Source organism: Bidens hawaiensis, unplaced genomic scaffold (genome assembly GCF_021521415.1).
Source record: "Bidens hawaiensis isolate Kalapana, Puna unplaced genomic scaffold, B.hawaiensis_p1.1 tig00002123_1, whole genome shotgun sequence".
NCBI classification, from domain to species: domain Eukaryota; kingdom Viridiplantae; phylum Streptophyta; class Magnoliopsida; order Asterales; family Asteraceae; genus Bidens; species Bidens hawaiensis.
The window spans coordinates 2,263,627-2,330,873 of NW_027491112.1; the positions used below are offsets into that span (position 1 = coordinate 2,263,627).

At 38.3% G+C, this 67,247-nt stretch overlaps 3 protein-coding genes and 2 pseudogenes across 6 annotated transcripts in view; 3 read left to right on the plus strand and 2 right to left on the minus strand.

The window, feature by feature from the left end:
* LOC143606212 (uncharacterized) overlaps positions 1–3,973 on the plus strand; it is a 14,383-nt pseudogene extending 10,410 nt beyond the window's left edge. Inside the window, exons 14-15 of the transcript XR_013148706.1 lie at positions 3,230–3,320; positions 3,520–3,973. The product of XR_013148706.1 is annotated as an uncharacterized LOC143606212 (transcript). The remainder of the gene's footprint in view (positions 1–3,229; positions 3,321–3,519) is intronic.
* Positions 3,974–10,265: 6,292 nt separating this feature from the next.
* Positions 10,266–14,429, plus strand: LOC143605611 (delta(14)-sterol reductase-like). Its single transcript, XM_077081664.1, has 13 exons — positions 10,266–10,334; positions 10,518–10,635; positions 11,444–11,514; positions 11,592–11,648; positions 11,728–11,819; positions 11,901–11,948; positions 12,080–12,200; positions 12,286–12,332; positions 12,579–12,660; positions 12,756–12,832; positions 12,918–13,037; positions 13,816–13,890; positions 14,163–14,429. Exons 1-13 carry the CDS (start codon positions 10,296–10,298, stop codon positions 14,314–14,316), a joined length of 1,101 nt encoding a protein of 366 aa, XP_076937779.1. The 5' UTR covers positions 10,266–10,295; the 3' UTR covers positions 14,317–14,429.
* An 18,054-nt stretch (positions 14,430–32,483) lies between these two features.
* Positions 32,484–38,506, plus strand: LOC143607221 (DNA glycosylase/AP lyase ROS1-like; annotated as a pseudogene). The gene is made up of 17 exons (XR_013148915.1): positions 32,484–33,744; positions 33,823–33,913; positions 33,990–34,689; positions 34,768–34,847; positions 34,934–35,018; positions 35,112–35,203; positions 35,277–35,345; positions 35,434–35,470; positions 35,540–35,622; positions 35,900–36,343; positions 36,437–36,473; positions 36,562–36,619; positions 36,724–36,863; positions 37,066–37,131; positions 37,221–37,335; positions 37,443–37,481; positions 38,100–38,506. The product of XR_013148915.1 is annotated as a DNA glycosylase/AP lyase ROS1-like (transcript).
* Positions 38,507–40,389: 1,883 nt separating this feature from the next.
* On the minus strand, positions 40,390–43,196 carry LOC143607230 (heat stress transcription factor A-3-like). Its single transcript, XM_077082758.1, has 3 exons — positions 43,034–43,196; positions 41,838–42,109; positions 40,390–41,213 (listed from the first exon to the last, which is right to left on the minus strand). Exons 1-3 carry the CDS (start codon positions 43,101–43,103, stop codon positions 40,524–40,526), a joined length of 1,032 nt encoding a protein of 343 aa, XP_076938873.1. The 5' UTR covers positions 43,104–43,196; the 3' UTR covers positions 40,390–40,523.
* A 2,357-nt stretch (positions 43,197–45,553) lies between these two features.
* Positions 45,554–50,052, minus strand: LOC143607238 (RNA polymerase sigma factor sigF, chloroplastic-like). 2 transcript variants are annotated; one of them, XM_077082769.1, is made up of 9 exons: positions 49,879–50,052; positions 48,827–48,978; positions 48,570–48,676; positions 48,286–48,489; positions 47,924–48,200; positions 47,622–47,852; positions 47,399–47,539; positions 47,130–47,330; positions 45,554–46,113 (listed from the first exon to the last, which is right to left on the minus strand). In XM_077082769.1, exons 1-9 carry the CDS (start codon positions 49,970–49,972, stop codon positions 45,826–45,828), a joined length of 1,695 nt encoding a protein of 564 aa, XP_076938884.1. In that variant the 5' UTR covers positions 49,973–50,052; the 3' UTR covers positions 45,554–45,825. The 2 variants fall into 2 exon arrangements, with proteins under 2 accessions (XP_076938884.1, XP_076938881.1); XM_077082766.1 differs by having other exon boundaries at positions 48,564–48,676.
* Positions 50,053–67,247: the final 17,195 nt, after the last annotated feature.

Genomic DNA, 67,247 nt, shown 5'->3' on the forward strand with positions numbered 1-67,247 from the left:
GACGCGCGGTTGTTGATAGGTTAGTGTTCATCTTCCTTTCATGATTCGTGCGGATAGACCGGCACTTTCATTTAATGGAATAATTGAACTCCTTCAACTGACCTGCGTGAAGGTTTGCCTGTTGAGGATAAGTTAACCTTTGAACGTGGCTGATAATAGGTGTGAAGTTTTGCTTCCTCTTTCGTGATTGTGCGGGTAGACCCGTCACTTGCACTTAGTAGGATGGCATAACTTTACCCATATCTGACCTGCGTATAGGTTTACCTTTTCCTCTTAAGAATTTTGAACTGTCCCACGCGCGGTTGTTGATAGGTTGGTGCAGTTCCCTCGAATGATTCATGCGGATAGACCAGCACTTTCATATGGTAACTTTTTTCCCCTTCAACTGACCTGCGTGAAGGTTTATCATGCTTTTTGGGTTCGTGCGGGTAGGATCGCCTTCCCATGTAATGACGTTTTTTGTAATTATGCGGTGAAAACCGGCATATTAGTGTGTACAAAAGTATAAATGTAAATCATCAGCTTCGACGTTTGAAAGAGAATCATTTCCATTAGAAGTGGCTCTTGGCCTTTTCTGTACAAATTGGAATTGATTACATGCAAACTGTGTAATTGAACTCCCTTCCATGTTGGGACAGGAGTGCCATCGAGCCGACACGCACCTGTTTCGGGATCTCGTTCTTTACGCAGCATGTAGTCTCCATATTGAAGCTGATTTTTTATTCATGTTTACCCCAGCCATGGTTCCACACGCACCTGCCTGCTTAGCTTTTATTTCGCCACGAGGTGTGCGAGCGTCCCATCTCTGACGAATGTTTCGACCATGTCTTTTACGTCTATGCATTCTTCAGTGTTGTGGCCTTTTGTTCTGTGATAGTCACAGTACTTGCTCCGATCAGCATCGTGACGATGTCGGATTACTGGAGGCTTTGGCCATGGGAGCTCTTCAGTAGCAAATATGTCAGTGACGCTTTTGGTAAGTGGCGTCCATCTGGAGTTCCGGTGCAGCTTTACATTATCCCTTTCACCCAATCGGTGCTGTAAGCCGGATGAGGTGTCAAAGTTTACCCTTGACTGCCAAATGCCTTGCTTCCGTTTTTTGTTCAATCGGGCGGTGAGGACGTTGTCCTCTCTCGTCCTCTGGGTGTAAAGGTTTGTGCTCTGCGGAAGGTCTCTACCCAGTTGCTTCTCCGTTTCCGCATAGCGTTTAGCTGCTGTCATGATGCCATCCCATGTGGATGGCATTCCATCTTTACCCGTTAGGGTGCGGATAAGCTCTGGGTCCTGCGCGCCCTGGATGAAGGCTGCGCGAACAAGATCCTCGCTGATATTGCCCAAACTTAACTTCTTTGAGTTGAAGCGAGTGATGAAGTTTGGCAGAGATTCATCTTCTTCCCGTATGCATTTGAGGATTGTCCATTGCTCCTCGGTATACTTTCGCTGCTGGCTGAAGTGTTGGCTAAACTTCTGCTGGAAGTCTGCCCAGTCGTAAATGTGGTTAACCGGTAAACGATCAAACCAAACCCTAGCAGCCCCCACCAGCGTCATTTGAAACATGTAACACCACGTGGGTTCCGTCCAGTTGCTGACGGTTGCCCCTGCTATGAACCTGTTCAAATGGTCGTCTGGGTCGGACATACCATCATAAGTGCCTATGCTGGGCATTTGTTTGGCACTTTTTGGGGCAATTGCTTCCGCAATGTCCCTTGCAAATTTGGACGTTCCCGCATTTGCAACGTTCGGTCTGTACGTTTTGGAGAAGTCTCGTGAACTTCCACCTGTGCTTTTTGGTTTGAAGGCTTGTCCAAAATGCCTTCTCGGTTGGGAGTCCGTTTCCTTACGCTTCCCTTTTGCCCTATGGCGAGGGTTCGCGTCGGAGTCGGATTCCTCCGAGTCATTGTCCAAGTATTCTTCGAATTCGTCGGCCTGTTGGACGGAACGCAAGCGTTCGTCCAACTCAGCTTGGAATTCCTTTTGTCGTGCCTCCGCCCATGCCTTAACTTCATCGAGAGTTTGGCGGGGGAGTCTTGTTCGTTTTTTAAACTGGGTATCGGTGAATCCCAGTGGGCGATTATTTACTGCACTTGCCCCAGCTTGGGTAACTGGGGTAGTGTTCGTAAAATTTACTTCACTTGCCCCGGCTTGGGTAACCGGGGTAGTGTTTGTAAAAACTGTGTTGCCGGTATTCCCTCCAGTAGCTGGGGTTGTGGTTACCGGAGTTTCTTTAACCATCTTTCTAGAAGTTTGAAAAAACTGGAGAAAAATGAAGTTCTAGCTTTATGCACGGATGGCGCCAATGAAGAAACACTAACCAGACCCCGGGCAGATTACTGGTAACCTGGGGGTTGGAGAGCTGTTTCCCACGAGGGGTTAGACCCTTGGAAGATGGTTCTTCTGATAACCTGCAAAACAGACACCGTGAGCTCGTCACTGAGAAGGGGGGGTTCCTCCTTGTGACCACCCTCCGGCGTGAGAATCAGACTAGATTGCTCTTTAAATATAAAAGTATATTAAGAGATTGCTAGAGCAGATATCAAGTATATATGATGATAATGTGATAAGATATGATGGTCATACCATTTGGGGTATTTATAGCCGAAGGTAGGTTTCCAAGGGGTTTAGCCGGCCCAACACTCTACCAACTGTAACCTATGCACGTGCCCTGCCTGTGAGTGGTGGATAGGTAGCGGCTGACACAGAGCAGGCGTGTCGTGCACTCTTCCTCTTCTGCCAACAACAGGCTAGGCACGTGGTATGGCAGGAGTTGGTGGGTAGGCGGCGGCTATTGGTCACAGTGCTGTGGCGTGCTGTCTGCCATGCTGCTGTCAGCGAGCTGTCGCATTCTTGGTCAGATCTTTTGTCTGTACCTCGTCAGGTATCACACAAAAGATCCTCCATCATACGGACTGGCTCATTTAGGCGGGAGTTTTCCCCCTCCCGCCTTTGCTCATTCCTTCAGGTGACACTGGGGAGAGTTAAGTGCCTAGTGCGTGTAGCCATGCTGCGCGGGTGGCCTTCCCTCATGGCTTGTATCCGAGGCTGCGGGAACAGGCGGAGTCCTTCACCATGGGAGGCATTTCCTGCGGGACCAGCTTGCATACTGCGCGTAAGGACGTCACTTCTCTGAGCATGGTTGGTCCTGCGGATCCAGTTGGTCTCTGCGCAGACGTCCCTGTTTAAGGTGAGTCTTGCGGGTCCAACTGGGCTCTGCTGGGACCTACCTCTTCAGCTGTCTATATGAAAAAGTATTCAACAAATATTATCGTGTTCTTGCTTCAAAAATATGCAGTCGTGACAAGAACCACAAGTTCACATTATAGGTATTTCAGTCAGCTGGTAAGGCGGGTTGGGTAACGGTTGACCTGAAAAACTCTTTGGCGTAAATGTATATAACTACGATGTATATTAATGATAAAACAATCATTAAATAATGAAAAATAATAAATAATTTGATTGGTTGATATGAGTTTTTGAAGTTGTTAAATTATTTTGGATTTCTTATAAATATATTTTTTTCAGTACTGCATATGGGACCACTACATGCAACTAGAATCAATGCAGCTAATTATATCAATGCACCTGGCGAAATTTGTAGCAGAAATGGTGTCCGGTTTTACACTTTCACTTGCCGTTCTTAAAAAAGCAGATCTACTTGACACCACAAAACTCACTTCCAGGAAAATAATGCATTTTAAGATGTTTTTCGATACCGTTTTTGAGTATGCAGATAGTTTGGTATGGAATATATTCAAACGTATAGCTGGATCCCCACAATATGAAACCCTTAGAACTGGAATTAAGTTCTTCGTAGAAAGCTATGTTGCAGGGAATCAAAAACAATTTGCACGAAAATACAAGATTGCCAAGAAGGCACTTAAGAGTGTTGAACAAGAAGAAGATCCATTTCTTTAAGAATGCTCCAGTTTCAATATTTATATATATATATTTTTTATTATTATTATTTTGTTTTGAATTGGGTGTAGCAATAAAATTATATCTCCAACAACTTGGAGTGTACGTTGTACACTTGTACTACACTTTGCAAACCAAGATTGAGTTTCTTGAATTCTTATTACCATGCATACATCATTGACACGGTTTTATAACACAGTTGACACTTGACAATATTGCATCATTACACGATTGAGATAGGCTAAACGTACCTCACTCCTATACTTGTCATACTCCTCCTCTGAACTTTTATTTCCTTTAAGAATTTTATTTGACATATTATTCACATGTAACATTTAATTGCATTTTATGGTCTTCTTTTAAAATACTATAAATTAAAAACTATATTTTTTTATTTATTTTTCATGAACCTTTATTTCCTTTATAAACTTTATTTGACATATTACTTCTTTGTAACATTTTTTTTGGCATTTTATGGTTTAACTTTAAAATACTAAATTAAAAACTATAATTTTTTTTTATTTTTTTTTCTCTTTTTGTGTTTATTGTCTTTGATCACAATAATAATATTTATTATTATAAGTGTTGATGCATTATTATATTTAAAAACAATACATATGTATATATGCATATGTATTGAACCACTAAATTAAAAAGAAAAGGATATTATAAATATTTACAATCTTAATAATAAAAAGTAAATTAATAATAATAGTGTAATTATTTTTAAGTCGATATATGTAGTGGAGACTAATAAGTAAAAAATAATGTCAAAGAAAAATGTTGTAGGGCTAATATGTACATAAATAATGTTAAGAGCTAATAGTAATTGGTTTATTAAGTTCAAGAGGGTGTATGTTTAGTAAAAATGGTATATAGGGGTGGTACGCTTAGCAACACCCTTTTAAAATATAATATTCTCTAGATACAAGAATATTAAATTAAATTTTAACAAAGATTAACTTATAAAAAAATTAAAAATAAAACAGAGATAGATCTAGATTCTAATATGAAGTCTAAAAAAATTGTGATTTTCAGGTTAGCTATATTGAAATTGTCGGGTCCTTTTTGACCCAATTTGTTTTGCTCAATGTTTTTTTTTTTCTGAACGACCAACAAAGAAATTATATTAATGCCTAGCAAGGAGCTAGAAGAGATACAAGCACTAAAACAAACCACCAACATAAACACCCAAAAACAAGAATTACACTTTAAAACGACACCAATCCTTCCAAGTTAGACTCCTCATCTTTCCTCTATTTTTAACCCAAAGAAAACCCAAGACTTTTATTTCTTGAACTAAACCCAAAAGTTGAATCGGCACCCTACTATGAACAATATCATTCCTCTTCTTCCACAAACACCACGTCGCAATCAAACAAACCGCTTGAAGAACGTTTGCTTTGCTACTAGATACCCTCTAATTTTTATGAACCTCCAACAAATCCCGAAAACTAAATAAGAAAAACTTGGGCATTTTGCACCATTGTGATATCACACACCATAGAGATTGGGCTAATCCGCAAGAAATAAGATATGCTCTACCGACTCTTCAAGTTCACCACATACCGGGCATAGATTTGAGCGCACCGGTATATTCCTTTTTGCCAATGCAACAAAAGTTGGAAGTCGGTTAAGAACCGCCCGCCACGCCACAAAACAAACCTTCCTAGGAACCAAACGATTCCAATCGAACTTGAACTCCGGCTCGGTGTAGACGTTCGCGGCTATCTTTACTTTAATATCACGGACCAAAAAGCCACCCACTTCATTACCCAACCAAAACATCCCCTGGTCTCATTCTTATATATTGACATAATTGAAGAAGACCACTTAATTCCACAATCTCATCCACCCCTGCAATCTCACGAGACCACTCCCATTTTCCACAAATCCACCCATCAAGCATAAATAACCGATCCGCCACAAAACAACCCTTTGATTTTTCAATAGAGAATAATTTTGGAAATTGAACACACAGGGGGGCCTGCCCAAGCCACCATGTTTTTTTTCCATTGTTAATTTCACTCCAGAAGCCATTCCTCAAATCAATTCCCAACTCCCACAAGACCAAGTCAATCTTAGCTATGCGGTTCCAAGGACACGGGCTCGTAAGCTTAGATGGAATGGCAGACCATGATCTCGACGAATGGTGAACGGCCCAAATCACCTTCCACCACAACCTGCCTTTTTCATTTTTAAACCGCCACCACCATTTCGCTAGCAAAGACACATTAACATCTCGTAATCTACCAAGACCAAGACCGCCGTATTCGATAGGAGCCATAATTTTATCCCACGCCACCCAGTTCATTTTCGCCTTTTCTTCCGACCCTCCCCAAAAAAATAAACGTCTTAACCTTTCAAGTTTATCCATGACTCCTTCGGGGACCTTAAACAACGAGAAATAATAGTTTGGCAAAGAGTTAAGAACCGACTTAATTACCGTAACACGACCTCCAAACGATAGTTGTTTTGCTTTCCAACGAGTTAACCGCTTACGAAACAACTCAACCACGGGACCCCATGCGTTCACTCCGTTCATGTTTCGACCAACCATAAGACCAAGATGAGTAAAGGGAAAGTCTCCTACTCTACATCCCAACACCACTGCCAGTTGTGATTTCTCAAAACCATTTACCTCTGTACCAAAAACACAACATTTAGACAGATTTATTCCAAGGCCCGAAACAAGATAGAAACACCTCAAAATTCTGCTTAAATTTAAGGCGTTTAACGTGCACCATTCTCCAAAAAAAATTACATCATCCGCGTATAATAAATGGGATAGAACCGGGCTTTCCGACCCACATTTCAATCCCCGATATAGCCCCTTGTCTAACGCTCGCTTCATCATACATGAGAGCGCTTCCATCGCAATAACAAATAGAAACGGGGATAGCGGGTCACCCTGCCTTAAGCCCCGAGTACACTGAAATTCCCGTGTCGGAGAATCATTTACTAACACCGAAGCACGACTCGCCGATAAAATTGCCAACACCCATCTCCGCCACCTCCCCGGGAAATTCATTTGCTCCATAACCGAGTCCAAAAATGCCCAGTTCAACGAGTCATGGGCCTTTTCAATGTCCACTTTAAAAAACATCCCCCGTTTCTTTGATTTATTTAGCCACGCAAGAGCTTCGTTTAGGATTAACGGGCCATCAAGAATGCTTCGGTTTGCTATAAATGACGATTGTTCCTCCGAAATTAACCCCCCTATCACCCCTTTTAACCTCCTCACCAGAACTTTAGAAACTACCTTATTCATACACCCAACAAGGCTTATAGGACGAAACTCGTTTAGGCCAGTTGGATCCTTCACCTTGGGAATTAGAGCAATAAACGAAGACATACATCCAAAACTGAACGAATTCGCGTCAAATAACTCTACGAACACCTTCTTGAAATCATCCTTTAAATAGTTCCGGAAGCATTTTAGGAACTTGAAGTTATACCCATCCGGACCCGGCACCCGATCACTATCACAATCCCACACCGCTTCCTTTATTTCCTCCACCGAGAACGGGGATACCAATGTTCTTGCCTCCACCTCGTTTAGCTTCTTAACATCCGTCAGCATTAACGCCGGTCTATTTAAGACCGGTTCCTGGAACCTCTTTTCAAAATACTGAAATGCAATCTCCTTAAGCAATATTGGATTCGAAACCCACTCAGCATCAATAAAACACCCGTGCATCCGGTTACTACAAAGGTTTGCATTGAGAATGCTATGAAAGTACTTCGAGTTTTCCTCTCCGTCAACGTCCCACCGAACCCTCGATTTTTGTTTGAGATCCCGATATTTGATATTCCTCAAGTTCCGCCCTTTCTATAAATTCATTAAAAGCATTAGCGTTAGCCGCCACGAACTCCGAATTCATTCTATCATCTGGACCCCGAACCTCATTAAAGTCCCTAACAAACACACATAAACCCGGAACCGTTCTTCTAATCTCCAAAAGCTCATACCACAGAATCTTCCTCTCAGCAGGGTCATTCGGGGCATATATATTAATTATGCTCACAACACAATTTAGCGGCCTAATGACACCGCTAGTTACCAAAAACCTACGATGCTTTAATGAACCGATTTTATGGAAGTAAGACGGATCCCAGATGCTAAGGATACCACCCGACCTACCAACCGCGTCAACTGAGTCAAACTCATAAATCAATCTTCCCCAAAATCTATTCACAACATACGACATCAAACCGATTGCCTTTGTTTCCTAAATAGCTACAAAGTGTGCGCCATTACAGGTCTTCAATCCACGAATCCAATCAGCCTTTTTGGACTCGCCAACCCCCCCCCCCCCCCCCCTAATATTGATTGACAATAGATTCATGTTGAACCGTTAAGACCACCCTCACCAACAATAGCCGTTCTAACCAGGTCACTGTGTTCCGATAACCCAACCCCAACATCAAACCCCACCCGAGTAGTCTCTCTCACCTCCGACTCTAAATTATCATCAATGACAAAAGGAGTTTTTTTTTTCTTTCAAAAAGAGTATTATGGAGAATCATAAACATTCTTGATAATCAATCGTTTATAACATAAAAAGCTGAACTGACAATCAAATTACTAATTCGGTTAGGTTTTAATGTTTTTGCTTCAATTCGACTTTTTAATCATTTTCAAAGAGAATCATAAACATTCTTGATACTACTAAAAAATTAGAAAAGAACGTCACGTTTACTTGGTAGAAGAAACATTTCATCTCTCTCCAAAAGATATTTGTTTACTGTTTGGGCCATGGAGGTACAAAAGATATGAAGTCATAATGATTTTACATAGTTTATACTCTCTGAGTAAGCTCTTATCTCATAGTCAAAAGGTAAAACTCAGCAAAATATGTTTGGGCAGTTTATAAGGCTGCATGACTTCACATGAAGAACGGACGTGTTTTGGCTAAATGGATTCATGTCAAGAACTAGTTAACACGTTAATGACATGATTTAAAACGTATATAAACAAATTCATGACACGTTTTACTTATTGTGTTAATAGGTTGACATGGCACACTTATTACCTCTTTAATCTATATTTTATAAAGGAAAACTGGATTTTCAAAAGAATGTCATACATGCAAAATGACCAGTGCAACCGGTTACAAGTCTTTTCTTAAAAAGAAATTCACACACATGTTCAAGTTCAACAATTAGAGGGAGTTGAGAAATTTTTGTGAGCAAGCATTAACGGAGAGTAGGCCACAACATATCTTAAGGGAGGGGTGATATTTATAATTTTGACTAATTAATCTTACTTATTGAAAAATCAAATCTTTTATCATAGTTTATAGAGCAAAGTGTTAGTAAGCTTTGTTAATCTATAGACCCATCATCAAAAGCTAAGGGCTTAATACGTGTGTTAAGTGACATGTCATCTTCGAGCTATATGACAAGACATATATTAGGACATGATGAAATTCCAATGTTTTGTAACATCTAACCAAAAAAACGTAGTCTATTTGATATAATTTTTCTTTGTGCGTGATGTGCAAAATGTAAATCTACTAAACCACACGCCTAGGTTTCAAAATGTGATAAAACGTAAGTCAATCGATAATTGAAACACTACCCAAAAAATAAAATTGTCACCTTTACTTCTTAAAAGAAGCATTTTAGTTATTTTTTGAAAGTGTTTATGGGACATTTCAATAACACTGTTAACCATGTGGTGTCATATGTATAACTGAACTACTTATACATAATAATGTTAAATATATCAGTAATATTAATATTGAACTACTAGTTAAATATAAATCATGTTAAACTTGCCATGTCATGTAACCCGCTTACTACACATGTTCATGTTAACATTCACTAGTCATGTTGTACGTGACGTGTCGCGTTGACCCATTTAATTTAGACGTGCACAAATCAGGTATTTTTTAAACCCGGATCCGGGTATAGTCAACAAAAGTCAAACCGGTCCAGGTATTCCGAGTATAGTCGAGTATTTGACCGGTTCCTCCAAGTTTTTTTTTAGGTTTCGGGTAGGGTAGGGTCGGGTTTTGAACGGGTATTTCCGGGTCGGTTTTGGTTATGGGTACAACTCCGGGGAGAAATCCTATACCTGATCCTACCCACGGGTCGAGTATGGGTAGAAACCAGTTCCGGGTCTGGTACACAAGGTCAGGTTCGTACCCGACCTTTATGTGCACCTCTAATTTAGTTCAACATAACACGTTTTAGAATCGCGGTAACCGTAAACTCAATGAACTACTTAAAATATCGGTTCACCGAAAGCTCGAACTAAACAGCAAACACAACCGAACTTAAAATACCTAAAGTACAAGGACTGGTATTCTAAATTTGCTTACAAGTAGAAATTGAAGAGAAAGCGACGGAGTTTAGTTGAAAAACTGCATCTAAAGATGGACTACTTCACTTCCTGTATGCCTTCATGGAACTCTGTACGTGAGTGATTTGATTCAATTCATTTCTACTTGCTATAATATGCTCCTATTGATGAAACTGTATGTGGGTTTTCAGTTTAATTTGATTAGGTTTTGATTTAGGGCAATGGATTGATAGATTAGATTACATTGGATTGAATGTATTTGTTGAAGATTAATGGGTTTTGTTTATTATGTTAGGTTTGTTTGTTACTTGGATTCTTTAGTTATTTGGGGATTGCTGGATCTGTTTTACCTGGAAAGCTTGTTCCGGGAGCGGTTTTAGCTGACGGAACTCGGCTTCGTTATCAGTGTAATGGTAAAGTTTCGAGCTTTGAATTATTAATCTTTAGAAGGAGAATGTAGTTTTGTGTGGATTTGATTTCTTAAGAAAATGACATAATAATATTATAATCCCTCAAGTAGGTTGGATGAGATCGATACAGAAAATACCGATACCGAATTTGAACAAAACTAGGTACCGAATGTATTGGTTCGGTATCGGTACCCGCTATAATTTTTTTTTCTAATCTCTATTGATTTTATGTTAATTCGTAATCAAGAAACCGTAATACCAAAATCAAAACATACAAAATGTCCTAAAAACAACCGTATCAATTTCTATAGAAAAACAAGAAAAAAAAAGGTATGCATACCGAATTACCGATACCTAATACCCAATAAAAACTCTACATTTTTCAGCCGGTAACAAATACTGAAATACCGTAAAAGTATCGTACCGATACCAAAAATACCGAATTTGAGAAAAGGGGGTACTGAATACCAGTATTTCGGAAAAAGTCTCATCCCTATACAGAACTGTTAGATTATCTGGTTTAATTAATATATAAACAAATTGTAAACGTTCAAGGAACGATAAACATGTATCATGTATGAAGAAGAAGATATAGAGAACAGAGAAATTTTATTATCTCAAAATTACAATTACAACTGAACTAAAAACAAACACTAACTATATATACACACAGACACACTTACACGGCCGTATATGAACATACATATACGCCCGTATAAGAACATACACGGGCGTATATGTATATACATATACGCCCACACAAATGTCAAGTTCAGTTGTTTTAATGTAGAAAGAAACTGTATGTTTTCAGGATTGCTGTCACTATTTTTGCTGGTTGGCTTACTCGTGATTGGAGCTTGGATGGATTTTGTATCACTCACTGTATGTACTACCACTTATTTTTGAAAGACTTTATATTGCCCTTTATTTATTATTATGTGAACGTGTGAATGTTGCAGGCAATATCGGACCGAGGGCTTGAGCTTTTATCTACAACTTTTATTTTCAGTGTTATTGTAAGTTTCATTTTCAATCATATATAGTTTTTAATATACAATGGTTAACATATCTGTCATGAAAACTGTTAAATGGCAGGTCACACTGATACTTTATGTGGCTGGTTGCAAATCTAAAGACCGAAGCGCGTCTCTGAAGCCCCACGTCACTGGAAAAATAATTGATGACATGTATTTTTCTGTTAAAATTATTATTATTTTCTTTCTAGCAGATTAAGATAATTAGTCAACTAATTATTAAATAGCAAGCAGGTGGTTTGGAATACAACTAAATCCTAACTTCTTGGGCGTTGACCTCAAGTATGTAATATTCCTCTTAGTTTGACTTAGTTCATGATTGACTTATTAATTATAATAATATTGCTGAAGTTTAACATATAATAATCACACTGTTAAATAATTATTATTATTCTTGTGACGCTTTTATATAGATTTTTCTTTGTGAGAGCTGGAATGATGGGATGGCTTCTCATTAATCTTTCGGTGCTTGCAAAATCTATCCAAGATGCTAACTTGAGCCAATCTATGATCCTCTACCAACTATTTTGTGTGGTAATTAGGTGTTATTATTATTATTATTATTGTTATTTTGATAGCTTTTTAAATTAATACAACTCCTTTTTGTTTGACTTGTTAGATCTACATTATGGATTACTTCTTTTTCGAGGAATACATGACATCCACGTAAGTTTATTTCGTGTGAAGATGGAATAAAAACATATTTTTATTCAATCAACAAAATTTATCTAGTTGCAGAAACTGGACTCTAGATAGGAAACATGATGAAAGTTGAATATGTGATTAAAATTTGTTAAAATGTTTTTAACTTTTCAAATTATAGAGATGTTCTTAAAAATGCATGCTTGATAATCGTGTTCTGTCATGAGTTCTAGATTATTATTTTAATCGTTAAATTACGTATACTTTTAGATGGGATATAATAGCTGAGAGACTGGGCTTTATGCTAGTATTTGGCGATTTAGTGTGGATTCCATTCACATTTAGCATACAGGTAATATGTTACATAACTTTCTATAAAAGTTTTTAAAGTATTTGGTTTGACTTTGACCTTGAAAGTCAAACTGTGTAATTTTGTATTGTGATTAGGGTTGGTGGCTTTTGAGTAACAAAGTGGAGTTACCAACAGCTGCAGTCATTGCAAATTGCGTTGTATTTGTGATCGGGTAAATCTATTATGAAACTAAAGTTGACTTTGACTTTTTTTATTCGTATGCTTATAATTGCTTTGTTGGATTTCGATCGTTATAGGTATCTGGTATTTAGAGGCGCAAACAAGCAAAAACATGATTTTAAGAAGAACCCCAAAGCACTTATATGGGGTCAACCGCCAAAGGTTATTGGAGGAAAGTTACTGGTTTCTGGTTATTGGTAATGTTCTCTCTAAACAATTTCAACTTAATTTTATTTTTTTTAGTTTTTATTTTCTTTAAGGGCTTAATATGGCCCAACATGTTTTTGGGGTAAATCAACTATAGATAAACAGTTAAAGGTAACAAATTTTCAGTCTTTTTTTATTTTTTGGGTGACTGGTGAATTACTAACTTTGAAATGTAACTAGTCTTGTAACGAATTGAACGAACACGAACAACGCATGTTCATGATTTTTCGTTTAACTTTAGCTGAATATACGATCAACATGAACAATTAAATGAACGTGACTGAACATAGATGAATGAACATAACTGAGCTAAAACCAGTTAAAAGCAATGTGTTGGGTCTAAAAAGGTATTAAAACTGTATTAAGCTATAACGGGCCAAAAAAATTTAAATGATTATATAAACCAACGTTTATGAACATAAATTAATGAACGAGACGTATGATAATGCTCGTTCTTTTAACTAAATAAACAAAATGGTTTGTTCATGCCTGTTCGTTTATTAAGTAAACGAACTTTCCTGCGAATGGTTCACGAATTCTTCACTGAACGCTCGGTTCGTTTATAGGCTTACATGTAACGAATAAATTTCATCACCGGGCAGAAAATAATAATAAACGAAAAGTTTGTCACTTTAAACTAGAAAGTAGTTGAAAGTTGATTACCGAAATTGAATTTTGTCAAAATTGGTTTCTATCATGTCACTTGACCTTCTTGTTCAAATTCTTGACGTGGCGGGCCCTGATGCTCTTTGTTTGTCATATGTGAAGGGGAATAGCAAGACACTGCAACTACCTTGGAGATCTGTTACTGGCACTGTCCTTCAGTTTACCATGCGGGATCAGGTAAAAACCTGCATTTGTTTCAAGTTTAACGCAACTAGTCAAACGATTTGGTCAAACTGATTACATCTTTATTTTAAAATCCCTATTTTTTCCAGAAGTTTTGAACAAAATTTGTGATTTTACCTAAATTATTCAACCGAATGATGCAAATGAATTGATTTTTATGCTCATCTATCAAAGGAATCTAAGTTATGATACATTTTAAAGTGTTCATATTTGACTTTTAAAGTCAACTAGTAACTGATCTGTTTATATGGACTTTATAATTGCAGCTCTCCTGTACCATATTTTTATCCAATATATCTTCTGATTCTGCTGATTTGGCGAGAGAGAAGAGACGAAGCTCGATGTGCAGAGAAATATAAAGACGTTTGGGCCAAGTATCGCCAGGCTGTCCCATGGAGGATTCTGCCATATGTTTATTAAACCAATATTTTTTTTTAGTTTTTATTTTTTGTTTTGAAGTTTATGAATTAATGTTGGCAGCCATTTTATCTGATTAAAGCTAGCAGTGTTGTTGCGGGAAGAGACGTTAAGTTCGTAAGTGTTTGATGCAACAAAATTGCAGATTTAATTCTTGTATGGTGTTTGTTTGTTTCGTTTAAGCGGCTGATAGACTTTCTATTTAATATTCTAAGTGAATCTAAAATTGTAATTCTTTTATTTAAAGCAGATTTAGAATTATGTTTGATTAATAACCTTGAGAATTCCTGCAACAATTCTGCAGAAATAGAAAAATCTGCCAACCGGTGAAAATTCTAGCAGAAATTCGACGAAGAAACTAGATCGGAGCCATATGCTCGAATACGTGAAAGAGAGAACATGCATATGGATGTAAGATATAGCATACTCAACAAAACAACTAACAATTTAACTTCATCATATGTATAATATAAGCTCTAATAAAGATGATTACAACGATCGACGCAAAAAAGAATCAGGAATGTAACACCCCTAAAATCCAACCTTGATTTTCGCGTTTTTTTTAACACCACATCATTTGGTGTGGTGGCAAAGGTGGTTTACTTTTAAAATGATGGTCAGGGGTTCGAAACAGATTTTCGCATTTTAAACCAGTTAAATAATAACACATGTATAGCATAGATGTAATTACTTGTTTACATTATCAACATATGTACGCCAATATGCTTACGTGTGTGCCTATGCGTTCATGTGACTATTAGTAATATACTAGTTAACGGGCGTTGATACAATTCTGATTGCCCTATATCTTATCTATACTATATAACTAGACGGGTGCCCGCGTAATACAGCAGGTGTTTGGCCCTATTAATCACGTAACAAATATGAGTGTTTATGGTTCGGTTAAAACCTTGAAATCCTTTAAACCGGTCATTGGTTTGGCTTCTTTTTTCTTTTTCTTTTTACATTCGGTTAGTTGGTCGGTTTCAAATATTTCAAAACGTAGTGAACAATTGATTCGCGGTTTATAATGGCAACCGACCATATGGCACCAGACCAGATTGTAAATGTTAAATGCATTTTAATCGTTTTTATTATTAATTATTAGATATGTTTAGTTATATATATTAGATATAGTTAAACTGTGAAACCAAACTGGAACCAAGCCGTTAGTAACGATTCGGTTTCAACCTTCAATGGTTGAGTTTGGTTTTGGACGACAAAAAATCAGTATTAACGGTTGGGCTCACAAGTTTAACTTAAAATCATCAAAACCGGCACTAAACACCCATACGTAGCATATTAATTTATTTAAATTGAAAAAAATTATAACGATATCCTATTCAAATTAAAGAGAATAAAATGCTCGTTTTTATGATGTAATTTTTTTATAAAAATATTAACGTATGAAAAAGTTATAGTCGTTTAAAAATCATGGGTGGGAAGTTAGTTTAAAGTTTAAATTAAAAACATAATATGGTTAAAGATGATGGACCAAACTTGTAAGTTGAATGAATTGTGTTTAAATGACAAGTTTACACTTACTAATACATGTACCTTATGCATTAGCAATTGTAAATCCCTTAAAATCAAGTGTCTTAATTTGCCTTTATTTGGTGTATTATATATAGTATAGATAAAATAAAAGGTAAACATTTTTGTCACGTATCAATCTCTTTTGCATCCTCGCTATTTTACCCCGTCTATCTCACCTATTAACTATATTTCTTTAATTTTTTTTAATATTTTATTGTTTTCCGTCTCTTTATCGTAATGAATAATAATGATTTCTATAATATAAACCGTTTTTTTTAATTTATATATAACTAAGTTGTGCTCGTAAAACATTTTTATAAATTGAACATTTCTTTCATTATTTAACCCGTGAGTATGAATTATAACATAGTACAAAATTTAATTTTTCTGAACGATCAACAAACAGAGATTTGACTAGGTACGGGGTGACACAATGGCAAAATGTCACCGCCAGCTGGCCCAACTCAGCTGTACAGAGCCCTTAAGCGTCTCCAAGTTATCTCCAGGTTTGGGGAAAAACCCGCCCCCTCGAAGGCCCACTGGTGGTAAAACCCGAATCGAACCAGATATCACAAAGATCCCGGTCTTTCTTCATTGAGCCACAAATACCCTCCCCAAGTGTTGTCTGTGAGAATCGAACTTAAGTCTTTATTAAAAAACCTATGTTCCTATCACTACACCACATTGTTCAAGGACTAATACATCTAGCTTAATAACATTTTTTTTAGAAAAGTACATAGCTTAATAACCTAGTGATTCAAAGAAAAATAAGACTCTTTAGTTCTATGGAAATTCAAATATTAGAAAGCTATTGGATAAGTAAACTTTGTTAAAAGGTGTATGTGATAAAAAGAAAACCACCAACCAACTTAAGACGTGCAGTGTGCGGCACACTGTGTGCCTATACTAGTGACATATTGGCTTGTGCACACTCACGTGGTTGGCTTCGTTTAACCCGTTTGTCATTATGTAGCCAGAGTCCAGACTACTATTCTACCCCTCTATTCCATCTAGTCAAATCTTATTTGATGCTTTGCAACAAGTGTTTAAATAAATATATGGTGCAAATAAACAGGACATGTTTGGGTAATTTTAGTCTTGTATTTGTTCGTGAAACCGTGTGCTATAGGCTGGCTATACACGGTTTAATATTTGTGGGATACTTGGTTACTCGTTATTTGTTGCTGTCAGATATGCTCGTTAGTTTGTTAAAATCACTCATTGTGATTCCGTGGTACTTTGTTACTACTTTTAGTTTTGTGTAAGTTTATTACCCAACGAATTAGAAATACATAAATAGTAAAGTCGGTGAAATTAGGAGTTTACAAAGACAAAGAAAATGTTTGCATGGTTTAGGTTAACATGTATGCATGTTTCGGATAATCGTGTCATGTGTTATCTAATATCATACAAGTCTTATACTTATACTTGTGAAATGAAAATTGAGCGTATAAACATCTCTTGCAATTTTCATTATTATTTATGGATAAATAAAAATAAGAAATATAGTTTATGTTATGATTAATAATATTTATAACATCCACTCATCATTTTAATCTTTAACATCTATAAATTAACGTTTTAATTGATTAAATTTTTTCTTTTTTGTGAAGATTATTCTTTATTACTTTTATTTATAACGTTTTTAAGACTAACTTTTCACTTTTGTATATGTTGCTCACAACATTGCAAATTATTTTCTTATGAATTTGATGATCAAAGGATCAAAATACTGCTAATCATAGATCATGATGATTCATCATGCTTAAAGAAAAAAATACATAGATGACTTCCTACATCATTATGCATTTCCAAATTCTCAATAAATCTACGCTAAAAATAACTAAATTCTAAATAAAGTCAAATTTACTGAAACATTATTCTATAAAGTTTCAAACCGTCTGTAAATGTGATACGCCAGCTGTCAAATTATATTTCCAATCGTCTTTTAAAAACACTAGTTTATATCCAATTTTTTTTTCATATATGATTTTACTTATACATAATTAGTTTGTTACTTCAATTAAATTATTATTTTTTTATAACAAACCATTTTTTTTACATTCATATTATTAAAAATAGTAGAATATATATAAAAACTATATGCTAAATTGAAAAAAATGCATTCTGCATTTAAAAAATATACTTAAACTTAAAATTAAAGATATATATGACTACTCTTGAAAATACCATATATGTTCCATTAAATCGGCTCAAAATGAATACTATGTTTCACTTTATGTAAAATTTGGAACCTAGCCACGCAACTTTCAAAATTTGTTGTCGCTCCATGTTCAAAATATGCTTTCGATCCAGGTTCACTATCCTCATTATTTGACCACTTAGTCATGGCATGTCTTTTGACATGTCTTGTACAATTGTATTGTGGAGCACAATACATGTATACATTACATCACTTATTGCTTTAGGCTTCACGTTTAGATCTCATATAATTTCCCCATTGAGCTTGGAGGACACTGAAGGCTCTCTCTCAACATCCTTTCTTGCATATTCATGACGAACTTTAATGCATGCATCTTGTGTTTGTGGATATGTGAAACTTTTAAATTTTAATATTGTAGCCCATTCAAGATATATGTTTATAAAACTTGTCTTCCATTCACTAAATCAACTACAAACAAAAGATCAAGAAATCACAAAAGGCTCACGACATATGTCACAAACATCTTGTGGATCGACTGCCTAAGTTCTATTCAAAATATATTAAAGTTCAATATTAACTAACATAATGAGATACATATACGAGCAAACAAGAATACATGTAATACAAGATCTATATTTAAGAGCACATATCATAGTCATCTCCTGCAACCACAAAATTACTTGTTGTCTGACTCTTAGTGTGTGAAGAAACACCAACCAGACCCCGGGCAGATTACTGGTAACCTGGGGGTTAGATAGATGTTTCCCACGAGGGGTTAGACCCTTGGAAGATGGTTCTTCTGATAACCTGCAAAACAGACACCGTGAGCTCGTCACTGAGAAGGGGGGGTTCCTCCTTGTGACCACCCTCCGGCGTGAGAATCAGACTAGATTGCTCTTTAAATATAAAAGTATATTAAGAGATTGCTAGAGCAGATATCAGGTATATATGATGATAATATGATAAGATGAGATGGTCATACCATTTGGGGTATTTATAGCCGAAGGTAGGTTTCCAAGGGGTTTAGCCGGCCCAACACGCTACCAACTGTAACCTATGCACGTGCCCTGCCTGTGAGTGGTGGATAGGTAGCGGCTGACACAGAGCAGGCGTGTCGTGCACTCTTCCTCTTCTGCCAACAACAGGCTAGGCACGTGGTATGGCAGGAGTTGGTGGGTAGGCGGCGGCTATTGGTCACAGTGCTGTGGCGTGCTGTCTGCCATGCTGCTGTCAGCGAGCTGTCGCATTCTTGGTCAGATCTTTTGTCTGTACCTCGTCAGGTATCACACAAAAGATCCTCCATCATACGGACTGGCTCATTTAGGCGGGAGTTTTCCCCCTCCCGCCTTTGCTCATTCCTTCAGGTGACACTGGGGAGAGTTAAGTGCCTAGTGCGTGTAGCCATGCTGCGCGGGTGGCCTTCCCTCATGGCTTGTATCCGAGGCTGCGGGAACAGGCGGAGTCCTTCACCATGGGAGGCATTTCCTGCGGGACCAGCTTGCATACTGCGCGTAAGGACGTCACTTCTCTGAGCATGGTTGGTCCTGCGGATCCAGTTGGTCTCTGCGCAGACGTCCCTGTTTAAGGTGAGTCTTGCGGGTCCAACTGGGCTCTGCTGGGACCTACCTCTTCAAGTCCCCCCAGTCCAATGTTCTTCTCATGCGTGTTTAATAAAGTGAGGTGAACTTTTGGACTTAAAAGGGTTTTGAAAAGGGTTTTGTAAGGTTTTCCATGGGAAGTCCTTGTCACTTGCAGAAATGCCCGAGTTTCCTGCTTGGTCTTTGGGTATGATGCGGGTAGGTCTGTAACCTCCTCGCAAGTCAGGAGCATTGAGTCCCAGTTGTGTGGATTCTCCATGAGGTTTTGGTAGTTTTGAACATAGTGATCAATTATGTTAAAACCACCAATTCCATCCTGGAGCTTCAAACAACGTAGTTCTCGACGTTCCCGCTATGCGGGGATGTTATTTCCTTTTCCGCAAGCATTGCCCAGAAGATCCTTCTTGGTTTCAATTCCCAGCGGAGCGCTAGGTATGTGAAGGGTTTTGCCTTAACACTGTACCTGCGCTCGTCTTACGGTTACTTTACTTCCAAGGTATTCCTGGCGTCAATTCCCTGCGGGTGCTAGGTATGTGAAGGGTTTTGCCTTTACACTGTACCCGCACCTGTCTTATAGTTACTTGGTTGCCGAGGTACTTGGCTTCAATTCCCTGCGGGTGCTAGGTATGTGAAGGGTTTTGCCATAACACTGTACCCGCATCCGTCTTATGGTTACTTGTTCGCCAAGGTTTTCTTGGCTTCAATTCCCTGCGGGTGCTAGGTATGTGAAGGGTTTTGCCTTTACACTGTACCCGCATCCGTCTTATGGTTACTTGTTCGCCATGGTTTTCTTGGCTTCAATTCTCTGCGGGTGCTAGGTATGTGAAGGGTTTTGCCTTAACACTGTACCCGCATCCGTCTTATGGTTACTTGTTCGCCATGGTTTTCTTGGCTTCAATTCTCTGCGGGTGCTAGGTATGTGAAGGGTTTTGCCTTAACACTGTACCCGCATCCGTCTTATGGTTACTTGTTCGCCAAGGTTTGGGGGTATTTTCCCGCTTCTTTTTAAATTTTGAATTTTGAAATTCGAAAGGTTGGTGGAAAGATAGGAACAGTCCAAACCTCTGAAACGTCGCGCGACGGTTTCTTCTGACTGTGTCAGGACGTGCAGGAAGTTATGGTGACGTGACATTATATGGTCATTCCAGACGCTTTTTCAAGCGCGTGGGCGCGATTTTTCGGGCGCGTGGCCGCGAAATTACTGGCACACGTCCTGTCAACAGCTGTTGCCAGTCTGCTTTTTGCCACGTGTCATAGTTTCATTGCACCTTCGATTTCTTCTCTCCTTCGCATTAAATTCACCGCATTAATTGCGATTAGTATATAAAGGGGGAGAGGGTTATTTGCAATTCACACTTTTCACTTTCATATCTTCTTCTCAAGTAATTTCCGGCGAATTTTTCTGTTCAGTAAAGCATTACCCTGAAATCTCTTTTCATCTTTCTTCCACCATGCCTTCTCATGATGCTGATGACCAGAAGACTGCTGGCGAATGCCAGTGCTCTCTTCCTGTCGATCTGTACCAGTATATCGTCAGGAAGTTCATGCTCGAGTCTCTCGAGCCTGAGTTTCCTGAACCCCACCATACTGTGTACGATGCCCCTAGTGGCAAGATCGGGGTTTATGCTGCATTCTTTGTCTACGGAAACCTTAGGTTTCCGTTGACAAAGTTTGTGTACCGTGTCCTGGAGAGGCACGGTGTGCACCTGACAGAGGTGCACCCCATGGCCATTGCCAAGGTCCGGCACTTTGAGTGGGTGTGCCGGATACTGGGCCTTGAGCCCCTCGTTGACCGTCTGATGACCTTCTACACTTGGAGGTGCATCCAGGGGTGGTATACTCTTACAACCCGTATCAAGGGTTTAAAGATTTGTACCACCAAGCGGAGTCTTCGCTCATGGAGAAGAGAGTTCTTCTTCATATCCGCTCGCGCCATCCCCATCGCCATGAAGTTCAAGAATGGCCAGGCGCTTCCGAACCTTCCCGCCCTCAACTACGAGGAGGCGGAATGGTTCTCGAAGATATCCCGGGTCCAGTCCCCGGTTTTCCGTTTTCCGGAGTCGGCGATGGTGATGCTGGGGATGAGCCGGGTGTGGAAGGCGGCGAATGCGGATAAGGTTCCGATCGTTCTTGAATATGGTTCGAACTCTGTCCCTTATGGTACGTCTTGTTTCATTTTGCTGACTTCGATTTTTTCTAACTTTCTTGTTGATTTCAGAGGGGAACGATCTTCAGTCGCTCCTGAACCCGCGGGAGGAAGATGGTCCCGCGCGGATGGGTACTCGTGCTCTGGACGAGAACGAGTTGCCCATCTTAGAGCAGACCGCGGGTCGGTTCGTGGAGGTTTACCCGCCCGGCCAAGAGATCCTGAGCCACCGACGGCCAGGTAAGCCTATCTTCTACCCTGAACCTCTCAATGCTGTGCCTGCTGCTGGAGTTGACATTTCTTCTTCTGAGGAATCCGCAGAAGGTCCTCCACTGGTGCGGAAGAAAAAGGCTGCCGTCGGGAAAGGCAAGGAGAAGGTGGCCTCTACGGCCGACCCGGTAGTCCTATCTGACTCGGAGTCAGATAGTGCAGAGGTGGCGGGGGGGCCCGGTGGTGAGGAGACCACCGCTCCGGAGGCTGTAGCTGTTACCTCCGGGGAGGCAGCGACGACGACGGTTACCGGTGTCAAGAGGCCGGCTCCATCGGGTTCGCCCCCGCTCGTCCGTACGTTCAAGCTCAAGAAACCCCGTAAGTACCCCCATAATTCTTGTCTAGATTTGTTGTTTCAAATAAATTTTTCTAACACTTTTGCTTGTGCAGGTGTGGATGTTGACGCATTCCAGGGTGGAGTTGGAGCAAGTATTCCCCCGCCAATGAGGGAAGGCTCGGTCAGCCTTCCCGAGGCGTCGACCCAGGCGTCCGTGCCTGCTTCCGCTGGTTCCAGCCTTCCTGAGGCTGTTCCAGCTGAGAAGTTGTCTCCGCCGGCCGTGAGTGCAATCTTTACAGCATCTTTCACGGAGCCGGCGGTTACTGTTGCTGAGGAGGTGGCGCCAACAATGGCTACCACAGCGGCTGCCACTATACCTGCGCCACCGGCACCGATGGCCGGACCATCAGGTACGCGCCGGGCTTCCCGCCGATCTATGCCACCTTCCCGTCTACCTGACCTGTTGGATGGATTTCCTTTAGGTTCAGGTGATGGGTTTGGCGGCTATCGGCCTGTTATTGACCCTACAGGTACGTAGGGTTCTTTTTCCTTTGTATATTTTTATCATCTTTTCCTAACTGCCTTTGTTTCTTTTGCAGTGTCGGATTCCAATGAAGTGTATGTTCCAAGATGGAACATACGCCGAGGAACAACCCTTCGTACCCCTGTGGAGTGCGTGGACTGGGCTCGCCACGCTGCTCCTCATGGTGCGTTGGGGGAAGCCATGGCTAGCTACCAAGAGGGTAGGCTAACCAATGAGCTTCGGGTTCTCCAGGCCCGGACGCAGCCCCGCGTCGAGCTGCTTTGTCGTGAAAACGACAAGTTAAAAGCAGCTCGCGCCAAAGATGTATCTGAAGCGCGGGCTCTTCGGGAGGAGAACCGGCAGTTGGCCGCTGCCGCAGCCGAGAAGGAGAGAGCATTCAAGGCCCTCGAGGTTGAGGTCCAGGCGCGACTCGAGGCCCGCTCCAAGGCTGCCCAAGCTGTGAATGAACAGCTTCGGCTGGCTAAGGAGACTGCGCGAAACTCAACTGAGAGGGCTGCCAAGGCTGAAGCTGTTGCTGAGCCGCTTCGCGAAGAGAATGAGCAGCTTAAATGCAAATTAAAGGCTCTTCAGCATGCTCATGACGCCTTGGCAATGGAAGATGCCAAGAAGCTGCAGGAGATCCTTGACCAGAGGGGGGTGCTTGACCGCACTGAAAGGAAACTCAAAAGCGTCGAAGAGGCTGCCGCCAAGGAAGTTCAACTTGCCAACCTTGATAAAAGCGGAGCCGAACGTGCTTACAAAGAAAGTCAAGCTACCCTCCAATGGCTGCTTCGAGAAGCGTTGCCTCAGGTATCTTTATCTTTTTCTTTACGCTTTTCCGCTCGTAATTAGAAAATGTTCTAACTTGTATTCTTTTGTAGGTTGTGCGTCGGGTCCTTTCAGAGACCTCTTATGACGATGCGATGAGTGCAGCCCTCAACGCTTCTCATGAGGATGGGGAGAAGACTGGCTTCCTGCTTGGTCTTGGGTTTGCTGAGAGAGGCTTTCCGCCCTCCAACTTCCCTTTATTCAATGTTAATACTGAAGCTGCTTATGACCAAGCTGTGAACCAGTACGCTGCCTTCCCGCATCCAGTGGTGGAGAAGGTGAATGAAGCTGCTGCTGCTGATGATGGGCTAAACATCCTTAAGGCTTTCCTTGGGCAGCCGCTCTCTGACGGTGCTGGTCCAAGCGGAGGTGGCCCTGAAGCCTGATCCTGAAGATCCCTTCCCACTGCTAGGATAGACTTAGCTTTGTATAGATTTCTTTTAGGCGGGTAGTTACCCGGCCACTGTTGTAATATATCATTGAAATATACGATTGTTATTCCTTTCATTGGATTCTTTGCTTTATAAACTTATGACTTGCATACTTAGTTTAAAATAGCAATTTTCCAAGTGTTTAGAATAAGAACCTTTGAACGTGGTTGATAGTGGGTTAAAGTTTCGCTTCCTCCTTCGTGATTGTGCGGGTAGAACCGTCACTTGCACTTGGTAGGATGGCTAAACTTTAACTTTTATCTAACCTGCGTGTAGGTTTTTCTTACTTTTTGAGGATAAGTTAACCTTTGAACGTGGTTGATAATAGGTGTGAAGTTTTGCTTCCTCTTTTGTGATAGCGCGGGTAGAACCGTCACTTGCACTTGGTAGGATGGCAAAACTTTACCCATACCTGACCTGCGTGTAGGTTTTTCTTACCTTTTTAAGAATTTTGTTTTGAACCGTTCGACGCGCGGTTGTCGATAGGTTAGTGTTCATCTTCCTTTCATGATTCGTGCGGATAGACCGGCACTTTCATTTAATGGAATAATTGAACTCTTCTCCTTCAACTGACCTGCGTGAAGGTTTGTGTAAGGCCCCGTCACCGGTAACCCTACTTTAGCGTCGGATTTACTCATAAACACAGTTCTTCAAATCAGAGTTTATTAAAACTTTTCGCGGAATATAAAACATCAATCATTTGTTACAAAACGTTAAACCTTTTCTTTGATACCATAACACAAAACTTTATATTTAAAACATCTTTACTTCTTTCTTCAGATGCCAGCCGTTCAATCCATGCCGTGTGTCATCCTCATGCTAACTCTGTAATCAGCTCACCTGCGTGCATACTAAAAGTCAGCTACGCTGAGTGAGTTCTAGTTAATCGAACGCCATACAATACATACACATACATACATATCCGTAGATACATATCCATACTTCACTAGTTACCCTTCTGTTCTACATACATACTTACTACCATACATACATGCATATTTATAACCACTAACCTCAGTCTACCGAGAGTACGTTCATAGTCCGCCGTCTATACCTGTACTCAAGGTCGTGAACACGTAAAAAGGTCCGCAGTCCTTACCTATGTTCACCCTTTATGGTACGTGCAAGGTCCGCAGTCCTTCCCTATACCATCCTACATCCACAACACGTACAAGGTCCACAGTCCTCCCCTATGTTGCAACCTAAACCATAGCACGTACGAGGTCCGCAGTCCTCCCCTATGTTACCACAATACAACTACAGCACGTATAAGGTCCACAGTCCTTTCCTATGCTGATGCCTATCTATAATACGTATAAGGTCCGCAGTCCTTAACTACGTTGTCGTCTATTATCTGTAACACGTATAAGGCCCACCGTCCCTATCTACGTTTACATCTATCATCTACTTTACGTATAAGGCCCGCAGTCCTTAACTACGTTTACATCTATCATCTACTTTACGTATAAGGCCCGCAGTCCTTAACTACGTCATCACCAGCCGAGTCTATGTCCGACAAAAGCTAGAGGGATTTGCCATCCTAACTTACTATGTCGAACGTAGAACTCACATACCATTCGTGTACCTGTATACACCTACTTCACATATACAATAATTACATCATAGCATAAGAACACCCTAGGCGTTCTTTACATCATTCATTTAACAACCATACCTCTTGTCGATACGTGCAATATCCGAAGATCGTTCACGCCCCGACAAGTATTCATTTGTAATGTTCATACATCTTCGATGTATAATATTCGTACCTTTATTTTTGACCTGACAGTACGCGCAATATCCGAAGATCGTTCGCGTACCGACAAGCAACCATTCATATCCATCACATATATCACATATGGCATACACTTATCACTTAGGATAAATGTATTAACAACACATCGAGTATGCACACAGCCCCGAAAACATAACACATAAATGGGGCTAGAAACTCACCTGAATACTGTTACGCTCTCCGTTAATAGTTATTCCCCTCTTGAGCTGTGCACGGCTAACTGTATAATATTTACACGTATCAATTAGCTACTACTACTTATGTTGCGTTTCTATCTTTATATGACCCACAATGAACGGGGGTCCGGGGGCAGCGCCCCTGGTAGCGGGGTTCTAGGGGCGGCAGCCCCTAGCGGGGTCCAAGGGGCAGAGCCCCTGGCTGGGGTTAAGCTGCCAGGTCAGCTTGGAAAAATTTTATTTTCGATAACTGCCTTAACACATTTTCCATTAGGTTTTTAATTTATTTTCTAAACGAACCTCACTTCAGGCGAAGTTAAACCTTAGGCGAACTTGGCTTCAGGCGAAGTTAAACCTTAGGCGAACTTGGCTTCAGGCGAAGTTAAACCTTAGGCGAACTTGGCTTCAGGCGAAGTTAAACCTTAGGCGAACTTGGCTTCAGGCGAAGTTAAACCTTAGGCGAACTTGGCTTCAGGCGAAGTTAAACCTTAGGCGAACTTGGCTTCAGGCGAAGTTATCCTTAGGCGAACTTGGCTTCAGGCGAAGTTATCCTTAGGCGAACTTGGCCGTAGGCGAAGTTATCCTTAGGCGAAGTTACGCTTGAAGGCGAAGTTACGCTTGAAGGCGAAGTTACGCTTGAAGGCGAAGTTCATCAGGCGAACTTAATCTTGCAGGCGAAGTTGTCGCGCTGCAGATCTGTTTGCCCATAACTCCTTCGTTTCTTAGCCAAATAACTCGATTTTGGTACCCACGGAACCGTATGATCGGCGCCTACAAACCCCAACCATCAAATCGGCCTAAAATCGACGTTTTAGGGGTCCGATTTGGGCAGTTGGGTTTCGGGTCCGGTTAACCCATCCAATCCTAACCATTTTCAGTAATAATAGCTTTGTTAGATTAGTTCTTACCTTACCAACTCAGATCTATCAACAAATCTCGGGTCTCGGCTTCGAATCTAGATCGGTTAGAATGTGTGTGTTTTGAGGGTGTAAGGAGTGTGTGTTAGGGAGTTTGGTGAGAAATGAGATATTTTGGGATTTTGGGGGTATTTATATCCCTGAAATCCCATTCTCATTTAACCTATCTCAATTAACCCAAGTCCATAACCCACTTCCATTACCCGACACTAGCCCGACCCATACCAACTCCTATTCTTTTATTTATTTCCTGATAACCCGAGTAAACTTCCCATCTATTAATAAGTAATATAATTAATATTACCTTTGAAATTTCGGGATGTTACAGTTTGCCACGTTATTGGGTTTGTGCGGGTAAGACCGCCTTCCCACGCAACGACTTCACGTAATGTGAATGCCGTCACCAGTGTTGGATTGTTTTAACCGTTCGACGCGCGGTTGTTGATAGGTTAGTGTTCATCTTCCTTTCATGATTCGTGCGGATAGACCGGCACTTTCATTTAATGGAATAATTGAACTCATTCAACTGACCTGCGTGAAGGTTTGCCTGCTGAGGATAAGTTAACCTTTGAACGCGGCTGATAATAGGTGTGAAGTTTTGCTTCCTCTTTCGTGATTGTGCGGGTAGACCCGTCACTTGCACTTAGTAGGATGGCATAACTTTACCCATATCTGACCTGCGTATAGGTTTACCTTTTCCTCTTAAGAATTTTGAACTGTCCCACGCGCGGTTGTTGATAGGTTGGTGCAGTTCCCTCGAATGATTCATGCGGATAGACCAGCACTTTCATATGGTAACTTTTTTCCCCTTCCAACTGACCTGCGTGAAGGTTTATCATGCTTTTTGGGTTCGTGCGGGTAGGACCGCCTTCCCATGCAATGACGTTTTTTGTAATTATGCGGTGAAAACCGGCATATTAGAGTGTACAAAAGTATAAATGTAAATCATCAGCTTCGACGTTTGAAAGAGAATCATTTCCATTAGAAGTGGCTCTTGGCCTTTTTTGTACAAATTGGAATTGATTACATGCAAACTGCGTAATTGAACTCCCTTCCATGTTGGGACAGGAGTGCCATCGAGCCGACACGCACCTGTTTCGGGATCTCGTTCTTTACGCAGCATGTAGTCTCCATATTGAAGCTGATTTTTTATTCATGTTTACCCCAGCCATGGTTCCACACGCACCTGCCTGCCTGCTTAGCTTTTATTTCGCCACGAGGTGTGCGAGCGTCCCATCTCTGACGAATGTTTCGACCATGTCTTTTACGTCTATGCATTCTTCAGTGTTGTGGCCTTTTGTTCTGTGATAGTCACAGTACTTGCTCCGATCAGCATCGTGACGATGTCGGATTACTGGAGGCTTTGGCCATGGGAGCTCTTCAGTAGCAAATATGTCAGTGACGCTTTTGGTAAGTGGCGTCCATCTGGAGTTCCGGTGCAGCTTTACATTATCCCTTTCACCCAATCGGTGCTGTAAGCCGGATGAGGTGTCAAAGTTTACCCTTGACTGCCAAATGCCTTGCTTCCGTTTTTTGTTCAATCGGGCGGTGAGGACGTTGTCCTCTCTCGTCCTCTGGGTGTAAAGGTTTGTGCTCTGCGGAAGGTCTCTACCCAGTTGCTTCTCCGTTTCCGCATAGCGTTTAGCTGCTGTCATGATGCCATCCCATGTGGATGGCATTCCATCTTTACCCGTTAGGGTGCGGATAAGCTCTGGGTCCTGCGCGCCCTGGATGAAGGCTGCGCGAACAAGATCCTCGCTGATATTGCCCAAACTTAACTTCTTTGAGTTGAAGCGAGTGATGAAGTTTGGCAGAGATTCATCTTCTTCCCGTATGCATTTGAGGATTGTCCATTGCTCCTCGGTATACTTTCGCTGCTGGCTGAAGTGTTGGCTAAACTTCTGCTGGAAGTCTGCCCAGTCGTAAATGTGGTTAACCGGTAAACGATCAAACCAAACCCTAGCAGCCCCCACCAGCGTCATTTGAAACATGTAACACCACGTGGGTTCCGTCCAGTTGCTGACGGTTGCCCCTGCTATGAACCTGTTCAAATGGTCGTCTGGGTCGGACATACCATCATAAGTGCCTATGTTGGGCATTTGTTTGGCACTTTTTGGGGCAATTGCTTCCGCAATGTCCCTTGCAAATTTGGATGTTCCCGCATTTGCAACGTTCGGTCTGTACGTTTTGGAGAAGTCTCGTGAACTTCCACCTGTGCTTATTGGTTTGAAGGTTTGTCCAAAATGCCTTCTCGGTTGGGAGTCCGTTTCCTTACGCTTCCCTTTTGCCCTATGGCGAGGGTTCGCGTCGGAGTCGGATTCCTCCGAGTCATTGTCCAAGTATTCTTCGAATTCGTCGGCCTGTTGGACGGAACGCAAGCGTTCGTCCAACTCAGCTTGGAATTCCTTTTGTCGTGCCTCCGCCCATGCCTTAACTTCATCGAGAGTTTGGCGGGAGAGTCTTGTTCGTTTTTTAAACTGGGTATCGGTGAATCCCAGTGGGCGATTATTTACTGCATTTGCCCCAGCTTGGGTAACTGGGGTAGTGTTCGTAAAATTTACTTCACTTGCCCCGGCTTGGGTAACCGGGGTAGTGTTTGTAAAAACTGTGTTGCCGGTATTCCCTCCAGTAGCTGGGGTTGTGGTTACCGGAGTTTCTTTAACCATCTTTCTAGAAGTTTGAAAAAACTGGAGAAAAATGAAGTTCAACCTTGTCCCACGGATGGCGCCAATGAAGAAACACCAACCAGACCCCGGGCAGATTACTGGTAACCTGGGGGTTAGATAGATGTTTCCCACGAGGGGTTAGACCCTTGGAAGATGGTTCTTCTGATAACCTGCAAAACAGACACCGTGAGCTCGTCACTGAGAAGGGGGGGTTCCTCCTTGTGACCACCCTCCGGCGTGAGAATCAGACTAGATTGCTCTTTAAATATAAAAGTATATTAAGAGATTGCTAGAGCAGATATCAGGTATATATGATGATAATATGATAAGATGAGATGGTCATACCATTTGGGGTATTTATAGCCGAAGGTAGGTTTCCAAGGGGTTTAGCCGGCCCAACACGCTACCAACTGTAACCTATGCACGTGCCCTGCCTGTGAGTGGTGGATAGGTAGCGGCTGACACAGAGCAGGCGTGTCGTGCACTCTTCCTCTTCTGCCAACAACAGGCTAGGCACGTGGTATGGCAGGAGTTGGTGGGTAGGCGGCGGCTATTGGTCACAGTGCTGTGGCGTGCTGTCTGCCATGCTGCTGTCAGCGAGCTGTCGCATTCTTGGTCAGATCTTTTGTCTGTACCTCGTCAGGTATCACACAAAAGATCCTCCATCATACGGACTGGCTCATTTAGGCGGGAGTTTTCCCCCTCCCGCCTTTGCTCATTCCTTCAGGTGACACTGGGGAGAGTTAAGTGCCTAGTGCGTGTAGCCATGCTGCGCGGGTGGCCTTCCCTCATGGCTTGTATCCGAGGCTGCGGGAACAGGCGGAGTCCTTCACCATGGGAGGCATTTCCTGCGGGACCAGCTTGCATACTGCGCGTAAGGACGTCACTTCTCTGAGCATGGTTGGTCCTGCGGATCCAGTTGGTCTCTGCGCAGACGTCCCTGTTTAAGGTGAGTCTTGCGGGTCCAACTGGGCTCTGCTGGGACCTACCTCTTCAGTGTGTCTTCTCAACGCTCCATCTTTCCATTGGAGCCCTGCCTTTTCTTCTACATACGTCAAGTCCACCCCTCACCTCTCCTCTAATCGGCGAAGATAGTATTTAATGATGCAACAGTGATAAAACTATGAGAATCTACGATATAAAACAGACAAATACTTTCAAATTAATAATCAATTACATTAAAAAGTTATTTTCTTTATCTATACATCTACAAATCAAATCCTATGTGAAGTGCATATTCTTCATTTCTTCCAATTCAACGTATACTCAATTCTCAACAAAACATTAATACCTTTTAATATAAGAATGACCGTAAGGCGTACGATGACTCTAAAAAGAGATTTCCAATAAAAATTTTCGTTATGTATAAAAACTAGGTGATTTTTAAGCAAAAAACTCATAAACATGCTTATTATTAATTTGCTGACGTGTGATGAATATTTTGGATGAGGATGAATCACAAGTTAATATAATCCAAGCATTTGATCAAACATATTAATACACTATTCTAAATAACCTAGTTTATCATATATCTTTTAGTTTATGTTTTGTATATACACTTCCTACATGCCTTACATAGCAACATATTTTGCAAACATAAAATATCCTTCTAACTTTAGCTAAAGCTAACATTTTTTTATTCTTATCTCATAAAAATAATTTATAAATTAGTAATGTTTAAAAAAAGGAATCTATGTGTTTTAATTAGAGGAATGGGACAACGAGGCTTTTTAAAATTTGGAAAATACAATAGCCTAAATACAATAAAGTTGTCGTTATAAAAATAATTAGATAATAAAATTTAAATCAAAATAATAATAATAATACGATATGATTTGATATAATATAAAAAGTTTAACCACAAAATTAGATAGTACTATACAAAACAAGTACTATGAGAATCTAAAGCAGGTGGGTCCTACCAGATTTCACACACACTCCAACACAATCTGTTTCTGAAAACAGCTTTGAGTTTTGTTTATTGCTACGGTATAAACAAAGTCAAACCATCCAACAAACATAATAAAACATTTAATTCGAAACAGTTTGTTTCCCGCGAACCCATTCTGTTTCGAACGATCACAAAACACATGCAGCCATGAATAATAATAATAATAATAATAATAATAATAATAATAATAAAGCAACCTCATAAATCATAATTTTAACTTCTCTCTCACTCCAACCCCTTTATTATTATTATGATATTATCTTTCACCGACTGTTACCCACTGAATCATAGATCTCCGGCTACAATACCCAGTTCTCCGATCACCGGTCAGCCAGGTCAGTCACTTTTCCGGACAGTATTGCCAACAATCATAAAAGTTTTTTTTTTTTTAGCAACCTCTTAATATATCGTAGGATTAATATATATACTAGTTTTGTTGTAATTTGAATTCTAAAAAATTATTATTATTATTTTATGTTAATATTATTATTATTATTATTATTATTTTATTGTGAATATTATTATTATTATTATTCTATTTGTTTTAACAACCTCCTAATATACCGTAGGATTAATATATAGTAGTTTTGTTGTAATTTGAATTCTAATAAATTATTATTATTTTTATGGTTATTATTATTGTTTTCTTTTTTTGGTTTTTTTTTTGGGTTTAACAACCTCCTGATATATCGTAGGATTAATATAGCAGTTTTGTTGTAATTTGAGTTTTAGTAAATTATTATTATTATTATTGTTAATTGTTAATAATATTATTATTATTATTTTTGTGCAGAATATAATGGTATTAAACTATTACTGATGAATTTGTTGGATTTGGTTATCTGATTTGTTGAATATATAATAATTTGGGAATTTGAGATCATTTCTGAAAATGGATGAAAGAGGAGAAAGTTCATTTTATGTTCCTGTGACACCCGATAAGCCCACCCGGCCCGACCCAAACCCGATCTGCAAAAACTGGCTTGAAAATCCATTTGATGGAGCTGTTTTTGAAGAAACATCATTTTTCGGGTCAACGAGTCAAACTTATGAAGTTACTAGTGGAATGTGTAATAATATGTTTTCCATAGATGATGTGGAAACATGGAATAATATTTCTTGTAGAGATTTGCTTGCGCTTGCAGATGCCTCGATCCAAAAAGCTTAGAATTGTAGTGGAAATGGCAGCGGGGTCGGTGATGGGCGGTTAAGCTTGTGTGATCTCAATTTACCGCCACAAGCAATGGCGGAACCGGTAGTAAATACGGGTTTATCGTTGCAGTTTACACCATTGACACCAGACCAGACGAAACGAGCGTCTGATATGGTAACGCGAAATGAAGATGAACGAGTGAATGAAACGCCACAACAGAAGCCGAAAAGAAGAAAGCATAGACCGAAAGTGGTTACGGAAGGTAAGCCCAAATGAGAAAGAAAGGCCGCAAGGCCCGCAACACCAAAGACCGAAGGGGCATCGACCGAGAAGAGGAAGTATGTGAGGAGAAAGGGGGTTGAAAAGTCAACGGAAACACCCGAGGAAACGAGTGGGGTCATACATCCGAGCCCGGATCAAGAAAGTAAGAAAACGTGTAAGAGAAAGCTCGAGTTTGATGAAACTGAGAAACAGGCGGATGTAACGGTTGATAAAACATGCATAGTGGTTAGTGAAGCGGTGGAAACCGAGCCCCTGAACCCGATCACCCCTAGCAAAACCGAGCTACCACAGGGGAGATTAGAAAGGAAGTACACGAAAGCGAAATGTAAGATAAATTTCTTACACGAAACCCGTGAATCCTATGCAGGGTATAATAATCCAAATTTACAATGTGAAAGCATATACGACATTGAGGTGTTAATTAACGTATTTGAGCGGTTGTATATTAACGACGAGAAAAACGTTCTTGTTGTATATCAACAAGACAGAAGTCTCGTTCCTTACGAAGGTTTGTTTAATCCGGTGAAGAAAAGAAAGCAACGACCAAAAGTTGACCTTGATGACGAGACGAATAGAGTTTGGATGCTTTTATTGGAAAATATTAACAGTGAAGGAATAGACGGGACAGATGAGGATAAGGCGAAATGGTGGGAAGAAGAACGAAGAGTGTTTCGTGGGCGAGTAGATTCATTTATAGCAAGAATGCATCTTGTACAAGGTAAATATTACATTATCAAAAAATAAATTTTTAAATGACTTTTTTTTATCTTAAATACTGAAAATGTAAGTTTTCCAGGGGACCGACGGTTCTCCAAGTGGAAAGGGTCTGTTTTGGATTCAGTCGTTGGAGTTTTTCTAACTCAAAATGTATCGGATCATTTATCCAGGTAAGATATAAAGAAATAGCTACAAATAAGTTCGATCCCGGCTATGAAAAACTAATATAATTACTCAATATTGCAGTTCGGCTTTTATGTCACTTGCTTCACGGTATCCACTCAAGCCAAACGGCGCCTGCAATGAACCGCTTCATGACGAGGAATCATGTGTAGACTTGAATGATAATTCAGAATATAAAGTTACAGAGTTGTTTGAAAAAGATTTAGAAATATGCAAGGAATTGGAATCGGTTATAAGTCATATTCAAGTTGATGAAATAGTCTCGTCACAAAACTCTGCAGCATGTTCCGTGCACGAATCTGAAGAACAAAAGGAGAGTGGCGAGTGCGCTTCTTTTGTAGAGTTATTGCATATGCGAGGACCTTCAACGGTTTATGAACGTGAAACCATTCGAAAGAATAGTGAAAAGTGCATAAGTGAAGAGAGTGGAATATCAGTAGAGTCCGCAAGTCAAACTGCGGTTCTGATGGTCAACATAATAAGTTCCCAAGAATCAACAAACAGTGATTTGAATAGAAGTGATCAAATAGTTAATGTGGACGAGGGTTGTTCTAAAGTTAAAAAGGAGAAAACCGGAAAGAAACAGATTAAAATCGACTGGGATGAACTAAGATTGCAAGCGGAAGTCGAACAAAAGAGAGAAAGAACACCGAACACAATGGATTCGATGGACTATGAGGCAATAATAGCGGCAAAAGTAAATGACGTTGCTGATGCCATTAAGGAAAGGGGTATGAACAATCGGCTCGCTGCAAGAATTAAGGTACAATATGTCGTTCCACAGCGAACATTTTTATATTATAATATGACTGGTGGTTATAATATGACATTGCTGATACAGGATATGCTTGACCGCGTAGTAGAAGACCATGGAAGCATTGATCTTGAATGGTTAAGAGACGTTCCACCCGATAAAGCCAAGTAAGGTTTTCAGAGCTTGAACACATTAAGTTCGATGTGGAAAAAAACATAACATTATTTTATTTTATTTTATTTTTTTAATTTAGGGAGTATTTGTTAAGCTTTAAAGGCTTGGGCTTGAAAAGTGTGGAGTGTATTCGACTTCTAACGCTTCATCATCTTGCATTCCCGGTAAGCATTATTCTCGAGAGATAGTAATTCATTCTAATAAGGTATTAATGATATTTATATTTAAATATTTTTAATATTAATAATTTCGACTAGGTTGATACGAATGTGGGACGTATAGCTGTAAGACTTGGTTGGGTACCCCTGCAACCACTTCCCGAGTCCCTTCAGTTGCATCTTTTAGAGCTGTAATTACTTAAGCTTATCAGCTAAGTTTATTACTTATAAAGAAATGCTTAATTAACACTTTAATGTACACAGGTATCCGATTCAAGAGACGATTCAAAAGTATTTATGGCCAAGACTGTGCAAGCTTGACCAGAAAACTTTGTATGCCAAATATCTACACGCATTGATGCTATACATATAGTTATTTATCGAGTTATTAGCGTTTCTTATAAATTTTCATAATTAACAGGTATGAACTGCATTACCAAATGATAACATTTGGAAAGGTAAGACTATATGTATATATACAAGGCATCTCCGTAACTGATGCTAACGTAATTATGTAACTTTTGCAGGTTTTCTGTACAAAGACCAAACCAAATTGCAACGCGTGTCCGCTGAGAGCCGAGTGCAGACATTTTGCAAGTGCATTTGCAAGGTTTGAGCAACATGTTTTTTTTTGTGCATTTCAAACGTGTCAAATAAAAAATACTGAGAACAAGTTGAATATTATTTGAAGTATGTTTTAACAAATACGACTAATAAAATCATTTTAAACGCAGATTTAAATTACTATTATAAACAAAATTGTTTAAAAACAACACATTATTTATTTATCAAAAAAATAAAAAGATGGATATAAAGGACCGTGCGGGTCAACCCACGTCATGATCATAATGCATAATCCGAATCACTAACGACGATTTTCACTATAGTGCAAGGCTGACACTACCAGCACCAGAAGAGAGTATAGCAGGTTTAACCGAAAATAAAACCGGTCAAAATCCAATTGGGATGATAGATCTACCTTCATCTAGTGAACAACCGAAACAACAGTCAGAAGTCCAAAACTGCAACCCTGTTATTGAAGAACCGACAACACCAGGGCCTATTATTGAGGTACCGACATCACCAGAACCGGAAGAACTACAACAAGAAGTATTTGATATAGAGGACTTCAGTGAAGACACCGAAGAAATTCCAATGATTAAGCTCAACATCGAACAGTTCACTCAAAACTTGCAGACTTACATGGAAAGTCACATGGAACTTGTGGAGGGTGGCGTGTCAAAGGCGTTAGTCGCGTTAACATCGGAAGCTGCTTCAATACCTACGCCTAAACTTAAAAATGTCAGCCACCTAAGAACAGAACACCAAGTGTAAGCGATCGTTAACTTGCTAATGCTATTATTTCTATGTAAGTTTGTTCATGCATGTATTTTATTAATGGCGTTTTCATATAAACTTTGTAGGTACGAGCTTCCAGATTCACATCCTCTCTTGGAAGGGGTACGGACATTTTTAAAAGAAAACACAAATTTTATATTTATTACATTTCGCCATTTCGGTTTCTTATCAAATGTTTATTAAATTTCAGATGGAGATACGGGAACATGATGATCCGTGTCCATACCTTTTAGCGATTTGGACACCTGGTAAGTAGGAAGTAGAGACTAGAAAATTGGAAACAACATAATTATATGATCGGTTTTGTGGTTACTGATTAAATTGATTGTCTTTTGACGTTTGTTTATACTAGGTGAAACTGCAGATTCGATTCAGCCGCCAGAAGGACAATGCTGCTCTCAAGAATCTGGAACATTGTGCAACGACGAAACATGCTTCTTCTGCAACAGCACTCGTGAGGAAAATTCACAAACCGTTCGTGGGACCCTCCTAGTGAGTAATCATTTATTTTAACTTTGCAGTAAACTAAAGTCAACTTACTAAAACAGAAAAGTCAAACTTGTTGACTTTCAAAGCATCAGCCTAATAAATGTATATTAAGAACCTTGATTCCATATATATCAGATTTTCAGGATGTTGCATGATCTTATTATATGTTTATGTGATCTCAATCTTGAACGCGTATTATGAACAGATACCGTGTCGAACTGCAATGAGAGGGAGTTTTCCGCTCAACGGTACATATTTCCAAGTCAATGAGGTACAACATGATGCTGACTCAGCTAAACTAAATTATTTCTTACTGTAATTATTCTATTTTAAAACAAAAACACTTCCATTGAGTTGCAGGTGTTTGCAGACCACGAGTCAAGCCTTAACCCGATCGATGTACCCAGAGCTTGGTTATGGAATTTACCGAGACGAACAGTGTATTTTGGAACTTCTATACCGACAATATTTAAAGGTAGAAAGTAAAACTTTTTACATGCATAATATCAGAATAATATTTCACATTAAACTTTAATGTATACCAAACTCACTCGTTAAATATTATTAATGTTTATTTGTCAGGCCTGACAACAGAGGATATTCAATACTGCTTCTGGAAAGGTATGTAAATATATTAAGTTTGGAAAAAAAAGGCGGGTCGGGTTGGGTGGTTGGTCAAATTATATTCCGAGCAAAATGAGTTTGGGTCAATCTGATATACAGACCCCTTTTAACTTTATTCAGTCTTGGTTCAAATTTAAAAGAATATTAGTTTTAAAAAACTTTGATTTTAAGAATACGCTTGAATGCAGGAGTGCAAACGAGCCGAGCCGGCTCGTGAGCTACTCGAGATCGGCTCGTTAAAAGTTCAAATTGAGCCCAAGCTTCACTTGTTGAACTCGAACTGGCTAGTGAGCCTAAACGAGCCTATTATTTATATAATTTTTATTTAATGTATTGAATATATATTTATATAATAATATATATTAAGTTGTATATAAAATTATAATTAAGAAACATATAAAATAATTAAAAAAAAAACATTTCTAAAATAATTAATAAATAATAACTGATCCAAGACCCAGCCGGACTTGAGCTTGAAAAAACGTCTCACGACCCAAGCTTGAGTTTTATAAAAAGAGCTCAAAACAAGCCGAAGTCGAGCCTAGTTGTGCTCGGGCTTGAATTCTACTGCCTTTTTTTCCCCCTTTAGTGTTGGTTTTGTTAATGTGTTTACAGGGTTTGTATGTGTGAGAGGATTTGACCAGAAGACACGAGCACCGCGTCCGCTTATGGCCAGGCTGCACTTTCCTGCTAGCAGGTTAAACAAGTCAAAGCCGAAGACTGATGAGAAACAAAAGTTAAAGCAGTAAACAATTAGCTGTAGCAGACATGACAGACAGAGTGGCATTATTCGTAGTTCAGTAAGCGTAGACACAGCAGTTAACTTGCTCAACCCGAAGATAAAAATAAGATATTTTGTTATGTTCGTTTTTTTAGAGATTATACAGTTTTTCCGATCAGTTCTTTTTTTCCGACTATATCGATAACGCGATAAAGCATTATATGAAGGCATCAGATATGAGAATGGCTAATATGCAAAAGATGATTTTCTTTACACATCATAATTATGTGATTTTCATCACTAAGGGAGTAAGTTTCAATTATGACCACCGAATCTTGAAGGTGCAAACGAGCTGAACCGTGTCGATCCCGAGTCTCAAATAAAGCTTGTGTAGTTATCGAGCCCAAGCTTGAGCCTTGTGTAGGAACAGGCTTGTCGAGCCTTATCGAGCCTAGTAGTTTTTTAGCTTCAACTCTTGTGGGTGTGTGTTAATTATTTTATACTACTAACCACGCTCGAGCTGAGCTTTGGCTCGTGTAAGGTACTCCACAAAAGCTCGAGCCGATTTAAGATTTTTCTCAATGTATATAACTAATAGATAATAAACGAGCCAAGCATGAGCCTAACTCGAGCTTGAAAAAACTCACAAGCCGAGCTCAAGCTATGGAAAAAGATCTTGAAAAGAACCGAGCTCGGTCGCTTGATGCTCTGATAACATAGAGACATCGATGGTTGATCCGATGGAGTAGTGATGAGATTGATTAGCCTCTGGAATCGATAGGCGATTTTGGTCAATTTGCTTTATAGTTATTAGTATATTTGTTATATTACTTGCCTAAGTTTTATAAAACCATTTATTTGTGTTTATAAATTTCTTGTGTTCTATAAAACTTTTGGGCCAATTGTAAACGAATTTTTTGTCAATTCCTATCTTTTATAAACATTTGAGTTCAATAAATAAAATGATATTAAGGCTCAACTTAAACATCATCATTTCTCTTTTTCTCCTTAATCACTTGTTCCATCTCAAATAGCTGAAGATGCTCTTTTTGTACCGTGGTTTCATCTAAACGCAATGTGTCTAGGGATCATTGATCATGAATGAGACTGGGTTTGGATTGTTATCTATTCGTATTCGTTTGATTGAAAATGTGTTAAGAGATGTTACAATGAATGTTGACATTATTGTGAATCTCATGATTGTACCAAATTCGCCATTAGATTAACGTAGTTATGGATACGACAACGGATGTCGTAGGGCATAATTCGATCTATTTGATTCGATGTGCTATCAATTATTATGCGTTTGTAACCTAAACAAGTGCAAGCTAATCCATCGTTGATCAAAACCCAAAAAAAAAACGAACAAACTCCAGAATTTCGACTTTAGTAAAACGATTGAAACTAACAATTGTTACAATAATTCGGTTTAGTAATGAAATTTTTACCCAAAATAACAAATCAATGCCATAAATCCAATAACAAACATTCAAACAAGTTCGGTGCGATTTAATATGGCTTAATCAAAACTGAACATGATTTTTGGTTTTAAGGATAAAAAGACAACCAACCGTTGGTTATTAGTTTGAATGGTTATTTCGGGTTGAAGTTAATCGGGACTCATCACATTTGGCTTTACTTGCTAGTCCAACAAGACATTACATGCCACTAGTGTATAATGATACCACACATCTTGTATATATGATAAGTTTTTTATGACTTAATGAAGATAACTACCTATCCATATCATAAGACAAATTAGACCAAGTCTATCTATATCATAAGCCAATTATATTTAATCTTTGATCGAAAATTAGACACCGATGATCACAAAATGATAACTTTTTATGTTTATTTCAACGTTTTCTTTTATGGCGAGGATAAATACCAGATACCGCTAGGCCAAAAGGCAATTGTGATGAACAAATATGAATTGTGAATAGTAGTGAAAAAATAATAATATTCACATACTTGGCCTGTCTTACCGAATTCAACGAACCGAAGACTGCATCCTAGCGACCTGCAGAAAGAAAACAATGAAAGATTTGAGATTATACACACTAAATAACAAAGCGAATATTAAGTCAATAAACATATGAATGTATATGAATCTCCACTACGAAAGGAACAAAAATCTAACATCTACTTGTTACAAAAGCTGCTAAACGATCGAGCAGCAAAGAATCATTCGAAGCAAACTGTAATTATATTCAAAACTAAATAAAATAAGAAAGAAATAAACAAACTAATCATCTCAAATATTCGATAATAGTTTTACGAGTCTATAAAAATCCCTATCAACCAAACCAACTTAGGATTCAAAACCCGTATTGGTTGGTTTCCTGAGACTTGCTAGCTTCACCACTCATCCAATTCTCAGCGCCCGAATCAGCCAAACTCCAAAAATCAGACAACTCGCCACCTGGCAAACCGAACTCAGGATATTCAAAGCGACCACCATCATCCCACATTGTATTAGGCATTGTAGAGCCAGAAACCGTCTCAAACTCCGAGTTCCAAATATCTTCCTGTTTAACGATTGCAGCATCGTAATCCAAACCGAAATCAAGTTCCTCTTTTGGGAAAGGATCTTTAACCTGAACCAGATCCTGCGAGTCAAGAATACGATCATCGACTTCATGTTTAATATACTTTCGACGCGTTTGTCGGTCTTTTTTAAACTTTGAGGTTTGGAAAACTTTAGCCAACGATGAGACCATCTGCTTCTGTCTATCTTCGGCCGCTTGCAGCTTTTGGTTAACTGCTTCCATGTATTGATGTGTCCCGCGTTGCTGGTTTTGTAGATCGATAACTTCTTGCATCATTTCCATCCTGTCTTTCTGTAACCTGTCCACCTCAGCTTCAACTGAAAGACTGCTGCTTTCTTCGGTTTGCTGCTGAGCTGGCAGTGACCGACGCCTGCGAATGTTTTTCAAAAGATGTCTTTTTCCTCTAAGAAAGCTTTCACATGCGAACTCCCACCTGTCGGTATCAATCTTGCGAAACCCCTGAACTCAATTACGCAAACAAGATTAAACAAAACCAAGACAACATAATTCAAATACAAGAACATATGCAATTTCTACAAGAACAACCAAAGTCACATACAAGACCTGAAGAACATATGCAATATGCATAAATCTGGTAATATGGTCCTTTTAGAGTCAAATATGCTAAAACAATAACGTATTAAAACACGAGAGTAATAAAGAACAAAATCCAAGAAAAAAGTAACATACTTTACTACACGAGTTACTTCAAAACGAGCAAGAAAGAAGTTAATTACCTCAAAAATGAAAACTTGTAAAGTTTGTTACTTTTTTTCTGCATTTTGCCTGAATAACATATGATATCTGATAATATTCGACTCGCCAACGGGCCACGACAGAGTATCCACGTACCCGACTCGAATCAGAATCAGAAAACAAGCTTCCTTTCATTAACTATAGCTAATATATATTTACATTGTGATAGATATACAATTGGCTAATGGATCAAAGACAATATACAGTGAAAAACGAAAGCTAAGCTACACAGACGTATAAAACAAAACAAAACAAAACAAAACAAAACAAAAAACATGAAAATTCTAAGGAACAGAAACACAGGAGCTAAAAAGGTATAGATTGTACATATGTGTTAAGTTGTCGAACAAAGCTCGACAAATTGTTGTGCTTGAAGTTTTTCGGCAAGATTCTCCTCGAGAACTCCACTGGCTCCCACACGACGAAGCTTGCACCGGTATCACTCCATGAAATGATCTGGTCCAGTCTTGGATCATCCACCAAATCATAAGTTTTTGATAAAAATGGCGGGATTGGTGTCCCCTGTAACCAATCGAGCGGTTTTGGAACATCCAAGTCACCAGTTCCAGTCTCTACATCTGCATCTGCATCTGCATCATCTGTTGTCAGTTGTTAATCAAAAAGTGATTAAAGACCAATTAAATTATTCAATTAATACTGAATAATGCATTACAATATATGCAGAACAAAATGCAAACCATAGATACTAATGGGACTGGTTAACTAGTTTTTGGAATATAGATTACTAACTGTAACCGGTTATTGATCAAACAGTCAAAACTGGTTATTGCTAATAACTGGTTACGGTTCCTAACCTGCGTCTGAGTGGAAAAATCTCTAACCTATGTAACCAGTTACATGAGTTTTAATTTTTAAACATAGGTTTTTGGAACCGTAACCGGTTATTGGTCAAACAGTCAAAGCCGGTTTGCCAATAACCGGTTACGGTTTCTAACCTGTTTCTGAGTGGAAAAATCTCTAACCTGTTTAACCAGTTACATGAGTTTTATATTTTAAACATAGGTTTTTTGGAATATTAGTTACTAACCGTAACCGGTTATTGGTCAAACGGTCAAAACCAGTTATTGCCAATAACCAGTTACGGACCTCTAAGTGTGAAAATCTCGAAAGTCTAACCTATGTAACCGCCTAACCGGTTACATAGGCTTTTAAACATAGGTTTTTGAAATATCAATTACTAACCATAACCAGTTATTGGTCAAATAGTCAAAATGGTTATCACCAATAATAACCAGTTACCGTTCCTAACCCGTTTCAGAGTGAAAAATGAAAAATCTCTAACCCATGTAACCGGTTAAATAGGTTTTTAACACAGGTTTATTATTAGTCAAACGGTCAAAACCGGTCCGGTTATATTTCCTAACCGGTTTCCAAGTGGTAAATCTCTTAACTTACATAACCGGTTCGGTTAAGTTATTATTTATTAACTAGTTAACCGATAATAACCTATTGAAATTCCTAACGAATGTTCGGTTAAACCGGAATTCGGTTAAAAGACGAACCTGATCGTATCGGGTAAGACCCGAAGGGAGAAGAAGAGGAGGAAAGTGAGCGTTTATAGACCGGATCCATGTATCCAAATGATTTGTAAATGAAGTGTTAAGAATTAATAATATGAATGGAGCATTTGGTCCCATATATATAGGTAACGAGTGCATATTGCAGACAAGTAAAGTAAAGTAAGGTGTTTGATAAAAATATTCAATGAGGCGGTGGAGGTTATATACTGTTAACTGTAGTACTACTGTTGGACTCGTGTTCGTATCTTCACCGGTAGTAAACTGACTGAAGCTTCCAAGAACAACAACGGTCACCAGATATTTTTAGATGGTTAACTTTTTTATTATTCTTTTTTTAACAGGAAATTTAGATAGCAGATTATTGGTAAGATAAAATCAAACTAAAAGCCTAAACTTTGGTTTTTGGTTTTTTCGGTTTTTTTGGGTTTTGCCTTTTCAGTTTTTGTATTGGTTTCGGTTTTATTCAGTTTAAACAATTTTGTTAATTATTAACTAAGTGATTATTATATATTTGGACAAAAAATATGTGAGTTATATATTTATTAAATTCTTATAAATTACTTAAAATAATAAAAAAAATCTAGAAATTTAATTCGGTCTAGAAATTATTAAATTCTTATAAATACTCTTTTTGTTCCGATTCGGTTTTTTCGGATTGGTTGTTTTGATTTCTTGCACGCCCGTAAGTGATCCAATTGTTCAACAAATGTCGTCCACGTCAACCAGATGCAACATGGGTGAGTGTTGTTTGAAATTAATTGGATGACGTGGACAGCCACGTGAAAAGTCAGCTAGCAGTGTAATCCGCTATCTAAGATAGCAAATTATATAAAACCACTTAAATTCTAATAACCATCTAAAATCATTTATTTTTTAAATCACCTAATTCAACAAAAAAAAAAATTTGATATTTTTGTCGGTATGGTTTTATCACTTTATGACATGGATACGATGTCGTTTGGTTGAAGATATTAATTATTAAGGTTTTGTTGCTTATGGTTTAAGAGTTGGATGGACCAATAAGAATCAGGTGTTGGGTTTGAGGGTCGACAAATATCTGGTGGGCTGGACACTCGTGTTGGGTGGGACCCTTTGGTAGTTAGTTCTAGATGTGTTATGTCATGTGAAATAGTCCAAATGTTTGTTCTACTATTTTTAGGTTGAAATGTTGAATTAAGGTTTTACCCTTGACTGTTACTTGTGGTTTGTAAAGGACAAATTAACCAATCTCGTAGGTTCGATCAGTCTTTTTATGTTTTGATTTTTGATGGTTTGAATTGAAACTTTTATTTACTTTTCAAATTTGTTGGTTTTTCAAGAAAAGAAGCTTACAATAATAAATATGATTTTTATGAATATATTTCACATATACATAACTAGCATATAAATCCAATACAATAATGTTTTATCATACATTTACGTACACGACTACCAACACCCTTCGATGCCAAAAAACACGGGAGCCCTTAACTTCATCGCCGTCTTCGTCTCCTCACCTAAGGTTGAAATTTAACATGGTCGTTCAAACTTTGAAGTAAGTCTCCAAGTAATCGATCTGTTTTTCATATCAGTGCCCTGTTTTTGTGATATTCGATTTGTGCCTTAATTATCAGAATGGATGAATGTTAACCTTTTGAAATTGATCCATGAAAGCAATCACATGATCTGGAAAATCATCAAATCTATTTCCAATTAATCATTAATTCTTCCAAACAAACCATCTGGATCTTCAACCGAATCAATTTTTTGAATTAAGCATGATTGGTTTTAACCTTGAAAGTATCAGGTTTTAAGCTTGAATGTATTTGTTTTTTTAAACTTGAACGTATTCACATACCTATATACATTAAGCAATTACTGTACGTTAACTTACACATACATAACTATATAGCAGGCGCAAAATTTCTCTAAGTTAAACCCTCATGTTGCACGAACCCAAACTTGACCCAAATTCAAAATTTGAGCCAAACACATTCAGCCAAACACAATACGAGTTTTTATGGGTAAATACTAAAATTATTTGGTTAACCGCAAAAAATATATTATTTTCTTTTTGCATATTAACACACTATGATCACAAATTTATAACTAATAATGGTGTAAAACATTTTGGTCTAAACTATAAAACTTGGCATTTCTCTTTTAATTGGACAAAAAATATCCAAAAAGCTTAAGTCATCACATAAAACATATTTTAAAATTTTCTACAAAAATGAAAGTAGTTAACCTGTTAAAACTAAACCTAAACCCGTAAATTGTATGTCAGGTTTGTGTAGTGTCAAAAATATTCGTCCGTAACTCAAATGAGTTACGCCTTCATTAAGATTCTGGTTTCTCATTCCGTCTACTTTATATAATGAAGTTTATATGAAGATACAAGAAACAAAGATAACCAAATAGACATTAACTTTAACTAGTGAATCATCCATAATCTATAGAGTATAGACTGTAAAACATCAAAGAGAGTAAATTATACAAAACCACATGCTAATCAAACATTATATTCATTAAGAGGAAGCTTTTAATTCATACACGACCAACTTTTCGTTACACAAAAGTATGAAAAGTTCGGTAACGTACATTCAAAAAGGTCCGGTTTCTGATCCAAACACCTGTACCCTAAGCATGAAGATTTGTACCTTGACCTCCAATTTGCCTGCTCAACAACTTACATACAAGTACAATAACCTTGTAAGACAAAAACATCAGATTCCTCCTGTTGGTAATGGATCAAAAGCATATATAGTTTTTAACTATCTTTAAAGTGCAAAAGATCAAATGAGCAAATCTTTATATGCATCAAGTCCTTGGCTTTCAGAATACTGCTTCAGTTTAAACAAAGCCCGGCTTTCCAACTGTCTAATCCGTTCTTTCGACACCCCCATCATGATTCCTATATCGGCTAACGATTTCCGGACCTCGCAGCCGATTCCGTACCGCAATCTAATTACTTTCCGTTCTTTCTGATTCAGAACCCCCAGAAGGTTTTTGATATGGTTTCTCATTAGTTGCTTCGATGCACAATCATCTGGGCTATCCATTGTAGTGTCCGGAGTGATTTCCTGTTTAAGAAAACAAATAATTAATTTATATAGATATGTATAAGACCACTAACTTAAATTTTAGCAAGAGGTGCACAAATCGCTTTCTGGGCCTAAACCGATTCGGGGCTTGTAAGCGAACTGAACGTTTAGTTTATCGTTCATGAACTGTTCCATTGGAAGTTTGTTTATGTTGGTATATTTAGTAGACGAACGGACATGAACAACATTTTCTGTTCATTTAGTTAAACGATCGAGCATGAACATGTCTCGTTTGTTGTTATGTTCTTTTATAACGTTATTAAAATCTTTTAGGCCCGTTACAATTTACTCTAGTTTTATTAATTTTTTAAGGATAACATAATGATATTCACGTTTGCTTTTAATTGGTGTTCGCTCCATTATGCCCGCTGATATATATGTACATATGTGTTCGTTCGTTTATATTCGCTTGTGTTTAATGTTCGTTTATACTGGTAAAGAACGGACATAAACGAGCACATACACCTTCAGTTTCTCAACGAATGCATACGGACAAGAATTCTCCATTCGTTTAATTATTCATGTTCGATCGTTTGTTTGATTAAAGTTACAGAAAAAAATACACAGCACCGTTCATGTTCATTCGGTTCGTATACAGGCCTAGTCAAAGATGGTCAAAACCGGTTTTTCACCAAAGCAGGTTATGTAACATGTTGAAATGTGGTCAAAGCAGTTTGGCCAAGTTTGATTTGGACATTTGACCCACCGGGTCAAAACACCTTTTTTTTTAAGTTTATTATTTTTAATAATTTGCTTTTCAACTTTTTATTGTTGGAGAAAAGAAACATGATGTAAGTTTTTTCTTGGGAACCTATTGTAACATTGAAAAGCTAAATTGACAAATGTATAACATTTGAAAGTTGCATTTTTATCGAATAACTAATTACCACTTGCTATAATCACACATTTATAATATTTACGTGTACTCTTCTTATTAGAGTAAAATAAATGTAATTTAGTGCACTAAACTAGAATCATGGTAAATTGGTAATTACCTCATATGTAGTACTATCATTGGCCCAAATGGGCTTTTGCAACGAAAGTGTTATTTTTTGTATCGATTTCAACTTTTGTATTTTCTCAACAGTAAGTCCAGCTTGATCTGCAATTTGTTTTTGTGTCGGTTCATGATTTCCTCCACGTATGATCGATCTCCTTGCTTCACTAACCTTGTACAACATACTATATACACCCTCCTGCACGTTAAAATAATTAAAAACACATTTCTTTAACACGGAACAAAATATACAAAAAGATTGCATACGGGCAAACGGATAAGTTTTGAATTTTGAAATATTGCTCGTCTAATCGACTGTCTTATCCACCAATAAGCATAAGTAGCAAACCGACAGCCGGCTTGAGGCTTAAACTTTTGTACACTCCTCATGAGGCCCATACTACCCTCCTGTAAATATTATAGTTGACTAGTCAACGAATGAACAATAACATAATTACATAAAATTATGTAAAATAAGGATTAAGTTTACCTGTAAAAGATCTTGAAGGTCAAGTCCACGTCCCCTATATTGTTTTGCTATATAAACAACCATACGTAAATTGGCACATATTAATTTCTCTCGGCTGCTATTACCAAGGTGGAGTTGACTTTTCAACTCCTGGCAGTTAAGACTAGCGGCCTCAGCCCATTCGACCAATGTCGGTTCACGGCCAAATTGGTTATGTAACCGACACCTCACTTCTTCTAATCTCATCCCACACTGAAATAGAATTTGTGATTAAATTAAGTCAACATATAATATGGAATCATGGATCTTGTTGACTAACGTACCTTTATATGGGCAATGAGTTCAAGTTCTTCTTTTGAATTCAAAAGTTCTCGTGTTACGGGACGTGCCAAGAACATTCTAAGTGGGTCGTGTAAATTGGCATCTTTATATGATGTTTTTTTCTCGGGCGGGTCTGGTTTTGTAGAAGCGTTACTCTCGCGAACAATAACGTTTGACTTTGACCCTTTTCTTCTCTTGGATTGCCTTTCTAGGAGGCGTGTTGACTTTACAAATTTGACCTTTTTAGTTTGTGGTTCAGTTGAACTTGTAGTTCCTAAGCTGAAAAACACCATACAGTAAACTCTTGAAAATAAATCTTCCCAGATAATTATAATCCGTGTAAAGAAAAAGTCAAAGGTACGACCTTGAAGTGGAGCTATCAAAGTCAACCTTAAACGATTCACTATTATCCACTAGTGAAGCTGCTTCTTTTGAAGCTGATAGAGCTTGTTTCGCAAGAGCGATTACTTTTTCCATTTCGATATTAATATTCTTTTTTGTCCCGTTTGGAACAGGCTGCATAATCGAGGAGGAAAGTAGATTTTCTCTTGTCTCTGATGAAGGTAGCCTGTGAAAAGCAGAAAATGGTAAAACTGGCCCGTTTAGAACTAAATGGTTACGATTGACACACGTTAGTCTTACAAATACCATAAACCAGGCCATTGCAGCAATTGAGACTGGAATTCTTTAAGGTATTGATCAGAACTTAAAGCGTTCACTTCACATGCTCCTAACTGCCTGCTGTCTGTTATTGCCTATGGACAATAAAAATACATCAAAAGGCTATAAAAGTTATTCAACAGTAGTCAAAATAGTATAATTTTGAAGCACAAAAGACGTAGATAATGATTAAAGGAATTAATACAAGATATCGCCTAATTTCTACTGTAAAAAGTAGGTGTTACCTGCGATGTTTTGTCATCTTTTATGGTCTGCAATATTGGCTTGCTTTCGGGACGTTGTTCTTGAATCAGCACAGAAGTAGGGAAATGTTGAGCTAAAGAAGTTGCTAGCATAGAAGAATGTGCAGGAGCTGCTGGCTCACATAACTTTAAAGCTGCAATAGGGTGTTGTCATCAATAATAATGACCTTGATACGAATAAAAACAAGCCAATTTTCAAACCAATATAACAAAAACAAGACGCGTCAATCTCATAATTCACATATATTTGGTAATGAAAACGAATTTAGATATATGCAAAGGTTATAGTAACAGTGAATTGAAGAAGATAAAGAATTGTTGTATATATTTTGTGTTAGGAACAAGAAATGATTTTTACCTTTTTTGGGGATTTTCTTTAGAATGGTAGTTCATAATCGGTTAATTCGATTACTTCTACCCTAAGCTGAAGTGAAAGGTGCAAAAGTCCATCTAATATGCAACCAAATTACCAAAATCTAGGGTGCAAACGAGCCAAACCGCTCACGAGCTACTCAAGATCAGCTCGATAAAAAGCTCGAAACGAGCCGAGCCTCATCAAGCTCAACCTTGTCTGGGAAAATCGTTTAGGCTCGTCAAGCCTTGACGAGCCTAATGTATTTTTAATTTTCTAATTCTTTCGGACTTCTATGTAATAAATTTACACTTCACAGCTGAGCTTTCGCTCGTTTAAGGTATTGCACACAAACCACAAGACGAGATTACGCTCAATTAAGTTTTTTTTTTCTCTTTTTTTCAAAATGTACAAATAATCAAATTGTGCATAATTTAACTAATAAAAAAATAAATGAGCCGAGCTCGAGCTCTGGTAAGTCAAAACGAGCCGGGCTCGGGCACGGGTCAGCTCCAGTACCCCTACCAAAATCTCTAAAAATTATACTACATGTGTGCATTTACTTACTATATAAACAAGGTAAAGAATCCAAACATGTAAAAAGAAAGTAACAAAAACTTCAAAATTCAAAAAAGCAAATCATCAAACACTTGTGGGCACAAAAAAAAATCCAAAATTTAACCTGAAGGAGGATGAGGAGATTGCTTTAGTTGGGTTCTTGGTGGCAAAGATAATGAAGAAGAAAGCAACTTGCTTGCTGCTGCTGCTGACTCCATTAACAAGCATCAATGTGATAACTAACAACAATTAATTTTCAATGAAGAAGAAGAAGAAGAAGAAGAAGAAGAACAAGGGGTTTTTCTCTGGCTCTGAATCCATGAGAATGAAGGTGGGTTTATCTTTTGCAAGAGGATAATGGATTTAAGCTTTATATAGTTTTAGTGTTGTACCCTTGTTATATATCTTTATTGCAAAAATCATCCTCGGAGTAACTGACTTGACAAAAATGGAGGTGGGAGCCGAGGCCCGTCTGGCCTCGACCACCACGGGGTTGTGTTCCCGCGTCCCACGCACCCCAAGTCATTCTTCATGATTTGCTTTGATTTCTCTCTTTTCCTTTTTTTGTTTCCTTCTCGGGTCAGTCAGGGTGACATTTTGTCGGGCTTGAGGCATATAGGATGGTGTTCGTGACGGTCTTGAGACCTACCCGGGCTGCCTCCAAGACCGCTCGCACCCCCTAAAAAGATATTATATTGGGAAAAATCTAAAATGTGTATATTGAACAAAAAAAAATATCTAAAATATACATGAGAATTTCATTTTTCTTAAAAACTAGTTGATAAAGAAAATAGGCTAATCACTTTAATGACATGTGGAAATAACAATTATAGAGATATCTTGGTGAGAGCAATCCAAGCATTTTTTTTTTTTTTTTTTACTTTTTTTGGAAAATTTGATGAGCGGAATTTTGGTGACACATGGAAACGACAATCGAAGCGGGACAAATAACAATGTTTCTTGAAAGATTTGATCACCAATTTGGAATATTTTTCATTTAACTTACAAAAGATATTTATCATTTAATCCGGAAAAAGTGAAAGGGAAATATCACGAAAACAATTTTTTTAGGTGTACTTGAAAGGTGTCACGAGGCACCAAGATCTTTTATTATTAGAATAGCTTGATAGATTTTTGTAAAGGCTTTAATTGGGTTATGTGTTACGTTTTTATAAAAGTAAACACGCTTTTAATTAGGATTTTATTACTTCTAGCCAATTGATATCAAATATCAAAAAGTAAAAAGAGTGATGTTCCCACTTAAGTGATGAGGACGACTTGTGTCTCGTAATGAACAAAAGTTAGATTTAACACTATGATTACTGAGTATGAATTTATCATTTAAGGAAAAAATCTCTGTTATGAGATATTTAACTTATAATTTATATAATAAATCACCTCAATTTATTTGATACATGCATAAATTTGTTTAATCAAATTATTATCTCACATGAACATAAAACTATCAACTATATACAATACAAGTATATACAACGTTGGGTAGTCCAACGGCCCCAATCCACCATATTTTGTTCTGGGGAAACCTGCCGCCCAAGACCAACTACGATAAAACCCGGTTTGAATAGAATTTGAACTTGAGGCTTTGTAGTCTCCCGCCCAAATCTTCACTTCTCATCCAATACTAGTTTTCTTTTTTTTTTTTTTGAACGGCAGATTTGATTTATGTTTTTGACAGCCAAATAGACAAGGTACACTTCCGTACATTCTTGTAAATCTTACTGATATGAAGCAAACCATGGCTCATTTCGACTCGGCTTGCTAATAATCTGACAGGTAACCCATAGAGTGTGTCAAGCTTAAAAAAAATTATATATATAGAGAAACCAGAGGTCAGATACAAGACTTTGTAACCATTTTTTCTTAACGTACGTGGGATACTAACAACTAATTTTTAAACTGAAAACTAAGCATGCAAAAATGTACATGGATGTAAATGAGTGGTGAACGTGGGTGAAGGCTGTTGAGCATATCACAACCTTATGCCTAAATATATGCATCTTAAAATCATAAAAAAAAGCATGTTGATATAACCTTAAAATGTTAAACGACCATCCACAAAACACTTGGGTCTTAGGCTACGGTTTTGAAAAAAAAGCATGTTGAAAATTATTAATCAGAACGATCGATTTAATAATATTCGAGCCGTCATTCTAACGATAGGGCGTAAAACTTTAAAAGTTATCGGTTTGAAGTTTGAACAACTGTTTGGTCAATATATTTGTCTTGACAATAGACGGTTAAACTTTTGAATTTTTTTCGCCAAAACGGTGGTCCCATCATTATTCAAACGGTCGTTTAAAACAATATATGATTACATGTCAAACAGTGTGTGTATAGATTGGCGTAGTGCCAATTGTGAGAAGAGCTATCGAAGTACATAACATATTGTGGCAAACACTAACAAAACGAAAATTATTCTATCGTTACAAACAAACATTAAACAATAATACAAGTAACGCACGATCATATAATCAACATTAAAACTTAACAACTAGATTTCGAAGAATTGGGCATCAAAAAGAAAGCAGAATCCCAAGCATAATGAAAACGAACCGATTCGGAAGGTTTAATCGGACGACCACCGTTAACAATGCACTGATCATTCTCGATTCGTATAAAAACCTTCGGGTCTACTTTCTCGACCGTTTGGAACCCATTACACGACACTATAACGTGACGTTTAGAACACTTGCAATTGTTCATAAAAATAACGTTCCGTTCTTGTTTTTCTAGTACTTCTGTATCTAGTCTTTTTGTCCCGACAATTATGGTGTCTTGTGGTACACATTGTGTGTGGTCACCTACAAAGAAAGAACAAATAATAATAATAATAATAATTTAAACATTAAGTTATCGAAATGGTTTGGGTTTAATGTTTATACTTTATAGTACCTGTGAGAAAGAGAGTGAAGAGAATTAATGTGAGGAGAGGATGAAATGTGAGTGTCATTGTTGCTACAATGAAATTGAAGGTCTCTTGTTTCAACCGCATATAAATGCTTGATATGGTGGTTATAAGCAACGTTTTCATAACCGGACAGTCTACCGGTTCACCGATTCAACCGGTCGAACCGATCGGACCGGCCGAACAAATTTGGTCAAAAAATGACGGGTCAAGCTTAAAAATGATTTTTCAAAAAAAAATATTTTTTTTCATACAAAACCGGTTCAACCGGTCCGGTTTTCCGGTCCGACCGGTCTAACCGGTTCGAACCGGCCGGTTCTCTGACTGCCGAGCGAACTGGGTGAACCAGACCGGTCGGTGGACCGAATCCCGGTTGAACCGGTTCGACCGGCCGGTCCGGTCTCAACAACAATGGTTATAAGCTTCAAATCAAATTTTTAAGTACTCTTGGAATCTATAAAGTCTATAAAAAGTATTGTTAATTTATTGAGTTAATTGCATAAATAGCGTATCATGAGAAGTTGGCCTAATGTTATAAAGTCTACCTCTTTTAGTGGAGACTTAAGTTTGATTCTTACTTGGACTAATTTGAAGGATATCTGGGTAAAGAGACGAATATGGGCTTTAATCCTGGGTTCGAACCCGACAGGGGGCGAGTTTACGAATTCCATCCGGTTCCACGCATCAAAGGGGTACGGTCTCTGCGGTCGATGAGTCGACCTTGAACATAGCCCCGGAACTCAAAAATGTAGGTTTACATGTGAGATTCTTTGCCGTTATTTTTTTTCATAAAACGGTTCTCTATGAGCGGCTTCTTTGCCGTTATTTTTTTTCATAAAACGGTTCTCTATGAGCGGCTTGGGGAAGTAACATCCCACGCCAAGGGAGGGGGGTCTCACAAAGACCCGCGCTATATGGGGTTTTGGTGGGCCATGTTTCTCTCTCTCATACATGCTTGATTAAAATACTTGGTAACCTTTGGTTAAATAGTTCATACGTATAAACTTATGATTAATTAGTTTAAAATTTTCAACCCTCTCAATGTAACTCTGTTCAAATAGCGGATGTAACTGTTCCAAGTACAGCTAGTTATGTATACTTACAAAATGTGATGAAGTTATCCAGGTGTGTAATTTGATATATAGTCCTTTTCTATTATAGATTTTTGAGGGTTCGAACCCACATTGTAAAGACTTAAAAGGGAGCTTGTGATAGCCTCCAAACAAATTAATTGGCATAGTCCACGTAACATGTAACAATATGAAGTAAAGCATATATCTAGAGCTAGAGCCACCTTCTAATGTTATATATATACCCTTTATTTTCTTTATCTTATTTTAGGACCGATAATAATTAAATTCTTATCGTGGGTTTTGTAATTTAAAATGAGATAACAACGTAATTTGTTGGCTGTTTATTATATGTTGTTTATTATATGTTTCGATGTAATTGCTACTTTTTAAAAAGATAAGTATCGTAGAGTAGAGTTATGTCTTCAAAATTTTTACTAAACATGAAATATCATTCCTTATAACACATGCATAATCACTACATCATCACCAAAGTTGTAAAAATAAAGCTACACATATATAAAAGTACTAGATCATTTTCTCGCAGCTGATCCTTCAAAAGAGTCGGTGTGGATATTGTGGTTGATGGTGTGGTGGTGCTTGAAAGGGAGGAGCCGATGGATAATTGCGGTCATGAACTAAAGGAGGTGGTGGATAATTACTATCATATTGTGGTTGATCATAATTGCGATCATGAACTAGAGGAGGCGATGGATATTTGCAAACATAAACCGAATTGCGGTCATGAACTGGAGGAGGTGGTGGTGGATAGTTGCTATGATGATCATATTGTGGTTGATCATAATTGCGATTATAATCTAGAGATGATTGATAGATATTGCGGTCATGAACCGGAGGAGGAGGTGGTGGTGGATAATGGCTTTGATGATCATAATATTGTGGTTGATCATAATTGCGATTTCGAACTAGAGGAGGTGGTGAATAATTGCTATGATCATCATCATATTGTGCACTTTGATCATAATTGCGATCATGAACTAGAGGAACATGAGTGTACCCTGGTCTATGCATCTTTTAGTCTCTTGTTTCTTTAACCGATAGCTTGTAAGTGTTGTAGGTATATGGATATATGGATAATGAGCAAAGGCCTTTGAGAACTTATATATATAATATAGAGTAGTCATCCTTTAACATGGCGGTTTATATGATTATATTATTTATATCTTACAACAATAAAGTGAATAACAACAAAACATTCCACGCATCGAACGTTCGTTCAAAGTTAAAGTATTAAGTTTTCCTTTATGTTGTTATATAGAGACACGTGGTGCAAATTTGGTATGAGTAATGCTAAAGATAGAATTTTATGAATTGTATAGAGACACGTGGGTGCATATCTATAAAACTATTTTGTACGAACAACTTTAATGTAGGAACTAGGAACATTCGTATCATTATTTATAAAAGATCTTTTTATAAGAACATGTAAACTAGTGTGGAGGAGAGGTGTGTTTGATTTGAAGTTGTCATGGTACTTAAATTTGATTACAAGCTGGTATTTATAGACAAGAGAAAACATATACATAAAGATACTAGCATAGACAAGGATTCAACATGTACATATGCGTTGTACATATAGTATTCAACATAAAGTGTAGTCTCGAATCTTGTAAACTAAGACTGGTCACTAAGGTGAGGGGCTTCGGAGCCCCTCTCCAGTGCCACGGCAGCGCCACGTGTACACTGAGGGCTTCAAAGCCCCACCCCAAATATGCCCCTCAATGGTGACGGGGCTTCGAAGCCCCGTAATTTTTTTTTCTTTTTTAATTTAATAAAACTAACAAACTTAATATAACAAACTAAATAATAAAAATCAAACTTAATTAAACTAAAATAAAAAAAAACATACAAATAGAAAAAAAATATAACTAATTTTCGGCACCCGAGTCCTCGTTTGCGTATTTTGCCATTATCCTTTCTTTCTTTTTCTCCAAAAACGCCAGCGTGGCCGAATCTAGATGCGAGAGATCCTTTGCGAGGAGCTTGAAGTCCTTCTCTCGTTGCCGTTCTGATTTAGCTTTCTTTCTTTCTTCATGCATGGCTTTGTATTCCGCATGCATCGCTTTTCTTTCTTCGTGTATTATCTTGAGTTCCTCTTTCGAGTGATTTTTTTCCTCACGAAACTCTTTAAGTGCAAGCTCCAAGTTGTCAAACCGCGCGCTCACGTCGGAACTCATCGAGGATGTCGTTCTAGACGAAGACCCCCACCTCTAGCTGCCGCCTTGCCCTTTCTCTTTCTACCGGACGTGGCAACTCATCTTGTTCATCAAATTGAAAATCGGGATCAATCTCGTTTAAGTTAAATTGAGAACGAGCATCCGACGCGGCTTGAGACGACGATTGATCAACCGAAGTAGACGTTGTTTTTGACCGTTTGGACGGTCGCGGTGTAGATGTCGGGATCGGATGCCACTTTGGCGAGCTCGTGCATTTCTGTCAAATTTCAAACATACCCATGCCGAATTCGTTACCATGAAGGCGATGGTATTGTGTCAACATATCCTTAAGAAGGTCGGCGTCGTTCGTGCCGCTTCCTCTGTTGTTCTTAAGGCGAGTGTGAATTGTGGAGAAGTGGTTCATTTTTAAAACCATTGCCTTCCATTTGTTGGAGACGGAATCATCCCTGCGGTAGCGACCTCGGCCCATTATCTCAAAAAATTTACCAAGTATTTCTCTCCAAAAAATCGCGTTGCGTTTACCGTCACCTAACACCGAGTCTTCGGATGAGTCGATCCACGCTTGCGCCAACGCCGCTTCCTCATCGTCTTCCCGCTTCTTCCTGTCGTACAATTCGGTTGGTGTTTGATCGGCAACGACCTTCTTTTTATGGCTTCGCTTGCGACGAACTTGGGGTTCGTCGACTTGGGTTTCGGGAATTTGGGTTTCCAGAACTTGGGTTTCGGGTGTTTGGGTTTCGGGTGTTTGGGTTTGTGGTGTTTGGGTTTGGGGTGACGGAGGCATAAACGGCATTGGCATTCGATAAAACATATCGTTTGGAGACATTGTGGGTGCATGCTGGTTGGCAAAGTAAGGGTTGGTAGGGTCATTGTTTGCGAGTAAACTAGCCCACAACCTTTGAGACGGATCCCACGATTTTGGGTTGGTGTTCGGGTTTTGGTTGGGGTTTGAGGTCGAGCTCGTGTTTTGGTTTGGGTTCGGGTTTGAGCTCGAGCAGGTGAAATTTGAGAAAGGATTCATGGTAGAGAGTTGAGAGTTTTTTGTTTTGAAATTTGATAGTATTTGGTATTTGTTTGTGTATAGAATGATAATGATAAAATGAGTTAGTATTTATAAATAAAATAATTAGTTTTTTTTTTTTAAAAAAAACTAGCCGTTCAACATGAACGTTGGGGGGGCCACCAAAACCACACCAAGCACGCCGGCCGTTTGAACGATGGAATCCACGGCGCCCAAGGAACAACCGCGCCCCACGGCGGTGTTCCCAGCCCATCGCCCCACCAAAACCACACCAAGCGCGCTGGTCAGACGCCCATCGCCCCACCAAAACCACACCAAGCGCGCCGGCCGTCTGAACGATGGAATCCACGGCGCCCAAGGAACAACCGCGCCCCACGGCGGTGTTCCCCGCCCATCGCCCCTTGCCACCTCAGCCAACCAAGCCCCATAGCGTATAGTATAAGTTTACCTTTTGTCGTCTCGTAGTTGTAGACGCTCCAGACGTCGAATCATTATACAACATAAGAGACGACCGAGGTTGGTTTTTGTGAGAATACAATGGTCAGATACCACCCCGTGTGTTAAACTGAAGGAATAAATAAAATAAGAAATTGTTAAATGCTCGTATTAAAAAGAAACTAGTTGGTAGGCGGGATTTTAGACAACCATTAAGAAAAATAGTTACAAAGTAGTTACACATGCTACGTCAACTTATTTACAATAGTTACAAAGACTAATACATTAGTGAACAAATTATGGAAAAATCTTTACACAAACAAAGTTATTCATCACTTATTTACTTGTATTGGCTCCCACAATTTAAGGTCGATTAGTAGTTGAAGTTCCCTTGTAATCGTGAGACACCTTAATTTGCTCCAACATCATTTTTAACTTTCAAAAGTGCGTTGATTGTAGGTCATTTTCATCTCCCACAACAAATCAATGATAGAAAAAGTCCACAGAGACCCTTTTTTATGCCATGTTGAAAATCAATTCTGGAAATTATTACCTTGCATGGAATCTCACTCTGAATTTTAGATGAACTTCCATTCTTCCGACGGCAATTGTCCAATTTCTTTTATCCATTTAAACTATGGAATATAAAAACATTGCATGCACATTTATGAAATCACACCACATTCTGAATACGATGATGAGAATGAAGGACAGAGAGAAGTATAAGATAGATGATGATGATGATGATGTTGACATTATAACCCTGGGAGACAAAAGTGAAAAGATGAATAATAATAATACGTCTCATACCATTTTTCATATGAAAGAAAATAAAGAGCAGATAAGGACACGTGCATTGCAGACACCCACAAACAATTTGCACAACTTAATGTACAACTTATTTTGCAGAAAGTACAACACTGTGATGCCTAAATCTCCCGAAAATGTATATATATATATAAATAAAGGTTTAACTGAATTTAGATTGATTTATTAGTTCATATATTAAAATATATGACTACATCAAAAAAAATTCTTCACCGGTTTGAGAAGTGTTGAATCCGAATTAGGGGTGTCAATCTTGACCCAAACCCTTTCAAATGAGTCAATTTGAGTTGTTTTAAAAGTTAAATGAGTTGGTTTGGGTAAAAGGTTTTAAATAAATGGGTCAAAAATGAGTCATTTGAAATTCCATCATTTTATTTTCGGGTCAAAATGGGTCGACAAGTTCAAAGAAATGGGTCGATTTGGGTTAGTGTCCTAAGAAAATGTGTAAGTTTTCGGATCGGAATGGGTTTTCGTACAAGACAGGTTTCGGCACGAAACAGGTTTCAGATCGGAACGGGTTCGGTTCAGGTTTCAAGTCAACACGAGTTTTCACCCGTGACGTGTTGGGTTTTGGTTTCTTTTGTTTCTTTCTGGTCGATTCTGGACTCGTTTTTGTTCGTTTTTTCAGTTTTGTTTTTGTTCGGTTTGAATTCTTTATGTTTTGTTTTGATTGATTTTTTCGATTTCGATTGATGTGGTCCGGTTTTGGCTTTTTGTTTCTTTGTTTCATTTTCGTCGATTCTTTCGGTTTCGGTTCGATTCTAGATGGGTTTTTTTTTGTTTTTTTTTATTTTTTTATTTTTTTTATGGAACGAAGACAACGTATGAAACATTTTAGTGTTTTTACTTTTTTGTTTATGATTTATATTTTGAGTTATAATTTTTTATTATTATTTTTGAATATTTTTTTGAGGGTTTTTGATCTTAATAGAAAACCCCTAAAAAAATTCAAATTTTTTTTTTAAATCATAACTTAAAATATAAGTAAAAAACGAAAAATCTAAAAAAACTAAAATGTTTCCGCCGTTATTCTCGTTCACAAAAAAAAACAACAACTCAAAACCCGGTTTAACCCTAACCTATTTTGACCCAAACCAAAACAACCCTTTTTTTAGTTGACTCGTTTTGACCCAAACTCATTTTAACTCATACTCGTTTTGACCCATGACTCGTTCGACCCAACCCAACCCATTTGCCACCTCTAATCCGAATCAAACATAGAAATATGCTAAAGGTTAAGAACAACAATTTCTTTATAACCCAAAAAGGTTTAACCCCCTTAGAGGGGTGGGGTGGTTTGTGATGGTCACCCACCACGCGTTATAGGCACACAAACACCGTCGCCGGTACCCCCATCACGCGTGATGGGGGATCCAGCGTGATGGCCATCACGTGTATCAAATCAAGAAATGTGAACGTTGGGCGGGGGGGGGGGGGGGGGGTTTAATAAAAAAATTAAACAATATAAATAAACAACCATGCATTTCAATCAAACTCAAAACCAAATTCAACTCAAAACACTCTCAATCTTCTACTTGATTCAAAACAAAAAAAAAATATGAAATTTCCGAGCAACTTGGTTCCGTTAGACACTGATAGCTCTTCGTCTACGGACGATGACATTGCAGAATGGTTCCCATTGTTATATAACAAACTTGAAGGCCCGAGCCGTCCAAAGAAAAAAATGGTGAATCGTGATCGTATACATGCTCACGAAGTACTAATTAACGACTATTTTGTGCAGGAGCCGAAATACAATGACGAGACGTTTAGGGGTGATATCAAACAATCGACCATCTCACTTGAAGCGGTTGCGTCAAATGATTTATGGATTTGACATTCTTATTTTGGTGTTCTTGGCTCAAACAACGACATCATTGTTCTGTACATGTCACCGTTGTTTCAGAGCGGAACAGATGGTACCGCACCTTTCTGTCCGTATTTTGTCAATGGGAGATATTACAGACGTGGCTACTATCTTGTCGATGGTATCAACCCGCAATGGTCTGTTTTTGTAAAAGCCTTTTTGTTTCCTATCGAGACAAATGAAAAGGCGTTTAAGAAGTTGCAGGAATCGGCAAGAAAAGATGTCGAGAGAGGGGAAAGTGAATACGGTGTTGTCATACGTGTAACCTTACACGGATACCAACCAAAACTACGTAGTTTTGATTCAAAACCCTTCTTTAATTTTAAATCATTTCCATGTTTACGCTTATTCCATGTCTTGCTTAAGTCGTAACAACTACCGGAATCAAAACAATAACCATGCTATGTTTTAAAATCTGCCAAAATGTCAACGCTTTGATCTAAATGTTTGTTTATATGGATTTCATCCTAAAAATCCAATGCCTTAAGTTTTTAATTGAGAAAATGTTTACAGTTATTTTAAAATAGAAATTTAAGTAATGTTTACACGTGTTTTAAAATAGAATTTTAAGTAAAATTCAAAAAAGAAATTAATTTATATATCCAAGAAATGGCTAGTCACTGGAGTACGAGCAAGATAAGAAGGATGAAAATTTAAGTAATGTTATTTGGTGAAGTTTGGGAATATGATGCAGCTTAATAAATTCAAATGTTTTTCATATTAAAGATGACTAAATTAAGGGTTTTTTTATAAATATGAAAAGAATTTAAAGTGAATTACGGGGTTTGAATCAAAACTACATAGTTTTGATTGTTTTTTCGTGTAAGGTCACGCGTCTGGCAGTGTATTCACTTTCCCCAAAGTGATAATTGTCAAGAAATGAAAAAAATCATATAAATTAATGTTTTATACTTGTGTCTCTAAAATATATCTTAAATCAGTTCCTCTAAGAAGAGGAGTTTATATTCTCTAAAATGTGTAGTACTTAATTAGGTTTCAAAATTGCCTTGCAATCCACCGATTAGTAACTTACCGAACCAAACCAATAGGACTGTTTAAAAAGCTCATGGCACGAAGCTCGCTCGAAACTCGCTCGAAAAAAGCTTGGAGAAAGCTCGCTCGAAATCGGCTCGATTGTAAACGAGCCGAGCCGAGCTCGACTCGATTTCTAAACGATCCGAGCCTGAGCTAGCCCCGGCTCGACTCGATCTCGCTCGATAGGCTCGAACTATTTTATTTTAATTTACTATATATATATGCACACACATACATGCATATAATTATCGAGCTCCATTATTTTAACACATGGGCTTTCCTTTAATCCAACCCAATTTCCTTTCTCACTCCATAGTTCATATTCATAATTCCATATACTGAGTAACTGAGATATGAGACTTCATAGTTCACACACTCAATAATCAGTATACGTTCCATTTTCCTCCCTAACCCTAGCCGCTCATATTCACCTCCGCCGCCGGCCGGCGCTCATATTCACCTCCGCCATCGGCCGTCGCTCATAGATAATACTTCTCTGCTTAGTTTTGTATTTGGTTTGGTTTAGATTTGTTGAACATATTTTGTCTTCGATGGTGTTATTAGACGTATTTATTTAGTTAGTATTTGGTTGGTGTTGATCTTAACGTCATATTTATTTAGTTTAGCTTGATGGTTGCATATAATTTTTATTATTGCAAGTAAACTCGAGCCAAATCGAGCCGAGCCGAGCCAGCTCGATTTAAAACTGAGCCGAGCTTGAGCTCAAATTTTTAGCTCGATTAAGAGCTCGGGCTCGGCTCGATTTAAAACCGAGCTGAGCTTGAGCTCAAACTTTTAGCTCGATTAAGAGCTCGAGCTCGAGCCGAGCCAAGCCAGCTCGATTGATTATCGAGCCGAGCTTGAGCTTGCCTTGGCTCGGGCTCGGGCTCGGCTCGGCTCGTGAACGGGCCTACAAACCAATGACAATAGATGCGGTTGCGGGCTGCTAATCCAAACATGCCTTGAAAACACTATGAGGGAAAGGATGCTCAATTTATTTGGGCTAAAGTAAAACTCACTTATATAAGCGTTGAAATGTTAGTGGACTTCACTAACGAGTCGATGGAGTGATGGTTTGCAACAATAGGACAAAACAATTTTGCATCACTTTTATCTTCATCCGTAAGCTCTCTTTTCTTTACGTCAGCGTCAAATCCGTTTACCATTTACCATCAATACCTAGTGTCCTAATCTCTAAACCCTTGCAACACATCTTTCTCAACACTCTCATCCTAAACAAAAATGATGCGAGTAATAAAACCAAAGTTACAAGTGGAGTAAAGATTGGCTTCGGGGGTCTTTAGAATGGCTATGCCGCTCGATATACAATTTAGAGAGTATCATGTGGGCCATGATGATCATCATCATAGTATTTAGTAAATCCTACCAATAGCAAAGCTATGGTAGGGTCTGAGAAGGGTAATATTTAGACAACCTTACCTGTACCCCGTAAGAATAGAGATGATGCTTCTGATGAGGCCCCGGACTCGAAATAATTAAAGAGAAATTTAACCATTCACCATCAATTAGAAATAATTAATTAATGGTAAACTATAAACCCAAATGTATTTTAGAAAAATAAAATATATCAAAAAAGTTAAATAATGTGCTAAATTATTTAACTAGTATGGTTTTTTTAAATTATAATAGTAAAAAAGAATTTATACGGATGATTTATTAAACTACTGTACTTGTAACTCACTGAGATTATTAAACTACTCAGGCTTTGTTACCACTAATATCAATCACAGTTGAACACTCACATACATATATAGTAACATAATAATCAAGGTAGATACCATCACACCAAACTCTTATTCATAAAATATTATTGTTACACATAACCATGTGTAGCTACTACGTACACATGAATACAAGTGATCAAGACATGCGTTTCAATAATACACATAATAAAGATATTAAAGCCTAGAGATTAGAGAATAGTACAACAGCCACATCCTTGGCGATCATCATGGTGAGGTGGTGGTGGCGGTGGGTGGTGGTGAGGAGGTGGCGGTGGCGGTGGGTGGTGGTGAGGAGGTGGTGGTGGTGGTGGGTGACCATGGCCTGGCCGTTGCATCTTGATCTGGTTTCTTGTTACTTTGACTAGTTGGTTTGGTTTGTGAAAGTGGTAGGTATGAGTTTGAGGTTCGTGTTTAGAGAACTTATTATTGTGGATAAAGAGGGTCGGTGTGGTTTTGACTCAATTAATGGAAAATCATATATGATCATATGGGATCTTTTTAATTAGTTTTTTAATAGTTGCATTGCATTCAATAAAAATAAATACTTGTTTTCTAAGTTGTATGTATTGAATTTTATAAGAATATTAATAGTATTATCTTTAGGGAAGTTTTCTAAATTAGCCTATTTTGATCAAGCTTTTTTTAGAAATATTCCAAAATTAATCGAAATTTCAAAAGTGGCTTAAATATTCCTATTCGACAGAAATCGATTATGATTTTATGGATTAATTAAACAAAACGACTTAATAATAAACAGTCGGATATGGTGGTTCAGTTTATGAATCCGTCGGATCCGACTGTTTAATTTGTTTGTCGAACCCTAGATTTTCCAGTTCGGGGGTTTCTGATTTTGAGTTCTAGAGTGAATTTGAACACCATGGTTGTATTCTCCTCGAAAAACTAACCGATTTACACTATTGATTTGCTTGATTTTCTGGAGAAATAAAAAAACTGAAGATGGAGGTTGGTTATGAATATGGTTTGAGAGGTAGAAGATGAAGACTTCCGTCGGACTCACTAAAATTCTGTTGGATCCAACAGTTTTTTAAGAAAGTCTGTCGGATCCATTAATACGTTGACACGTGGCACTATTTTAAAGGTCTAAAAGTTCCATCGGACGGTGTTGAAATTTCGACGAATCCGACGGAAAAATTGGGTAATTTTGGGAATTTTTTGTAAACCTAGGCTATTTTTTTGAAAATTTTGATCAAATTAAGTTATTTTGGAAAGTTTTCCTTATTTTTATTGCGATTACGCTGGGATAGCTTGGGTGGTCAGAGGTTTTTCATAAAGTTTCCACCTGAGAAGGTCTCGGTTCATTTCTCACAAGTATATATCACTATAAAAGGATTCGAACTTAGTTAAGAAGCAGTTTATATAAGCTTTTCTAGAAAGACTTGGCAGCTAGACTGATGTCATTAAAAGAAATTAGTATTATTATTGTTATAAAAAATAGATAAAGGTAATGTTAGAAGATGTTAAAGTGAAAATAGACAAGTTTGATATGGCCAGAAGTTTAGATTTGCTTATTGATCAAACTATGTGCGTACGTGGTTTATTCCTTGTCTTGTCAACACTTTTATCTTTAACTATGCTAATAATATAAATGTAAATTTGACATGATTGATTGGTTGGTGGACACACAAGAATACATATAAATGATAAATCTAATGTCACTTATTCAGGTATATAGAAACAAATTTCATTCATAAAATTAGATAACAAATGATACTTGTGACTTGTTAGAAGCTTATGGTGTACATGTAAATGGATTAATGTATAAAGGGTGTTAGATTATACCAAAATATGAATATGTTATGACATATACAAGATGGAAATAAATGTTATTTTGTTAAGTTTTAAGGTTAAAGACCGATATTTATAACATGAAAGTCATTGGTTATTGACCAAGTGAAGAAATCTTATTAGTTAAGATATCATTCATTTGTAGTTTTGTATATTTCTTATGAGGTAAGGCAGGTACCATGTGTGACAAGATAGTTCTACCGAGTATCATAGGCAATACACCCTTTGGCCAATGTGTTGTATTATCAATGTGTCTTGTTTATTCAAGGGATTCTCATATGTCCAAATTTGTTAATCCTAGATTCGAGCCCGCTTAATTCGGATTTAGCCCTAACAATGATCATACATTATGCCCTTTATATATGAGTTATGTTAAGTATAATAAAAATTGCCATGGTCATAACTATAAACTTTCATAAGTGTATTGGTTGATTGCCTCATTAAACCATCACCCTTTACTACAACCCAGCGTCGGCTCAACGATTTTTGAAGGCATAAATCAAAATGAGATTTTGTGGTCCTATTTTAACAATTGTTTAAAAAAAAGTGTGCTAAAAGCGAATCTTGAACCCGTGGCCATTAAGTTAGCAACACATATTTACCACTAGACAAATAGTCATTAGACATATTTCTTTATAGTTCGTTGATCAAATATATCTATATATAATGTGTTTTTTTTAATTTGAAGGTTTTAAGTTTTAACTAAATGTGAGTCTAAAACTCTATCTTCATTTCGCTAGCCGCTAGGCCGGCCCTGCTATAACCCTTAACAAAACACATTGTATATTTGAAAGTTAAAATAATAATTCAAACAAACACAACTTTTTTTAGATCAGTAAAACGACCCAACACTCTTTAGCTTTAGTAAAGAACATCATATATTATTATTTCATACTCATATATCTATGAATACGTCTCTTCATACATCATGATATTAATCAAGATCACATGAAACCCGTCTCTCATCTAACTAACATTATATAAGATTATTAAACACCAAATTTGTTCTCGCATTTTTTTTAAATAACAAAATTCCATTAATAATCAATTTCAAACGATTACAATAAAGTTACAAGTAAACAGACATCTAGTTGCAACTAGTTGCACCAACAACCATTTTGATAGTAAAGCTGATCATACTAAAAACAACGCTTTGGATCTTAGGAGTCGAAATAAAGCTACAAAATGGTACAACATAAACATTGACGATCTTCGTAGCGGTCGTATGGTGGTGGACGGTGATGAAGAACAGGTGGAAGAGGTGGAGGGTGATGCACAACAACAACAGGAGGTGGAGGAGGAGGAGGGTGACGATGATGAACAATGGGAGGCGGAGGAGGCGGGTGGTGGTGGTGGTGGTGGTGGCCTGGTGGCATGTCTAACTTGTTAGTTTTGGACTTTTGGCTAGTAGATATTTTTTTTGTGAAAGTTGTTAGGTATGAAATTGAGTAAAGGTTATGGGAATTTATGGTGATGGTGCGTGGGACACTTTGTTACTTTCATTAAAGAATGAATTTAAGGTTGTGTTTGTTTTTACTTATAAGGTCTGTAAAGAGCCTATATCTGCGAGCGCGTAGACATAAGCTCTTGAAAACTATTTGTTTTTAAAAAAATATAAGATCTGAAAATTGCTTTTATGGTCTTAAAAAATAAGCTTTTTCCACCATCTTCACACATCTTCACACTGCTTAACACCATACCAAGTACCAACACCCAATGTCCAACACCACACACCATCCGCCACCACCACCACCATTCACCGCCCATCGCCACCACCTCCGCCGCCACCACCACCCACCGTCTGTCGCCACCACACCGTCCACCACCACCACCGTCCACCACCTGTCGCCACCACACCGTCCACCACCACCACCATCCACCGTCCGCCGCCACCACCACCACCACCCACCGTCCGCCACCACCACCGTCAACCACCACCCACCACCACTACCGTCCATCACCACCACCACCACCGTCCATCGTCACCACCACCACCCCACCGTCCGTCACCACCACCACCCGCCACCGCCACCGCCACCACCCGCCACAACCATCCACCACCACCATTGTCCACCACCCACCACCACCGTTCATCACCACCACCACCCATTGTCGGCCACCATCACGGTCCACCACCCACCACCACAACCGTCCATCACCACCACCCACCGTTCACTGCCTATCACAATCGTCTACCACCACTCACTTCCATAGTTCACACACCACTACCAATTATTTTAGCAGTCTATAAACGTTAAATGACTTTTATCTATTTTAATATATATGATAGGTAACTATTTTTAGCTTATGCAGACGATATTCAGTTTATAAAACAAACAGTATTATATTTTCATATTGCAGACCTTCAGACCACATCTTCAGTTGCAGACATTAAATCAAATGAAATCAGATCGCTGACAATTTTTGTCTTCAAAAACAAACAGCACCTAAGGGTATTTTCGTAATATGAAATATTTGTGTATCTTAATCTTAAATATAAATAAAAAAAACTTTAAAAGCTTTTTTGTTTGTTCATCACCGTATCTCAAGCCATCAGACTGT

What these genes read in the sequence shown, in the direction of transcription:
- LOC143605611 (XM_077081664.1), top strand. Translation starts at nt 10,296, where the DNA reads ATGGACTACTTCACTTCCTGTATGCCTTCATGGAACTCT. An exon ending in TTCTTGGGCGTTGACCTCAA is followed by an intron (nt 11,949 to 12,079) that starts GTATGTAATATT and finishes GCTTTTATATAG; the next exon opens with ATTTTTCTTTGTGAGAGCTG. An exon ending in CATTCACATTTAGCATACAG is followed by an intron (nt 12,661 to 12,755) that starts GTAATATGTTAC and finishes TATTGTGATTAG; the next exon opens with GGTTGGTGGCTTTTGAGTAA.
- LOC143607230 (XM_077082758.1), bottom strand. Translation starts at nt 43,103, where the DNA reads ATGGATCCGGTCTATAAACGCTCACTTTCCTCCTCTTCTTCTCCCTTC. An exon ending in GTCTTACCCGATACGATCAG is followed by an intron (nt 42,110 to 43,033) that starts GTTCGTCTTTTA and finishes AACTGACAACAG; the next exon opens with ATGATGCAGATGCAGATGCA. An exon ending in TTCGACAACTTAACACATAT is followed by an intron (nt 41,214 to 41,837) that starts GTACAATCTATA and finishes AATTGAGTTCAG; the next exon opens with GGGTTTCGCAAGATTGATAC.
- LOC143607238 (XM_077082766.1), bottom strand. Translation starts at nt 49,972, where the DNA reads ATGGAGTCAGCAGCAGCAGCAAGCAAGTTGCTTTCTTCTTCATTATCT. An exon ending in TTTGATAGCTCCACTTCAAG is followed by an intron (nt 48,201 to 48,285) that starts GTCGTACCTTTG and finishes GGTGTTTTTCAG; the next exon opens with CTTAGGAACTACAAGTTCAA. An exon ending in AACTCATTGCCCATATAAAG is followed by an intron (nt 47,853 to 47,923) that starts GTACGTTAGTCA and finishes ATTCTATTTCAG; the next exon opens with TGTGGGATGAGATTAGAAGA.